General features: G+C 39.1%; 4 protein-coding genes and 1 pseudogene across 12 annotated transcripts; 2 read left to right on the top strand and 3 right to left on the bottom strand.

Annotated features, from left to right (window-relative positions):
• Nucleotides 1-9,198: 9,198 nt before the first annotated feature.
• LOC149381076 (E3 ubiquitin-protein ligase PUB23 pseudogene) lies at nucleotides 9,199-10,630 on the top strand (annotated as a pseudogene).
• A 16,810-nt stretch (nucleotides 10,631-27,440) lies between these two features.
• On the bottom strand, nucleotides 27,441-29,177 carry LOC149381075 (E3 ubiquitin-protein ligase PUB23-like). The gene is made up of 2 exons (XM_089601277.1): nucleotides 28,426-29,177; nucleotides 27,441-27,932 (listed from the first exon to the last, which is right to left on the bottom strand). The coding sequence occupies exons 1-2, from the start codon at nucleotides 29,134-29,136 to the stop codon at nucleotides 27,441-27,443; spliced, it is 1,203 nt and encodes a 400-aa protein (XP_089457403.1). The 5' UTR covers nucleotides 29,137-29,177.
• A 15,564-nt stretch (nucleotides 29,178-44,741) lies between these two features.
• On the top strand, nucleotides 44,742-48,406 carry LOC149381074 (Outer membrane OMP85 family protein). Of its 2 annotated transcripts, none has more exons than XM_089629827.1 (11): nucleotides 44,742-45,095; nucleotides 45,251-45,317; nucleotides 45,451-45,483; nucleotides 45,578-45,722; nucleotides 45,824-45,982; nucleotides 46,077-46,147; nucleotides 46,238-46,316; nucleotides 46,424-46,539; nucleotides 46,713-46,860; nucleotides 47,110-47,179; nucleotides 47,685-48,406. In XM_089629827.1, the coding sequence occupies exons 1-11, from the start codon at nucleotides 45,062-45,064 to the stop codon at nucleotides 47,840-47,842; spliced, it is 1,080 nt and encodes a 359-aa protein (XP_089485953.1). In that variant the 5' UTR covers nucleotides 44,742-45,061; the 3' UTR covers nucleotides 47,843-48,406. The 2 variants fall into 2 exon arrangements, with proteins under 2 accessions (XP_089485953.1, XP_089485952.1); XM_089629826.1 differs by having other exon boundaries at nucleotides 45,445-45,483.
• Nucleotides 48,407-54,444: 6,038 nt separating this feature from the next.
• LOC149381073 (Core-2/I-branching beta-1,6-N-acetylglucosaminyltransferase family protein) lies at nucleotides 54,445-57,044 on the bottom strand. The gene is made up of 2 exons (XM_089600715.1): nucleotides 55,545-57,044; nucleotides 54,445-54,897 (listed from the first exon to the last, which is right to left on the bottom strand). The coding sequence occupies exon 1, from the start codon at nucleotides 56,616-56,618 to the stop codon at nucleotides 55,545-55,547; it is 1,074 nt and encodes a 357-aa protein (XP_089456841.1). The 5' UTR covers nucleotides 56,619-57,044; the 3' UTR covers nucleotides 54,445-54,897.
• Nucleotides 57,045-59,238: 2,194 nt separating this feature from the next.
• IQD5 (IQ-domain 5) lies at nucleotides 59,239-64,582 on the bottom strand. 8 transcript variants are annotated; one of them, XM_089630593.1, is made up of 9 exons: nucleotides 64,337-64,582; nucleotides 64,149-64,198; nucleotides 63,712-63,831; nucleotides 62,171-62,401; nucleotides 61,387-61,614; nucleotides 60,893-61,006; nucleotides 60,066-60,537; nucleotides 59,860-59,913; nucleotides 59,239-59,715 (listed from the first exon to the last, which is right to left on the bottom strand). In XM_089630593.1, exons 3-9 carry the CDS (start codon nucleotides 63,787-63,789, stop codon nucleotides 59,663-59,665), a joined length of 1,230 nt encoding a protein of 409 aa, XP_089486719.1. In that variant the 5' UTR covers nucleotides 63,790-63,831; nucleotides 64,149-64,198; nucleotides 64,337-64,582; the 3' UTR covers nucleotides 59,239-59,662. The 8 variants fall into 8 exon arrangements, with proteins under 8 accessions (XP_089486719.1, XP_089486722.1, XP_089486723.1 ...); XM_089630596.1 differs by having other exon boundaries at nucleotides 64,149-64,179; XM_089630597.1 differs by having other exon boundaries at nucleotides 63,712-63,822; nucleotides 64,149-64,179.
• Between the last annotated feature and the right edge of the window lie 7,507 nt (nucleotides 64,583-72,089).

The raw sequence follows: 72,089 nt of genomic DNA, 5'->3' as shown, positions 1-72,089 counted from the left end.
GTTCGAGCAGTTTGCAAGGACGAGTCATGCAAGTGGGTGTGCTATGCGTCTGAAATGAAAGATACCACATCATTTCAGATCAGGACCTATGTACCAGACCATACATGTGCTCGAACAAACAAGAACAGATTTTGTACTGCTTCGTGGATGTCCAAGAAGTACCTGGAGGAGTTCAAGGACAATGAGAGCTGGTCATCTATCAAGTTCATGAATAAAATCCAGAAGGACCTGGTACTTGAATGTTCGAGGACTAAGGCTTGGAGGACTAAGAAAAAAGCTTTGGAAATCATTGAAGGCTCTTATGCTCAGCAATATGCCAGGCTGTGGGACTATGAAGCCGAGTTGAAGAAGACTAATCCAGGAACAACAATCGAGTTCTTAACAGAGGCAAATGAAGAAGGTAATCCAGTATTTAAGAGACTTTACATTTGCTATGGTGGTTGTAAGGCAGGGTTCAAAGCTGGCTGTAGGCCAGTTATTGGGTTGGATGGTTGCCACATCAAGGGACACCATAGTGGGCAACTTCTCACGGCCGTAGGAATTGATCCTAACAATGGCATGTTCCCTGTGGCCTTTGCTGTTGTGGAGTCAGAGTGTAAAGACTCTTGGGCATGGTTTCTAAATTATACAAGCACAAAATCTGTGCAATTAATCCCATGGAGCAGTGGCCCGAGACAGGAAAGACACCTATGCGAATGCCTCCCAACAGAGTAGGACCAGGAAAGCCAAAAAAACTAAGACGACTCGAGCACGATGAGGTTGTGCCACCACGTGGGAGTAGAATGACCAGGAACCATGTCACAGTCAAATGTTCAGGTTGTGGAAAGTATGGCCACAACCTCACTACATGTTTTAGAAGACAACAAGAAATTTTGGTAAGATTGTACACATGTTGGTAACTCTGTTGGCAGATTATAAATGTCTACAAATGTGGTTACATTTCTTGATATTGCAGAGACAAGCACAACGTCAAGCCAGGGATGCACACCTACGTGGCCGTGGAAGGGGAAGTGGACGTGGACGTGGATGTGGTGGTGGATCAAGCCAATCAACTCAACAGCCCACACAACAAGCAGCTAGTACGAGCCAATCAACTCAATAACCGGCACAACAAGCACCGTTAAGGGTAAACTCAACAACTACTTAACCCAATTCTGTGCTTTGAGGTCATTACTCATAACCTTTCGTATTGCAGCGGAGTCCTCGAATGAACCGTGGCCCACCCAGGCGTTTCGGCCTTCTACCAAGAACTTTATTTGGAGACTGGATGTAAAGACAATTAAATCCTTTTTTTTGGATGATGTACTGGCTTTAGGTGAAAAAACTCAAGAACTTTTTTGGGGTGACCAGTTCACAAAACCCAGTACTTATTTTGGGTGACCAGTTCACAAAACTCAGTATGAATTATGTGTATGAATTATGTGTATCAAACCTAGTTCTTTTTGTATTGACAATGTATCAAATTTATGTCTTTTTATTGGCAATGTATTAGACCGAGCTAGAAAATACCACATTCCATTACAAAATATCAATTACAAAGTTTAGACCAAACTTCAATTATCATAATCCCCAATACATTACAACATATAAAACTTACATAACCCAAAACAACAACTTACATTACATAACATATACTTATTTGAAACAGATGACATAAACAAGAGCAAGCATGACGAGAACCATATAAAACTTGATCTTTTGCGCTTCTGTAGTTATCTTCTCCCTCCGTCTATTCAGCTCGTCTTCGTCTCTTCCATAAACATCATTCTTTGACACTTCAACTTGTTTCAAAGCAGCTTCAAGATTGTTAATCCTTTTAAGTAAACCGGGAATTATTTGAACTGACCTTTTACACATCTCAGGATCAACCCAAATCAATATACCACAACCTCTATCGTCGGGACTCTGCTAACAAAATAAGGTCACGAAATCAGTAACCCAAAACAACAACGAAGACGAGAAAATATGAATTACCTTGTATCTTGAACACCCATAAAAACGCCGACCAGGATGATCACCTTTCCACGCCGTGCGCAGAACACACGCAACCTTGCATCGACACCGCGGCCTCTGCTTGTCATCAGAATGGCCACCGTCGACTACGTCAGAGAAATTACTCGTGGAAGACGACGCCATTGACGAACATCAGAGAAATAAGCTTGGGTTAGGGTTTTGTTTCGGGAAGAATGTTTTTTTTTTCGCGATCTAGGGTTCAGCTCAGAATGGGATTGAGTTTTGATTTGGGATTTTCGATTTAAGTAGCTTATTTCATTTCGATTTTAGTTTTCAACTTTCTTTCCACTTCAAATCAATTAAGTCAGGGGTAAAAACATAATTCCACCAATACAGCCTTTAAAATCATGCCACATCATCATTCCGTGACCACTTAACGTCCAAATACTGACGGAAGTGCCACTTTGTAACACGTGTCTAAGTTCTGAGATTAATTCTGCAACATTTCAGAGTTCAGGGGGTGAAATGTAATCGGGGTATGAGTCCAGGGGGTAAAAAATGAATTAATTCTAATGATAAATAAAAAGAAATATATGTATATATGTATATTTTTTATGCGGAGGATATGGGCAACATTATTTCTTTTCCGAAAACTAAAAAAATTATGATCTACCAACCACCGCTTCAAGCAAACGACGGATGTGAAAGATGACCTAATAACGCTCTTCCACATATTTTTTTTAATCACTTATAAAAGTAGCTAAAAAATATAAAAGTGGGTTGATAGAGATGCTGACAATACTCAAATGTGCATCTTATATACATAACTGTACATGATACATATATACACATAAATTTGTCAAATGAAGAACTTGCATATTACCATTTTTAAACATTAGCTCAAGTAATTGTCAAATGAAACATATTACCACTTTTAAATTAGAAAAAATGGCATGAAGTAGCCAATTCAAATTATGACTTTTGCAAAATAGCCATAGTTTCATTAGGTTAGGCAAAATAGCCAATTCAAAAATCATTCCCCAAAAATCACAAACAAAACACGGTCCTCACACAATTTCCCCAAACAGAACACGTTCGATCGTGGCTGATGAAGAGGCGGCTCCGGCGGAACCCGATGCTACAGCGGCTGCTCCGGCGGCGGCGGAAGAGGGTGCTCCGGCGGCAGCCAAACAAGGCGGCGAGGCTGCTGTGGATGAGGGGCTACCATCGAATCCACTCCTGAATCCCCGTCAATCTCCTCGCCTCCGCCGCCGTGACGGAGAGTCCGACAGGAGGTAAGATCGACGGAGCAATCGGGAACATCGCGAGCGTCGAGGACGCAAGAATCGCGTCGCCGAATAAGGAGATGTTTCGGTTCTGCTTCAGATCCTCGATTTCTAGATTGTCATTAAATTTAATCCTGCTTCGATTAATTTTAATCCAGCCGTCATAAACCTTACATTATGTCTTTATAGTTCGTTGAGATTAAATTTAATCCAACCTAGATTAATCTTACTTTGGCTAGTTTGCTTATAGTTGACAAACTATGGCTATTTTGCAAAATCTTAAGTTCTATTTGGCTACATAGCCGCTTGACCCTTTAAATTATAGCTTAAGTATCTAGTAATTAAGAAACTAATTTAAATTTAGACGAGACAAATGTTCTATATTATTTGAGGCATAGGCATGAATTCGGCTATATCTTTATTTAAAAAATGTATAAATTTGATTGAGGGTAGTGAATTAACTATTTAATATAATTCTTCCTCATCAAATATACAAATAAATAGCCGAACGAGGATCAGAGCATATGCCTTTCCTGAAATTTTGAAAGAAATTTTTTTATGAAATTTATATTAGTTTTTTTTTTAAATTTAGTCCAAATTGTCTGGCTTTTTTTTTTCTCATACCATATGAACCCCCTAATTTATTATTATTATTTTATTATTATTATTTATTTATCAAAGATGCCCCTGAGTTGAACCCTGTTCGGCCAGTGATTACAATACACACCGATCCTGGCCAATAGAATTAGTAGGTAGCTTTTATAGGTTCTTCAAGAAAACTGTTGTGCTCAATGTGAACGCAAAAACATTGCGAAAGTAGGCTTTTCCGGCTTGAAACAGTCTTCTACACCAATGAATTTCACAGCTAGAGAATTGGTAATGGTCCACGGACATTAAATTAGAAGCTACTTTTCTTTTTTTAAATGTTATATAATCAACTTGCATGTAGCGCAAGACCCTTAAATGTCAACTGTTCAACATATAATATATATATTTCAAGCCAAAAAAAATATAATTATAATTTTCCTTGTGTATACTTTTATTAGAATAATCAGACCGGAATAAAAATATTTTATAACTAATTATATTTGAGTGTGATAATTAATTTTCAAAATATTCAATTTTTAATTATTCTACAAAATTTTAAGCTATACGCTAGTTAATATACATATTTTCCATTTAATATTTAAAAGTAGTGTCTTCACCTAGTGTGGACATATTTGTGGCCAGTTACATCTGCATTTAATGGGTTAATTCAACCCCTAGTAACAAATATATACGCCTGCACAAGTAATACACTTATAAGCTGTATTTCAAAAAATAAATTGAAACATATATAAGCTGGAATTACATAAACATATGAAACAGCAACATTGATGTAATACCAATATTTTCAAAGGTAAAAATAAAACTCCCATATAAAAAATAAATAATGGCACATTAAGTCCATGCATAAGGCTCAATCCACAAACAAAGTGCTCAAGTCAAACTCCTAGAATAAGGTTCGCGAAACGACTCAAAACCATTTCAACGAGACAATATCCACGAGTTATGTCTCGAGACGACATCGGTAAGTCCATTTTCAAGTCCACGAGATAACTCGAGAGTCCACGCAACGACTCGAGATCACGTCTAAAAAAGATATCTCTCAAGACCACAAATCGAATTCTCAAGTCCTTACAAGTTACAACGACTCAAAATCAAGACTCATGCGCCAAGTTCCGAATCAACACTTATAAGATGTCTCTCAAACGAGCTCTTAAAAGAGACTCTCGAAGCATGTTTTTGAGCTAAACTCCTTGACAAATCTTCAAGACAAAGCCACAAATATGTTCACCCTGTCAGCTAAAAAAAATGACCATCCGACAGACCAAAAAAGAAAGACCACCCGACTGACCAAAGAAAATGACCTTCCGGCCAGCCAAAAAAGATGACTACCCGGTCGGTCAAAAATGAAGACCATTCGACCGGCCAAAAAAGATGAACACCCGGTCAACCAAAAATGAAGACCGTCAGGTCGGCAAAAATGAAGACCACCTGGTCGGAAAAAAAAGATGAACACCCGGCTAGCCAAAAATGAAGACCACCCGATCGGCCAAAAAAGAAGACCAATCGGCCAACCAAAAATAAAGACCATCCGGTTGACCAAAAATGAAGACCACTCGGTCGGCAAAAAAAAAAGGACCACCCAGTTGACCAAAAATGAAGACCACCCGGTCGGCAAAAAAAAAAAAGACCACCCTACTGTCTCCACCACCCGACCAAGTAGCTCTCACCAAACCCCTTGGCTCCTATAAATACCTCATCTATTCACAACACAAGGTAAGTTATCTCAACTTGTGAAAACTCTACAAAAATCAGACCATGACTCTCTCTCTCTCTCTCTCTCTCTCTCTCTCTCTCTCTCTCTCTCCCTATAGAAAACATAGAGACGAGCACAAATCGTTTACCAAGAACACAATACAACACGACTAAGGTTAAGTGTCAGAACGCGCGCCGATGGAGGTAAAGTGTCGGAAGAGCTTTCACTGGTTGAAGGCAAGGTCTCTGAAGATGTTTCACGGGTTGAAGGCAAGGCTTTGGAGAAAGGTTCAAGAGGTTGAAGACTCGAGGAGGCTAAGGCTCAAGAGCTCGACGAAGAATGCGACGAACATGAAGAACAAGAAGAACACGGAAGATCCGAAACTCAAAGACTCAAAGACCAGAAGACTCTAAGATCCGAAGACCCAAAGACTCAAAGACTCGACGATCCAAAGAACACAAAGAACATGAAGACTTGAGTACTTGAAGATCCGAAAGCTAGAAGACCCAAAGATTCAAGGACTCGGAGACACGAAGAACACGACGAGAACGACAAGCATGACGAACGCGAGAAGCACAAAGGAAATTCATTGACGAGAAGAGAAGAACTTCACCACACATAACCTAGTACATGCGGTCATAGGGTCCGACCATAGATTGAACCACATACTGTTCTGAATGTTAATCCAAAAACGCGATTAACATTTGACAAAAAAAATTAGAAGTGGCACTATTAACTAAGATTACATGATATATTAGCAGTGCAAAACGCAAGTCACATTATTGACCAAAAATACATAATTAAGGATAAATCCTAAGAAGGCATGCATTTTGCAGTGCAAGAAACTCGAACTCATAACATTTTCATCTATATATGTGTGAGATTACCACTAAATCAAATTAGTTACCACAGTATTCGACAATTTTGTAAGTGTGCCATAGTAACTTCCAGGCTGTTCTTCATAATTGATGGGGCGACATAGAAAACGGTTAATGAACTTGTTAGTCAGTATCGTTTATTTGATCTGCCATCCAGAATTATTATGAATAATAGTAGGTCAAGACTTCACATGCTGATAACCATTATTATCATTATTATATAATGCATTTCGTGGGAGAAATATAACATATATATGTTTATTTCTCTGAGAGTTAATTGGCAGATTTGGCTCGCAACTCAGAAAGGCATGTGCTTGCCGCATTGATATGAGAACGACTATGGGATTTAATTATAATAAATATAAATTACATACGTACGTACAATAATCTCATATATTAATCTAATGTATAGAGCCTTTTAATTTGTTCTGGAAAACGAGACAGAATATATGAGCTAATATGCTCCCTAAACCAGCTGACCAAAAGTTGTTGTTGTTTTGTTATATATATATATATATATAACAAAAAGATGCCCAAAACTGTTTAGATCTTCTTATTACAAGGAATTCCTCCATATGACGAAGAAATCAGAGAAACCAAACCACCAATTTTTACAATAGACAAAATGTGGAAAGGTGTATGTATGATTGTTGATTTTTTTCAATTTCTTGCGGAAACTTGTTTTTCACACAAGTTCTTAATTTATAGTTTTATTTGATAGTTTTGAAAGAAAATATATAATTATACTAAATATAGGAGCATAGTCGGAATTTATTTGTCCGTTTTTTTATAGACCGTTAATTTAAGTAAGCATAAATAGCGAATTCAAAGCTTTCGAAGATAATAGGCAAGTAGTTTAAAATAAATAAATACATAGATGCAGCAAAGAAATGCGTGACATAAAGTTATATAGCTAGCAGCAAAGTAATGGGCTACTCAGAACCTGTCGGAGCCATTTGAAAATGCATGTAATTACAAAATACGTACATATATATATATATATATATATATATATATATATATATATATACATATATATATATATATATGCATTTAATTTATAATGACATTATCTACGTTTTACAACCTCGTAAAATTGATGTTTAATTGATCTGTTTTTCCATGAATAATTATAATTATGTGAGTCGATGGCACATTGGCATTTCATGGATCATGCTTGGTTAAAATTTTAAAGAAATATAGGATGAGTGTATCAAGCATAAGCAGAAATAGTGACGCAGTTTGATTATTGATGTATGGCTTTTATTTATATAGTTATATGCTAGTGTTTGGATGCTGTTGATATAAGTTTGATTGATTTCGATTTAGATATATAGCCATATAAAAACTCAAATTTTACCACATAATCAATCTTTGGTAAATTTTAAGTAAATAGCTACGAGATTTTATTAACAAAATAAAAAATACATTAATAGTTGTAAATAATCATTAATAATTGTAAATAAACAATCAGACTCCAAGGACGTAAATAAAATGCTAAAAAGTCCAAAAAATACCACATCATAATGATTATTTACTTAAAATTTACAAAAGATTGACTATTTAGCAATTATCTAAATTTTGATGATTAATTACTTATAAATTTGATTGCTAATACATAAATTCCCTTTAGTGTAACACATGATAATTTACTTACAATTAATGAAAAGTTGGATATTCACCATAATGACTATTTGCTTAAAATTTACAAAAAAAAAAGTTGACTATTTAACAATTTTATAAATTTTGATGATTTAGTTACTTAAAAATTTGATCGCTAATACATAAATACCCTTTTGTGTAATGCATAAATTTGAGTATTTACGTAAATTTGTCCATGTTAATAAAAATGCAAGACTATTTACTTACGATTAATGAAAAGTTGGTTATATAACAATTTAATTATGTTTTTAAACTATATATCTATGAAATTTCAAATATTATATGTAATTATGTTTTGAAATAACAAAAAATATGTGAGATACAAAAATATAAGTTCAATACTGTAATAAAGAGAAAATTGTTCAAATTATTAAAATAATAAAAAAAAATGAACAAAATTTATTTTTAGTGTTAGAAATATAATTGAGTTAAAGATAAAATATGATTTAATTTAATAAAAACTATATTTAAAGTGTTAAGGATTACATTTAGGAATTTTGACTAATCCCTCTCTTGAATCTTGATGATTGATTATATATAAAAAATGGTTTTAAATGAAAAAGAAAAAGAAAAAGAGTACACACCTCTCATCCTTTGTTTATTGACAAAACCCGTTATCTAAGTTGAGTATTAGGATCCTTTATTTTATCAATACATAATATTTAAAAGTCAAATAGTGCCAATGGAAATTATAGGCACGCATCGCAACACCGACGTTGTCCCCCGCAAATCACACATCTTGATCTACCCTCTCTCTCTCTCTCTCATTAATTAATATAGGAAAAAAAAGTAAACTCTCGTATATGAGATATACATATATATACGTATGTATAGATATATATGTATGTATAGATATATATGTATGTATATTACAGAGAGAAATTTGTCAATGCTTTATTTGACGCTCATAAATTACTCCATGTTATTCCTTTAATTTATTAAAAATTTCAAACTATTATTCAATTTCGACTAAAAATTAAAAAAAAAAACAATTATTTCAGTAGGCTTGAATTATATAAATACAGCAATCGCATAATAAATAGATAAAGAAGTCCATACTTCCTCCAAAACATGGGAAGAGGTCCTTTATATTGTATTAATTTATATGTCACTCCCATCTCGCCTCTTAATTTTCCGTGTGTTTGACTTTGTGATTTTCAAACAACTTGCATGCTATTCATCAACGCTATTTAAAACCACGAACCTGACCCGAATTACAAATCTCATCTCTCCATATCCCTCGTTCCGCTCCATCAACAGTCAATCATAAAATGGATGCGCAAGAAATCGATGTTCCTTGTCACTTCGTGTGTCCGATTTCGCTCCAGCTGATGCGAGACCCCGTGACGGTCTCCACCGGCATAACCTACGACCGCCACAGCATCGAGGCCTGGCTGTTCTCCAGCCGGAAACGCTCTTGCCCCGTCACCAACCAGCCTCTCTTCTCCGCCACCGGAGATCCCACTTTCCTCCTCACTCCCAACCTCACTCTCCGCCGCCTCATCCACTCTTGGTGCTCCCTCAACAACCACGCCGTCCTCCTCGAGCCCCGCGCCCCCGCGCCCACCCCGCCCCTCGACGCCGCCGAGCTCCTCCGCCGCGCCCACAATGCCGATCCAGCCGATACCACCGATCACCTCAGCGCGATCAGATCCGCCGCGGCCGAGGGCGGCGAGCGCGGCAGGAAGCTTCTGCAGTCCGCCGGCGCGATCGAGCACCTCACGGCGGCGCTGCTGTCCGACGCCAAGGCGGTGGAGATCTCGCTGGAGGCGCTGTCCCACCTGGCGGTGGACGAGGCGGGAGCGAAGAGGCTGGTCTCGTCCGGAGCAATGGATTTGCTGGCGGCGGTGATGGGAAGGCGGGGAGCGAGCCGGCAGGCGAGGACGCAGGCGTCAACGCTGCTCCTGGCGGCGGTGGAGGCGGCGGAGCCGCAGGAGCTTTCGGCGCTGAGCTCCGAGGCGTTCTCGGGGGTGGCGGGGGCGATTTTGGACGGGGTGTCGCCGCGGGCGACGAAGGCGGCGGTGAAGGCGTTGGTGAAGGCGTGCCGGTGGGGGAGGAACCGGGCGAAGGCGGCGGAGGCGGGGGCGGCGCACGCGGCGGTGGAGGTGCTGGCGTCGGAGTGGGGGTGGGGGCGGGTGGGGGAGCTGGCCGTGGGGGCCGTGGAGGTGCTCTGCGGCTGCGCCGAAGGGAGGGCTGCCGTGGCGGGGCACGCCGCGGGGGTGGCAGTGCTCGCCAACAAGATGCTGAGGGCGTCCCCAGCGGCCACCGAGAGGGCCGTCAGGGCGCTGGCGCTGCTCTGCGAGAAGGGGCCCGCGCCCTGGGTCGCCAGGGAGATGCTGCACGTCGGCGCCGTCGCCAACCTCTGCGCCCTCGCCACTGCTCACGACGGCTGCAGCCTCAAGGCCAAGACCACGGCTCGACGCCTCCTCGCCTTGCACTCTTCCCTCTGGAGGGCCTCCCCTTGCTTACCTCCTCATATCTTGTCTTCCTATCCATCTTCATAAACTTCCATTATTCTCATTTTTGTCTGTACATATATATATATATATATATATATATATATATTTATATTTTTGTATGTGATGTGATCATATATGGCTGCGCAAGCAATTAGGTCGTACAGTTATAAAAAAAAAAAAAAATTGTGACGTTCTTCGTTAAAACAGCTGAATTTCTAGGAGAGGTTAAGTGATTGTGACTGTGAGTACAGACGGTATGTACGTAACTGTACTGGTGAATCTAAAATCTGATACGAATGAAGAATCTGTATGCTTTCTGTTTTTGGTACTGGCCTTACTACTAGTCAACAGTTGTTTCATCTTTTTGGGTATAGTTCGGACGTTTTCTTGGAACTTTATGACGAGTCCATTGGGGTTTCATTGTATTGTAATGAATTGGTTGTTCCGGTAGTAAAAAAAAAAAAAAAAGTACAAAACCAATTCTACCAAAGCTTGAGAAAGTCCTACCATGCAAGCTTTTGTAATTTATTTTTCTGGATGTCCATCCTCGCCTTGACATTCACTTTGACAATTTCCATGGCTGGCCATATCAATGCGAACAATCACCTGACAAGCATCGCTCAGTACCGCTAAAAATAGACATTTTGACGGGTTAAAATTAATTTGTATTTTGATCAATTAAAATTAATTGATCAATTAATTTTAACCGGTGTTTTTGGTTAAAATTAATCAAACGGTGACAATAATGCAACGACTCAAGAAGTTGTTGGATAATAAGTACGTACATAATTCTTATTATTTTGTGATCATTCTTCACCACGTCACTTAAAAATATCGTTTATAATAGAACATCTTACTATTTTGTCGGTAAATATATTTAGACACGGACATTTAGCAACGATAATAATCGTCGCTGAATAGATTTAGCGACGATTATGGGGTTATTACCGACGACAAAAATCGTCGGTAATGGTTCTATTTGTTGTGGTGAAAATCTTATGATTTGAATGTTTATATGTGTTTAGGTGATTTCAGGTGAGTTTCGGAGCTAAAATGTCAATTTTTTGGAAGAAAACAGATCAGTGCACTGAAGAGGAGCAAAACAGAGACAACACATTAGCTAGTACCATGGTACAGGAGTGAGAATCAATGGCTGTACCGCGGTACAACAAACATGTACCGTGGTACTGGTCTGTCAAAAGCTCATAAAGACTCAAATAAAGCCCATTAGGATTCCAGTTTAAAAGGGACTTTGGGATTTCGACTAAAAACACATAGGCTACAATCTCCAGAGCTTTAGAAGGGTAGCTAGACAATTTTGGAGAGAGAGAGAGAGAGAGAGGACTCAACTCGAAAGATTACTTTATCGAAACGAATATTCGAGCTATCAATCATCGCCGTTTTTCTATATTCTCTATCATGAATTCTATTTGTATGTGTGCGTCTTTTATCATGAGTAGCTAAATTCCCAAACGATTAAGGGGAATTTCAATCCCATAACATGAATTGTAGATTTTGGTGTAGACTTTGCTTTTATTTCTAGTATTAAAATTGTTATCTCTTTTCCAATTGTTAATTGTTCATGAATTGTTGTGTTTATGTTTGGATTGATCATCTTGATAGAAACATTATTATTTATAGCCATACTCGCGATTTTAATCCATAATTGTTAGGATTGTTAGTAACTAGTGGTGCGACTACATGTACGAGTTTCACAAGGATCTTGTGCACGTAGTGAAAAGAATAACCGGAATTAATTGAATCATGTGTGTTGAATTTACATTGTTCCGTTCGTCTCGCTTTCCGAAGTCATTGCTATTGTTAGATTAAATTTAGGCGCGTGTTCATTAGGTTGTTTAACAATTAGGGTTCTTTATCGGCGCAACTTCATGATTAGTTAATATCAAAGGATTGTGGAGATTATGGGCCGCGTGTGTCGATTTTTTGTGGATGTTGATTTCAATACAGTTGTGTGAGCATTGTCGAACCAAAATTGGATAGAATTGTTGCGGGAGCGAATGAAACGAGTTACCGGTCGTTTTCGGGACACCGGAAAAACGTTAATCGTGTCTTTTTTTCCATTTGATTTTTCTCAAGTAGTGTTATAAATCTTAAAAACCTCCGATTTTTTTTACTTTATTTGTTTCTCCTGAAATTAAGAGTCAGTTCATTAAACTAAGTCATTGTGGGTTCAACCCTTATTTATCGCTATACTTTAATATTATTTATGGTTATTTTTGGTCGCAGTACGACACGCATCATTGTTCTATTGTCATTGCCTTCAAATCCATTGTCTTTTCGACGATGGCGACAAAATGCTCAAAATTTGGATACATATATAAGAACCTCCTACGTGATATTTGGTCGCTTTGCTCCTGAAACCTTCTCAAATGTGTCTTTATCTAATCCTTTGATAGATTGGACAAAAAGTGTTTTGTCTCTCTTCCTTTTTTTTCTCAAACTATTTTTTTAGTTTGAGGTATCTACCTCCATCTTCTACAAGCTTTTATAGTACTTTGTTAGAAAACTAATTAGGTAGTGAATGAAGTATTAGAAACTTGGGGGAGAAAATGAAGATTTTAAAAAAACGAGAATGTTTCTAGTTTTTGGTTTGTTACAAACTCATAAACTACCCAGGCCCGGCCCAAGCATTAGGCCAACTAGGCAATGGCCTAAGGCCTCAGAATTTTGGGAAAAAATTAAGGCCCCGTGTTAGGCCCAAAATATTTGTTTATGATTTATAAATTCTTAATCTGGAGAGCAAAAGTCTCACATATATTCCTCATTCTTTTTACAGATTTAGTGTTCTAAATTGGGTCTTTGTTAATTTATTTCTTTTTGTATTTTGGGCCTTTTATTTGATGGCTTATTTGTAAACAGAAATGGTCTATCCCTTAGAAAAGCTTGTGAACAAAAAAATTAATTTATTCTATTCTTCTATTTATGTTTTATAGGTAAGTGAGATAAACTAACATTTATCTATTCTGTTTTTCAGAAAAGATCAAGGCGCCATCTCAGGGAGTGGAGTTCGCCGAGAAGTAGGGGTGACAATTTGGTCCGGTCACGAAACACGAAACGGTTACGACACGATTTAAAGCGGATTTGGATCTCAATAAATTGATCGGTTCTTAATTGGACCGAACACGCTAACACGATTAAATAATGGTTCAAAACGACACTATTACGGTAACACGATAAAAAGCCGATTGACACGATTATTAAATGGTCGACACGAAACACGATTACGACCCGCACGAATATGATCCAATTAACACGATTACGAGTAATAGCACGATTACGAGTAATAGCACGATTACGATCCATTTAAACACGATTAATATTATATATGTAAAATTATAAATTTATAACTATAAACATAAAATTATAATTATAAACATAAAATTGATATTAGAAAACATGATGTAATAAATAAAGTATATTCGTATAAATATCAATTCACGTATGATAATATATAGTCAATAGTATACCAATTGACTTAACGGGAGCAAAAAAAATCTCAATTCATTTCGAACAATCACAATTACTATAGTCTCATAATAACGTATCATATTCAATTTTGTTTTATTTCAATTCATATCGAACAATTTTCATTCACAATCACAATAACTATCATCTCATAATAACGTATCATATTCAATTTTATTGGATTTCAATTAAATTCATATTGAAAAATCACAATTTGAAATTGACAGTCACAATAACTGTAATACCGTATCAATTCAATTTTATTTTATTTCAATTCAATTCAATTCATATCGAACAATTATAATTTACAATCACAATAACTATCATCTCATAATAACGTATCATATTCAATTTATGTGATTTTAATTCAATTCAATTCACAATCACAATAACTATCATATCATAATAACGTATCATATTCAATTTTGTTTGATTTCAATTCAATTAAATTCATATTGAAAAATCATAATTTATAATTGACAGTCACAATAACTATAGTCTCATTATAACGTACGTATCATATTCAGTTTCTTTAAATCGTATGAGTACATTTATTAAATTGTGTTTTTAGTTATTTATTTTTGGATATTATGTTTATTAAATTTGGGAGAGAAAAAAAACTAGTACATTTATTTGGTAGACAAACAAGTTCTCTAGATTAATGGTTTCAGCTTTATTTGGAGAGTATGTTTTCTACATATTAGGTTTATTATAGATCAAAAAATAGAGTTGGAAGAAAACGACACCAATAATTGACATTTTTTTGGTTAGTGTTTTTAGTTCTGTATTATTATATTTTTTTTATTATAAAGGGAATTGTAATATTTTGATTTTTTTTAATATCAATGATGGTTGCCGGGGACTTCGGTTCTATTTTCGATTGAATTATCTAGTTTAATTTTTGAGTTTGTTTGTTATTATTGTGCTTATTGTGGGCCTCTTATGTTTTAAAGGTGCATGCGACGACGTAACCCTCCGCTCATTCCTATCAATCACGAGATCGAACGGACTTGCCGACGAAACCGAGCGGAGGCAAGGCGAGCCGCCATGGAAGGAGGCAATGAAGCACAACATCATGCTCGTCGAAACGGAGAACAAGTGGAAGAACGAAGGACCATACTCGACTATGGTCAACCCACTTTCGACGAGCACCAATCGGCAATACGAATTCCGGAGATGGAAGGAAACCCAAACTTCGAGATTAAAACCTCAATCATCCACATGGTGCAAAACAACCAATTTGCCGGTTCCTCCTCCGAAGATCCGCAAGACCACATCAACAATTTCTTGCGGATTTGCAACACGTTCAACCTCCCTCATTTGTCCAAAGAAGCCGTGTGCCTCCGACTTTTCCCGTTCTCCATCCGAGACCGTGCACATGGGTGGTTATCCTCGCTTGCGCCGGGTTCCATCACCACATGGGATGACTTATGCTCGAAGTTCATCTCACGATTCTTCACTTTTGAGAAGATGACCCGGAGGAGAAACGAAATCCATAACTTTGGACAATACGACGGAGAGTCCCTTTACGAAGCGTGGGCTCGCTTCAAGGACATGATTCGGAAGTGTCCGGGCCACGGTATTGCGGAGTGGGTGCAACTCCAAATCTTCTATAGCGGGCTTATGGCCTCGACGCAAGACCGAGTCAACACCGCATCGGGAGGCTCACTTCTCGACAACACCACCACCGATGCATTTGCACTACTCGAGAAGATGGCCCAAGTGAACGATCAATGCCCGGTCGAGAGGAGAATTGCCACGAGAGAGCCGATAACTCTGGAGATGGAGCTCCTCAAATCGTTGACAATTGAGGTAGCCAAACTCGCGAAGACCGTCCACGGAAAAGAAGCGGTGAAGGCGGTGGGGACATCTCACCACAAGTGTGGTTTGTGTGCGGGTCCTCACCCGACGGACGAATGTGGCGAGATAGAGGAGTCTAAGTTTGTGGGAAACCACAACAATCGTCCCACTTACCAAAACTCGGGGAATTATTACACGGGAGCGAGGAACAATCATCCAAACTTCTCATGGAGAAATCCTCAAGACCAAGTGGCAATGCAACCGGCTCCACCTCAACCCCAACAACCATACCTTCCACCACATCATCAACAACATCAACACCCACCGCCTCAACAACAACATCAACAACACCATGGGAGCTCACAATACCGGAATGATCCTCCTCCTCAAGACAAGAGACCGAATCTTGAAGATTTAATTGCCCAAATGGCAATTGAAAACACCAAGTTCATGACGAACACCACGGCCGCACTCGAACGCCAAGAAGCGGTCATCAAAAGCAACTCGGCCCAAATAAGAACTCTTGAAGTTCAAATGGGTCACTTCGCTAAAGCCATGAGCGAGAGACCGCAAGGGTCCCTTCCAAGCAATACCGATGTCAACCCCCGATCACAATGTAACGCCATCACTTTGAGAAGTGGTAATGTGGTTGACAACTCGACCGAGAGCCAAGAGAAAAAGAAAGGAAAGGGGCATGTAGACGAGTCTTCACCGACGGATCAAGCTTCACCGACGCGACTTCCGATTGCTCCACCAACCACCAAGGTTCCCGTTCAAGTCCCGTTCCCTCAACGCCTCAAGAAAAACAACATCGACAAGCAATTTGGTAAGTTTCTTGACATCTTCAAGAAACTAGAGATCAATATACCATTTGCCGATGCGATAGAGCAAATGCCGAAATACGCGAAATTCCTAAAGGAGATCATTTCCCACAAGAGACGGATAAGCGAAGAGTGCGATACTATCGCTCTCACCGAGGAGTGTAGTGCGATTATCCAACGGAGGCTACCCACGAAGTTGAAAGATCCGGGGAGCTTCACCGTTCCTTGTGATATTGGAGGCTCGAATCTTGGGAGGGCGTTATGTGACTTGGGAGCTAGCATCAACTTGATGCCGTACTCAATCTTCCTCAAGCTTGGAATCGGAGAAATCAAACCGACTCGCATCACGCTTCAAATGGCGGACCGGTCAATCAAGTATCCTCGTGGAGTGATTGAAGATGTACTCGTCAAGGTTGATAAGTTCATCCTCCCCGCGGATTTTGTTGTGCTCGACATGGAGGAAGATCGGAACATTCCGATCATTTTGGGGAGACCTTTCTTAGCGACCGCCGGTGCGCCCATCGATGTGCAAAAAGGAGAATTGAAGTTGCGGGTCAATGGCGAAGAAGCTCATTTCAACGTCTTCGACTCGGTGAAGTATTCGAGAGCTAGCGATGACGTGTTCCGAGTCGATATGTGCAACGCCATCATCAACGATTATGCTCACCAATCCACCGACTCACTCGAGGTATGTCTTCTAAACTCAATGGATTTTGCTAATGAGTTGTTGAGATGTGAAGCTTTAGGTGAAGCAAATTACATGGATAGCTTTGAGCCAAACCGAAAGAAGTATTTTGAAAGTTTGGGAGAGAGACCACCACGAGTCCTTCCATCCATCGAGAAGCCACCCGGGCTAGAGCTCAAGGAGTTGCCATCGCACCTCCGATATTCCTACCTAGGAGACGAGTCCACACTCCCGGTGATCATTTCCGCTCACTTGAGCAAAATAGAGGAAGAGAAAATCTTGGAGGTGTTGCGGAGACACAAGACCGCTTTAGGATGGACTTTGTCCGACATCAAAGGCATTAGTTCATCCTATTGCACGCACCGAATCCTCATGGAAGACGACCACCGCCCCTCGATCGAGCATCAAAGACGACTCAACCCGGCGATGAAGGAAGTGGTGAGAAAGGAGATTTTGAAGTGGCTCGACGCCGGAGTCATTTACGCCATCTCCGATAGCCCTTGGGTGAGCCCGGTTCAATGTGTGCCGAAGAAAGGAGGTATAACGGTGGTGAAGAACGCCAACAACGAGCTCATTCCGACTCAAACGGTGACCGGTCACCGCATTTGCATGGACTACCGAAAGCTCAACAACGCAACTCGGAAAGACCATTTTCCGTTGCCATTCATTGATCAAATGCTCGACCGTCTCGCCGGCCACAACTACTATTGCTTCCTCGACGGCTATTCCGGGTATAATCAAATCGCCATCGCCCCCGAAGATCAAGAGAAGACCACCTTCACGTGTCCCTACGGCACGTTTGCTTTCCGGAGAATGCCATTTGGGCTATGCAACGCACCGGCGACTTTCCAACGGTGCATGATGGCGATCTTCTCCGACATGGTGGAGCATACCATCGAGGTATTCATGGACGATTTCTCGGTGTTTGGTTCCGACTTTGACCAATGCCTTGAACATTTGTCCATGGTGCTTTCGAGGTGTGTTGAGACCAACCTTGTGCTAAATTGGGAGAAGTGTCACTTTATGGTGAAAGAAGGCATTGTGTTGGGTCATCGAATCTCGGCGAAAGGATTGGAGGTTGACCAAGCAAAGATAGAGACGATTTCTAAGTTACCTCCTCCAATATCGGTGAAGGGAGTCCGAAGCTTTCTCGGCCATGCGGGTTTCTATAGGCGCTTCATCAAAGATTTTTCAAAGATCACTAAGCCTCTTTATGGCTTGCTCGAGAAGGACGCGAAGTTTGTTTTCACTTTGGAGTGTTTGGAAGCTTTCAACACTCTAAAAAAGATGTTAAGCACGGCCCCGATCATCACCGCCCCGAATTGGGACTTGCCTTTTGAGTTGATGTGTGACGCGAGTGACTTCGCGGTTGGAGCGGTTCTCAGTCAAAGGAAGGACAAGGTCTTCCACACCATCTACTACGCAAGCTGAACTCTCAACGAAGCTCAACTTAACTACACCACCACCGAAAAGGAGCTCTTAGCCGTGGTGTTTGCCTTCGACAAGTTCCGGCCGTACGTCATCGGAAACAAGGTGGTAGTCTACACCGATCACGCCGCGATACGATATTTAATGACGAAGAAAGATGCCAAGCCTCAGCTTATTCGGTGGGTTCTCTTGCTTCAAGAATTTGATGTGGAGATCAAGGACAAGAAAGGAACGGAGAATTTGGTAGCCGACCATCTCTCGCGTCTCGAGACCTTTGAGCACGTCCACGATCGTGCCAAGCCCATTGACGACTTATTCCCCGACGAGAAACTCATGGCGGTTCAAGGAGTCGCACTACCATGGTATGCCGATTATGTCAACTATTTAGTCGGCGAGGTAATTCCGGAAGACCTCAAGTCGTACCAAAAGAAGAAGTTTCTCTCGGATGTACGAAGATACTATTGGGAAGAGCCGATTCTCTATCGGCAATGTGCGGACCAAATCATTCGGCGGTGTGTCCCGGAAGACGAAATGGACTCGGTTATGAGGCATTGCCACAAGTTGGAGTGTGGAGGGCACTTCGGCCCGACACGTACCGCGGCTAAGATTCTCCAAAGCGGCTTTTATTGGCCGTCGATCTTCAAGGATTGCCGAGAATTCATAATGTCATGCGATCGTTGTCAACGGACGGGAAACATCTCTAACCGGAACGAGATGCCGTTGACGAATGCCCAAGAGATTGAGCCATTTGACGTGTGGGGGATCGACTTCATGGGCCCATTTCCATCGTCCTACAACAACAAGTATATCCTCCTCGCGGTGGATTATGTAACGAAGTGGGTCGAAGCTAAAGCGACACCGATGAGTGACGGGAAAGCGGTCCTAAACTTCCTCAAGAAGAACATCTTCTCTCGATTCGGTACCCCTCGAGCCATCATAAGCGACGGTGGGTCTCACTTTTGCAACCGCCAATTTGAAGCGCTTCTCACCAAGTATAGCGTTACCCATCGGAAAGCGTTGGCTTATCATCCTCAAGTCAATGGTCAAGCGGAAGTGTCGAATCGAGAAATCAAGCAAATTCTCGAAAAGAAGGTGGGTAGTTCGTTGAAAGATTGGTCTAACAAGCTCGACGACGCTCTTTGGGCTTACCGAACCGCATTCAAAACGCCCTTAGGTATGTCTCCGTATCGACTTGTTTATAGAAAAGCTTGTCATTTACCGGTTGAGCTTGAGCACAAGGCCTTGTGGGCGATGAAAAAGCTAAACTTCGACTACCAAGCGGCGGGGCAACAACGACTCCTTCACCTCAACGCCCTCGACGAGCTAAGAACCGATGCGTATGAGAACGCAAAGATCTACAAAGAAAAGATCAAGGCGTGGCATGACAAACATATCGTGCGCAAGGAGTTCGTAGTGGGGCAACGAGTTCTTCTCTTCAACTCTAGGTTGAAACTCTTTCCCGGGAAGCTGAAATCTCGATGGTCCGGACCGTTCGAAGTCACTCAAGTGTTCCCGTACGGCTCGGTGGAACTCAAGGCCGCAAATGGATCGGTATTCAAAGTGAATGGACAACGTGTGAAGCCTTACTACGGTGGAGTATTCGAGAGTGAGTGGGTAGTCACTCTCCTCGATCTCGAACAATGAACATCAAAACGGTACCCCGTCGAGCTCTAGACGTTAAATTAAGCGCTTATGGGAGGCAACCCACAAATTTCTTTCATTGAATTTTCATTTGATTTTCTTCAATTTTATTTTATTTTATTTTTCTTCTTTCTTTAAATATTCTGTAAAAAAAAAAAAAAAAAAAAAAAAAAAAGAGCTACAGGGCACGGCGCTCTTGACAAGTGGCGCGCCGCGCCTAAAGGAAAAAAAACTTACCGAGAGCAGGCGCGTTTAGGCGCGCTCGATGGCGCGGCGCGCCTTTGATTTTCTGAAGTTCCGCGTGGCGCGCCTACGCGTGTTTTAAACCCGAGATTGGCTCAAAACACTCATTTTTTTCAAAGTATCTCAAACTCTCTCCCTCTCTCCGAAACCCTAACCATTTTAGCTCGAAATTTCTCATTCCAAACACAAAATTTCTTCAAATTCTCGCATCCAACATCATCATTTGTGCATTTTCTTTGGATTTCATCGTTGATTTCGACTCTTTTTGGCATTTCTCACCCGAATTTCAACTTTTGAGGTTAGTGTGATTTCGAATTTTCATGAGTTTAATGCACGTTTTGATCTTGGATATTGGTATACTAATGTGTTTAGGTTGTTTGTAGATGTGTTTGGGTGATCAAAAGTCTAGTTTAGTGTGGTGTTCTTAGGAAAATCTCATGCACGCTAGGTGTTCGTAAAAATGCCCGAGAGAGAGTTTGTTGACATTTTTGTGTTTTTTAGGCCGAGTTGGAACTTGTTGTTGACTTTATATAAGGTGGTAGTGTTGTGCATAAGTGTTGATTTGACAATTTTGAACATAGGGTTGATGTTTAAATTTTTCCATATTGTGACCCGTTTTCCCGGACGCCGTGGTCCGTTGTGAAACTAATGTCGTGCCGAGTTGTATTTTCAGGAATGGCACCCAAGCGAGCGCGAGCGGCGTCGGCCCGTGGAACTCCGTTGTCGAGGCTCATCGTCGGAGCCGAAGCAAAATGGGCAAAAATCGTAGAGAAGAACTTCATCCTGGAGAGGAAATTCATACCGAGCCCCGACAACGGAAACCTAAAAGCTCAAATCGAGGAGCGCGGTTGGGAAAAATTAGCGACCATCGAGACCCGCGCTATCATGGACCTTGTTCGCGAATTCTACGCGAACCTTGGGGCCACCGAAGAAACAAGCCCTTCGGTAACGGTTCGGGGGGTTTTCGTGAGCATAACGTCGAGGGCAATCAACGAGCATCTCTGCCTCCATAGCATACCCGACGACGACTACCACAACTTAGCCCTCAACCCTCCATTCGACGATATTTTGACCACGTTGTGCGGCCCCGGAGCGTCGTGGAAGCGCAATCAAGCGGGAGAACCGCTCGAGCTCAAGACGACGCACATGAGCAAGTACGCAAAGACTTGGGCTCATTTCATAAGCTCGAACATCATGCCGAGCACGCACGCCCACGGCCTCCCGATCTCCAAAGTGGTGCTCTTGTATTGCATCATCACCGGGCGTAGTGTCAACGTCGGGAAAATAATTCGAGCAAAGATGTTCGATGCGGCAAAGTGTTCTACAACCGGCGGTCTCGGTTTTGGCGGGCTTATCACGGAGATGTGTGAGGCGGCCAATGTGAAGACGTATGACGACGAAGAGAGGGCGCCGAAAGGGAAGAAGATCGACTCCGCCTTCATCAACGGTCTTCCTCAAATGGCCGGGCTAGCGGAGGCGAATGGAAGAGGCTTCCTCAACATGGCTCCCGACCTCGAGGAACCCGCCCGCTACCGACACGCGGCTCCGGAAGCGCCTATGCCCGAGCCCGACATCAATGAGCCACAATACGCTCAAGTGCTCGCAATGATGGGGAACCTCGGTGTCGCCTCTCAAGAGCGGTACCAAGTCGAGGACCGAAGGTGGGATGACTTCATGCGTCAAGAAGCCGAGCGGCGCCAACAAGACGATCAAAGATGGGAGTACACCTCTCAATTCATGCGCGAGGAGACGGAACGACGCCGTGTAGAAGACCAAAGGTGGGAGCAATCGGAGGCTCGACTTGGGCAACTCGAGCGGAGCATCGATCAACTCGGTGCGGCGCACAACTCCCTCGCCACCTTTGTCGAGAATCAACACTCGTGGTTCTCGACCACGGCGGAGTTCGGCTACAACGTCTACAACCAATGGACTCCCGGAGGCGCCTCGGCAAGCTACCCCGACGCAAGTGGATCCGGTGCATCGTCAAGTTTCCCCGACGGTTTCTTCGACCCGTTCCCGCCATGCTACCGATACCAAAGCCACTACGGCGCACCACCACCACCGCCGGACAGTGATGGCGACACCGCCATGTGATCCCATAGCTCCGCCCCCCCTCCAATGCGCGTCATCGAGGACAATGTCGAGTTCAAGTTTGGGGGGGTGTTTCCACAAATTGCGGGGGCTTGTCGGTACTCTATTTTCTCTCTTTTCTCATTTTTCATGGATAATTTAAGTTTTATTGCTTTATTTTCGTTTTCGTAGCATATTTTATTTTGGATAATTTAAGTTTGTTTGTTGTGTTATGTGTGTCTTTGGTTTAATCTAGTTTCTTTTTATTTTTAGGTTTTCCATAATTTGTGTGACTTGATCTTAAGTAGCTTAATTTCATAATTTATTTTCTCTTTTTTTTTAGTGTTTGGATGTGTGAAATGCCTTGGTTTTGCTTGTGGAATATGAATGTTGATGACCCGTAGAGTCTTGAGACTTAGGAGTAATAGCAATGTATCTTTCTTGCGCTACAAGTCTTGTGCTTGGCCAAAACTCTATGGTGGCCTTGCTTAGCTTTTAGTGACCCGATGAATCTTCATCTCACGTTGCACGTTTCGAGTCCATAGAGAGTATTTAGGAGTTTTGAAAATCTAACCTTAGCAAGAATGCATCTCGGAACACTAGAACCGTTTGATCCTTCCTCGAGGCTCAATGGTAATAGGAGAGAAGCGTTAGGATGAAAAAGGCATAGGAATAGCCAATCGAGCCAAAAGCCAACCCGTTCTACTTCCACTTAGAACCCTATTCACAAAAAGCCGAACGTAAATCAACTCTTGATACATAGTCACAAAGAAGCCTAGCCAATGAATTGAAATTCCCACAAAGAACCCCGTGATCTAGCGACTCTTGAGTGACTCTTTGAGCATGTGTGTTATATCTTGTAGAATATGTGCTCTTCTTGCTTGTCGAAATTTGTGCCGCGCCGGCTTTTGTTAGATCCATGTAATTATTATTTTTCTTTATTTCTTCAAGTTAGCATCTAAAGTAAAAAAAAAAAAAATGAAAAAAAAATGAAAAAAAAAAATGAAAAAGAAGCACAATCTTGTCTAGTAAAGAGATGTACATATTCATATACCCTTTTGCATTTTATTTTATTTTGTTTGTATTTGGCGTGGTACAACATTTTTTTTAGACGAGCAAGCACATAATCTAGACTAGAGTTTGAAAAGTCTAAGTTTGGGGGTATTGGTGAAATCTAATGTTAACGAAGAAATGAATGTAAAAGAAAGTTGTGAATATTGCTCTTTTGGTGAGTATGAGTCGCTAGGGTAGCGTGTTTAGTCACTTAAAAACTCCATATCCTACCCTTGACCCAAGCCTAACGTTACAAGCCTTGAAAGACCTTTGGACTAGCGCTTACTCTCCTAAACCGAGTGGAGAGTGTTTGGTGAAAGCCTTATGGTGTTCCTAATTCATCATTGAGTATCCATTTTGAGTTTGCATGCTAGGAAAAGGTGGAAAGAACTCCGAAGATACTTGACTTGGACTCGATGAAAACTTTTACACGGGAAGCCTCAAGCTAGGTAAAGCCACACGAGAATTGGTTGAACACTTGTATTAATTGAGCTTTACATGTGATTGTTCTTACTCTTGAGTCGATTTTGTCTAGGAGAGATGTTCATGCGAAACCAAGGCCATAGCACTTTCAACACTCATTTTTTTTAGTTTAGCGTAGCATAACTTCTTTCATTCTTCGGTATAGCTTTGTGACTTTGTTAAGTTTTGTGTGGTTGTGTTGTATATATTTTTGTTTTGTTACTTGAGGACAAGTAACGGTTCAAGTTTGGGGGTTTGATAAGTGAGATTCATTCACACTTATCTATGACTCTTAGATAAGAATCGAAGCTTGTTCTTAATGTTTTTGATATTATTTTGTAGTTTTCATTGCATTTTCAGGTCTGAGAGAGTATGAGAAGGTGGTGGTGCGAAAACGGGCTGAATCGGAGCTAAATCAAGCAAGTTATGGTCATTTGAAGTCAAGTCAACAAAAGTCAACGGCGGTCAACAAGAAGTCAGCTTCTCAAGGCTGGCGCGCCGCGCCTATTGAATGGCGCGCCGCGCCCCTGGTGACCAAATTTTCACCCGAGAGCTCGAGCGGCCAACGCGCAAGAGAGGCGCGGCGCGCCTTCAGAAATTCAAGAGTGGCGCGGCGCGCCTGTTATGTGGCGCGCCGCGCCAGGTGCTTTTTCAGAATTCTTGGAGCTCGTCTTTTAAATCATTTTTGGCCCTTGGATCTCATCCAAGGGTCCATATTTGCTCCGAAAACCTCTCCTAAACCCTCATATACACTTATTCAAAGAAGAAAAAAAGGAGGCTTTAGCATAGAACACTTTTACTTTTGTTTTGAAACCTTGAGAGAGAAAGTGAGAGAGAGAAAGCTAGGGTTTGACACTCATTTTGTTCTTGAGCTTGGAAGTGAAGAAGAAGAGGGAGAAGTGACAACCTCCATCATCCTCATCATCTCCATTTGTTCATCATTAACTCTATCTCTTTTATTTATTGTTATTTATTGATCTACTCCACTTAATGCTTTGTTGAACATATTTTAAGCTTTCAAGTATTCTATTTGAGTTTTTTGTTGATTACTTTTATCTATTGAGCATTGAGTGTTGTGATTACTTTATTGTTTTATCTAAGTGGAATATTAAAGTAGAGCTTGAGTTTAATGAAAGTTTTGCTTGGTTGTTGAGATTAGCATTCAATGTCTTGTTTCTTTATTGTTTTGCTTCTTTTACTTATTTCAATTTTACTTTGTTTATTCTTAATTATGAGTAGCTAAATAGATTTGGGGTGCGATGTAGTTGAGTAGTTGAGTTGGTTGGTCAAACCTTTAGATTAGATTTTGTGCTTCATGGTTGGGTTGAGAGTGAAATTCTATGGGTATGGGGCGTGTGTTAGCGCTAATTAGAGTAGCTATCTAGTTAGTGAATCTTAGACGAGTTTAGACACCGAGAGGTAATAAACGAGTGAGCTCTACCCATCCCATCGTCAACCTTCCTAGAGCTATAGAAAGACTAGGGGGTAGATGTAGTTGATTGAAATCCCGGGCTAAATGCGGTTTTGTGTTTTAGTAGGACCCAAACCGAGAGGTGTAAGTTCGACACATAGCTAGATTCCTAAAGACTCGAGAGAGATTAGTGAATGTTTTAAGAGGGATTGAGACTAAGTTTTACAACTCTAAACCCGAGCTTAGAATCGTACCATGACCGACCGACTCGATGAAATAACGAAATCGCGCCCCTTCCTTTTAACTTGTGTTTAAATAGTGTTTTCACTTTTGTTTACATTTCATCTTGTTCTCAAAATAATCAAAAACCCCCCATTTTTCATTTTCCATAACTCGAAAAAGAAAGCTAGTGAGTTTGCTTCGGAAATAGTCTAGAGTCCTTGTGGGATCGATATCCGTGCTTTTGCACTCTATTACTTGACGACACGTTCGCTTGCGTCGTGTAGAATTTTTCTTTAGTTAAGAAAAATCTCCATCAGTATTTATTAATTTAAGTATTTTTTTAGATTTTATATATTTTTTATTAATAAATTTGATATTAAATGGATAAAAATAATACCCATGAGTTACTATGTACCCTTTAGAGTTTTACCCAGATTCATACCAATTAAAAATAAATAGACATGAGGATTTTAAAAAACATTCGTGATTAGGGTCTGATTTTGTAGAACCCTATCCAAACCCTACCCATTGTCATCTGTAAGGATATGCCCCGCTGGCAGTGTAGATGATAAGCGCAAAATCTCTATACTTATAATATAAAAAATTATTTTACATGTTATTATCTAATCAAGTTTTTATTTTACCCAAAACATTTCTTATTAGCCCCTTTAGATTTTTTTCTTTCTATATTATAAAATATAATACCTATTAAAAATGGATAAAAATAAATATAATATTAAAGGATATTTCTCTACTCATATAAATCTAATATTAACTTGACAAAAATAATACTCATAGATTATCATGTACCCTCTAGAGCTTTACCCAAATTTGACTTATTTAAAATTAAATAAGCATGAGTATGGTATGATTTTAAAAAAATTCCGTGAGTTTAATATGATTTTGTAAACCCTATCTATTGTCCGCCATCACCCTCATTGGCAGCCTAGATAATTAGGAGAAACTCTATTCTTATAATATAAAAAAATTATTTTACATGTTATTATCCAATCAGTTTTTTATTTTACCCAAAACATTTCATATTAGCCCCTTTAGATTTTTTTTATTTATTTTCTATATTATAGCTCTGTCCCTGTAGACGATGATGGACGAAGGCAGTTAGTATTGATAAGTGGCGGGGCACGCGCAGCGTAGGCTGCATCCTTCGTAGATGTCACAGCTTGATGATGGATTTCTAAATCTCGTCCAACCGGCGCTATTTCCACAACTAACTCGTCCAATTCCGCACCGTCAATTGACCAATGATATTGGCGCACGAAGAAAATATTGACCAATTTGATTATTACACAAGAACCTGTCTATTCCCTGGTTTCGTAATACTTTGACTATCACATGGATATCGAGATATAGTCTTTTACTCTTGACCTAAGAAACGTGATTGGTTTTAACGCAATAAACGGAAGGAAGAGAAAAACCAGACCAATATATACGATCTTTTATGTTTATATTTAATTATATCATGTAGACAAATAAAGTACAAGGTGTTCATTCAACTCAATTATATACACGCACGGGCAAGAACAAGAAAACAAAATTGGAATCCAATGTATAGCGTAGTCAAGAGTTTTTACAGCGAGAAGCGGAAGTCAAAAAGTGAGCAACGCATGGAGAGTGGGCCCAGAGCTTGGAGTGCATCTTGAGCACGGCGGTGGCCTTGTCCTTGAGTGCGGCGGGGCAGTCTGCCTGCACCACCATGCAGAGCTTGGCCACGGCCCCCACGGCCATCATCTCGGCCAGCACCTCCGGCCTGGCCGACATCCCCGCCAGCCTGGCGAGCACCCTGATGGCCCCCTCGTCGGCGGCGGCCGACACCCGGAGCACCACCCTCGCCAGCACCGCTATGCCCCCCGCGTGGCCCACCACTCCCACCCTCCCCTCCGCGCTCCCACTCAGCTCTGCCAGCACCGCCACCGCCGCCTCCACCGCTGCTCCCCCCGCCAACACTGCCTCCACCGCCTCGAACACCGCCCCTGCCTCCACCATCTTCGCCCGGTTCCGCCCCCATCGGCTTGCCCCCACCATCGCCTCCATCCCCGCCTTCGCCCCCGCCTAAAAGTGGACAAGACGGTTAACAGGTTAAACATTTAACAAATGATTAGCTAACTAAGCCATCAAAAGTAGAAAAATTATTAATTAATCAACGTTTCGTAAATTTTTGGTAAATAACCACCAACAATTATTTACACCGCTGAAAATACGTAAAATACCCACCGAAATTTTCCGCCTTTACGTATTTTCAACAGTGTAAATAATTATTCGTGGTTATTTATAAAAAATTTACAAAACGTTGGCTATACGACTGTTTCCAATGTTTCATATAACTATTTATCCACTAGATCCCGCAATTTGGTTAATGATACACCATTAACCACCGTTCAAAACGGTTAATTTTTTTTTTCTTTTCTAAAACAATTGATTCTTTTGGTTAGCTATGTGAGTTGACATGTGAAAGCATAAAAATGGTTGGTTAAGCATAAAATAACCAACTAAAATTATGTGTTTGGTTAATTTTAATCGGATAAAATGTAAATAAAATGTCCACCTTCCTCCCCGCCTTCCCCCTCAGCGCGGCCGTGAGGCTCATGAACAGTTCCAGTTTAAGCCGCTCCAACGTCTCTCCCCGAGCTGTCCCCACCGCGAGCCTCAGAGCCTTCACCGCCTCCGGCCCCTCCACCTCCCGGAGAGCCCAGGCGAGGGCGTCGAAGAACTCGCAGTCGAAGATCTCTCCGCTGTGTGGGACCCACGCGCGGTTCAAGGCCCTCAGGGCGTCCTCAACCCCGGAGGGGTCTCCTTCCCTGAACCTCCGGACGACCAGCCCCGCCAGGGCTTCGGCGGCGCCTCCCTCGGCCAGGAGCATGCGGTTGCGCTCGCTCTCCCTGGCCAGGCTCTCGATCTCCCCCATCGCCGAGCGGTCTCCCGAGGCCCGGACCTTCCTGGCGAGGGCGAGGCAGCGCCGCCGGTCGAGAGGCGGCCGAGGGGTCGGGATGCGCTCCACCCCGACGCTCACGCACCACCCTTGGATGAGGCGGCGGAGCGTGTGGTTGGGCGTGATCATCGCCAGGTTGTCGTCGTACGGGAGGGGCTGGTTCGTGACGGGACACGTGGCGCCGTGCTCGGACAGCCACTTCTCGATGCTCTCCCGGTCGTAGGTTATGCCCGTCGCCGCCGTCACCGGATCTCTCATCATCTGCAGAGATATCGGACACGTGAAGTACTTTGGAACTTCTATGTCCTCCATATTTCTATAAACCATCAAAGCTAGAAATAGAAAGAAACGGGATAAGGGTTAAGATATGTAGTGCGACGAGTTATATAGTATGGTTTATGAGTAATAAAGGGTTTATATTATTATTGTTCAAACGGCGGTTTTCCATTTTTCTACATGTTAACGAGTCCACTATCTTCATTGGTCAACATACATTTAATTGCGGAATTTATGATTGAGCGTTTTCAGATTGTCAACTCTGGACACGTGGAGCGTTATTATGTGGTTTGTGGCGGACAGCTGATTAGAAGAGCCATTTGACCGCAAATATGGAGAAGGAGACATTGCCTTGAATTTTGAAGGTCAAGTTTGAAAGAAAGGGACACTCCACTAATAGGAGTCTAGAAAATATATTAATCTTAGTACTTTAAATTTATTTTAGAGAAAATACATAAAAAGAATGTATTTTTTTTAGGAGTATCACTTCATTCACACGAGTCAAGACACTGTTTTTCATAGTTTTTTAGTTATGGTAGCAACCGATCGAGTTGCATCTTCTTAATGACAGATTACTCCCTAAAAAAAATTCCAATCGTGAAACATACTGACAAAAAAAAAGTTATCATTTCAGAAAAATAAAACAAAAAATATGATATTGCAAAATAAAAAATTGACCACTTTAGAAATAAAGAAGATAAAATAGAATCAATTACGTTTGTAAATTTTTATTAGAAATGTATATCTGAAAATTTATAATTTCGAGTGAAAATATCAAAATGTATGTCTTTTTATTTTGAAGTAATTGTTTACTACTATTCTCAAAGTATTTAAAATATATAAATATTACAAAATGTAAAACGATGATAAATCCAAAAATCCTTCATTCATGACATCTAAACTTTAGTATTTATAAGGCCAGTCCCTGCCTTAAACGACATAGGCAATTGTTTTAGACCTCACATTCAAAAAACCTTATTTGCTTTATGCTTAGGCCTTATTTTTCTAAAAAGTTCTATAATTTTTAATTTTTCCAAAGGTCACAATTCATGTTGACCCCGCATGACATTTGAATGATGGCTATAATAATATCAATACAAATAACAAGCGTTGATACCAATAATAATGTCAATACAAATTATTGAGTTTACGGTAATGTAAAATGACTTATTGTGCATAATGTAGTGTTAATTGGACAGATATTCAACATTAATACCTGCGTTTTAGTTTCGACCTTCTTTTTCAAATTTCATTTAGTTGTATTGATGGTCAAATCTTGCAAGTAGTTTATGGTTGTTAACCAATGAAGTTCGTCGGTCAGTCGTGCGACTCCAAAACGTTTTGCCATTAATTTAGTCAAACATTCCAGCTAGTCAAGAGAAAAATAAATATAGATAAGACGCAGAAAATATAATAATTACATCAATATCAATAGTAATAACATGTTGAAAAATAAACTATACCAGTTGTATCTGTTACCAAGGATTGAAAAACCGGGGGAACCGGACGGGAACCGGTCCGGTTCCCCCTTTTTGGAGCTACCCGGCACCGGAACCACCGAAACCGGAGTTTTCCGGTGGTTCCGGGGGAACCGGACCGGGATCCGGGTGGGAACCCGGTTCCCACTTCCCGGTCCGGTCCAGGTAAAAAAAAAAAAAAAACCGGGTATAAATACCTGGTAAACCTAAAAAAAAAACAAATGGGACGGTAAGCTCGAGAGGATTTCCCGGCGCGACCCAGTGCGAATTTTGCAGCTTCCCGGCCGGATCCCGCCGTCTCGCCCATTTCCCGACTCGCCGAAGGCCAAAGTTGCCCAGATCCCCCCGGTAAGGTGAGCTTCCCGGCCAATTTTTTTTTTTTTTGATGATTTTGAGTTTTTAAAACTTTAAATCTTGAAATTTCTTGATATTTTTTTAAGATTAAGTATAAATTGATAGTTGTGAGCATTGATGTAGTGTTGATTTAATTTTGTGTTGATGTTTGTAATTTTTTTGGATTTAATCCGAATTATTTAGTAAATTTGTGATTAGTTAGTGATGATTAAGTGTATGATGAACTTGTTTATTGATTTATGAAGAAATTTGGTGACTTGTTTTTAATTTTAGAGTTTTTGTGTTGATGTTTGTAATTTTTTTGGATTTAATCCGAATTATTTAGTAAATTTGTGATTAGTTAGTGATGATTAAGGTTATGATGAACTTGTTTATTGATTTATGAAGAAATTTTGTGACTTGTTTTTAATTTTAGAGTTTTTGTGTTGATGTTTGTAATTTTTTTGGATTTAATCCGAATTATTAGGTAATTTTGTGATTAGTTAGTGATGATTAAGGTTGTGATGAACTTGTTTATTGATTTATGAAGAAATTTTGTGACTTGTTTTTTATTTTAGAAATTTTGTGTTGATGTTTGTAATTTTTTTGGATTTAATCCGAATTATTTGATAATTATGTGATTAGTTAGTGATGATTAAGGTTATGAATTATGATGAACTTGTTTATTGATTTATGAAGAAATTTTGTGACTTGTTTTTAATTTTAGAAATTTTGTGTTGATGTTTGTAATGTTTTTGGATTTAATCCGAATTATTTGATAATTTTAATTTTAGAGTTTGTGTATATTACAAGTTGATAATTAGTTAGTGATATTGTGTAAATGTTATTTGTTCATTTGTAGATTACAAGTTGCAAGAATGTCGGCCCCCGACCCAGCTAGGAAGTATTGCACACCTATTCCCGAGAAAAGTAGCGGCCACAAGTGCATATTTTGCGAGCACATTATGGGAGGTGGCGGCATCACGAGAGTGAAAAACCACCTAGCCCATGTAGACCCAACGAGGAGTGTCAAATTCTGTGAGAAAGTCCCTCCTGAAGTGAGAGAAGAGATGCAAGCTTTACTTCAAGGCAATGTCGTAAAAAAGAAGAACAAAAAATCGTTGGAAGCTACGCTTCAAAAGACATTGACTAAAAATGTTGGCGGGGAAGAATCAAACGAAGAAGCATACGAAGCGCAATTACGAGCAGTTATGAAGAGGTCAAGACAAGAGGCGGCGCAGACGGAATGGGAGGCTCGGATGATGTCGGGGCCCGGCAGTGGTTCTACGGCAAAATCTCCACCAGCTGCTCCGTCATTATATAAGTCAGCGAGTGCGAAGCAAACAAAACTTGATGAGATCGTGGATCCGAAGAAGAGAACGTGGCTCGGAAGACACATAACAAAATTCTTTGTTCACCAACATGTGCCGGCGAGTAAGGCCGCCTCGCATGAGTTCAAAAACATGATAGCGTCTGCTCAAGACTTGGGTAATCCTCAATTTGTGATAAATAATTTTATTTTCATATTGTCGAATCGCATGTGTTCTTGAAACGTTAACATGATGTATATTGGCATATTGCAGGTCCAGGCGTTCCTATACCAACTCCGTATGAAATTCATAACAAATACCTCGATATGGAGGTTGCAGATGCGGAGAACTACCTTGACGAACAAAAGAAGCGGTGGGTAAAATACGGCTGCACCATACTCACTGATGGTTGGACGGGGCCGACCAGACTGAGCATCATAAACATTATGGTTTATTGTGCTGGTGCAACGGTGTTTTTAAAGTCCGTTGATGCATCAAAGCATACGAAAACATGGGAGTACATCTACGGAATACTGAGGTCAGCGCTCAAAGAAATCGGAAAAGAGAATGTCGTCCAAGTTGTGACCGACAACGGTTCGAACTACAGGAGTGCCGGGTTGAAATTACAACGCAAGTACCATGTGTACTGGACACCTTGCGCTGCACATTGTCTAGATCTGATGTTTGAAGATATTGGGAAGAGAGATAGTGTTAAGCAAACTATCAAATCTGCGAGGGATGCGACTAAGTTCATCTACAACCACGGCACTGTGTTATCCAAGTTAAGGGAGACATCCCCAGGTGAAATCATCCGTCCCGGCGCAACAATATTTGCCACAAACTACCTAGCTCTCAGAAGTCTCCGAGAGAAGAGAGCTGCGTTGAGGACGATGTTCAGTAGTCAATGGTGGGATGATTCCAAATTGAGTGCAACTCCTACATGATATGATTTATGTCACATGATTGCAGGTGAGTGGTGGGAGCTTTACGGAAATTGGACCCCGACTTTACAGACGTTGGCTATTCGAATTTTGTCACAAACTGCATCCGCCTCCGCTTGTGAGAGGAATTGGAGTACATTTGCCCTCGTCCACACAAAACAAAGGAACCGTCTAGCGTACGACAGACTCGAGAAGCTTATTTTCTGCTCATACAACATGAAGTTGCAGCTCCGAGAAGCAACTCAGATTCACGACAACAACCTCAACCCCCTGGATCCTTTGGATATCATCGAACGAGCTTTCGAACGCTCGGGGAACGACAATGAGGGAGACGACGAAATGCTCCGCTGGATTGACGAAGTTCACATGGACGACGTCAACCAGAACCCGGATCCGGCAGTAGCTGAAGCGGCTCGAGAGCATGGAGTTGATCTGGATCGAGTGGTGAACGAGGATGTCCAACCTCAACGCGGATCCGGAGACAGTTCGGATTCAGATGGCGGAGGTTCAAGCCGTAGATCAAGCGGAGCAGGTGGAGGTGCAGGTGACGGTGGATTAGGGGGAGGTGCTGGAGGTTCCTATCGGTCTGGGGGTTCCTTTACTGCTGGAGGCACCTCATTTGGTGATGTCGGCGGTTCTCAACTTGGATACGCACCATCGCAAGAAGATTTTGATCGTCTTCATCACCTTGCCTTTTTTGATTCAGGATACGGGCGCGGAGGTCAGGGCGGAGGTATGAATGATGCCATGTCATTTACGTCTAGCAATGACGTTGATGACTTGTCCTACAACTTCGGATCGGTATCAATTGGTCCTCAAGGCACAGAGTCATCTTATGATGACGGATCTTCCAGTTACAACTACCAGGACTCCTATGCATCAAGTTACGCTCCCGAAACGGTGCAACCAGTTCCAGGTTATCCCCTCCACTCCATGACTGTTGGTTCATCTCAGTATGAGTACGACTATCACTTGAACAGGTACTTTAGTGCATATGCTCATTACATGACTTGGTATGATTACTGTATGACCGCTGCATACGGTCGCTTTGAGTAGTCATTTGTATCCCTCCTATGTTGAATTTGTTGAACAATAGTATTTGGTGGATTGTGTTGAACTTTATCATTTTGGTTATTAAACTTACTTTTTGTTGTGTTTGTAATTTCGTATTGTGTTGAAAACATTCTACACTATTTTTAATTTTATGAATTTTATCCTACGTACTTTGTATGTTTTTTTGTATATTTCTTTTCTGAATTCCCCTCGGTAAACACCGGTATTTGACGGTATTCCTCTACGGTAACGGTAAGTTCAACGGTACCGGTTTCCTTTTTTTTTCTCGCTTCCCCCGGTATTCCTTTACGGTACGGGCGGTTACCAGCAAATTCGAAGGCTCGGAACGGTAACGGTAACGGTATTTCGATCCTTGTCTGTTACGCGTCAAAATTAAATTAATATTTTGAGCTCAGAGGATTTCCTATCCCACTAGTTATATTTTTTTTTAAAAGAAACTCATCCTTTATTAATAAAACGGCTCAGCCAAAAAGATTACAGCAAAACGAGCTGAAAAGAACTTAAAACCAGCTCCGAAAGAGCGAAGAAAAAACCCGTACAACAGATTACATAGCATTGACCCAATCCCTACCCAGATCTGTAAGAGAAAAAGCCTCAAAAACTTTAATATTAGAATGAAGCCACAAGGCAATACAGGTTTTAATTCTGTCGATCAACTTATCCCTGTTCCAAGCCTCATCGTTAAAAATCCGGTTGTTCCTAGCAGTCCAAATGCACCACAAAGAGGATAAAACTCCAGCCTTTGACGCTTCAATCCATTTGTCGTTACGTCCCGTCGTCTCGTGGATCCGAAGCAGCCCTTCGATAGAAACATGCAAGGTTTGGATGTTCAATTTTTGAAACAGCCATTCCCATATTAACACCACCACGGGACAATGGATGAAAAGGTGGTTGGCATCCTCGCTCGCTCTGACGCAAAGATGGCAGATGCTTGGCATCAAAGACATATGCGGATAAATCTTCTGAACCCGATCAGCCGTATTGACTCTGTTGAGCGCCAATTGCCACGCGAAGACCTGGACTTTACTCGGGACTGGAGACTTCCAGACCGTCTCGAAAAAAGGAACAGAAGCATATTCCCCTTCGTCTGAGAGATCAGCCACCATGGACCTCACCGAAAAATCTTCCTTGTCGCCTAACCATAGTCGGCGATCTCCGACACCTTCCCAAAGCCTAAAAGACTCCAAAGAATCCATCAAAACCGCAGCTTCACGAGTTTCCCTATCCGTTAGATTCCTAGGAAAACAGAAATCCCAATTGAGAAGGTCGGCTTTTTCAGGTGAAATAGACGCAAAACTTTGGACATTCACATTCTTAATCGGGCATAACCTGGCCAGCCCCGGGAAACGGTCGTTGAAACATCTGTCACCAGCCCAAACATCTTCCCAAAACCGAACCACTGACCCATCTAGAACCCTCCAAGAGACACGGTTGAAAAAAACTTCCCGCACCGCAGAGATCGACCTCCACGGACTGCGAAAAGAGCGATATACCGCAGTTCCCGGATCCCAACCGTTAGGAAGAGTTCCGTATATCGCTGAGATCACCTTATGCCATAAAGAGTTCTGTATATCGCTGAGATCACCATATGCGAAAAGAGCGATCTACCGCAGTTCCCGGATCCCAACCGTTAGGAAGAGTTCCGTATATCGCTGAGATCACCTTATGCCATAAAGCATCTTCCTCGAGGGGGAAACACCAAAGCCATTTAGCTAGGAGCGCTGAGTTCTTGTTCACGACACTTCCGAAGCCCAATCCTCCTCTTTCTTTGGATTTCGAGCAAACATCCCAGGACACAGCCGCTCGCATTCGCTTCAAATCAAAACCTTCCCAGAAAAAAAGAATTCATCAACTTCTCGATCTCGTCAGCCACACATTTCGGCATTTTGAAGATAGACATGAAGTAAGTGGGAAGGGCTGAAAGAACCGATTTAATAAGCGTCATCTTTCCTCCCTTCGAAAGATAACCCCGTTTCCATCCGGCCAATCTTTTGGACACCTTAGCCAGCACCGAGTCCCAATATTTTAGTTAATAAAAAAATAGTATTTTAATTAGTTACTCACTCTAATTATGCCAGGCCACTTATATAGAATATTAAATAAAAAAAATCATTTTATTTATTTAACGAGCTAAATACTGGGTAAGGTCCATTTATTCCGTTATTCGGACTCGCTAAAACCTTAGCGAGTCCTACAATGGCCGCATGTGGCTTGTCTATTAGGCCAGGTCACCCGTTGGCTAATCGGTCCAATCCTCTTTTTTAGAAGTTTTTGGTCGGTCAGACCCTTTTCGAAAAAAAAGTCGGGCCAAATCGGACTCGTTCAATGGTTTTGATTGGACCTAGGGTATAGACTCTCAAAAAAGCCAAACCCATGCCCGGCTGGGCCTTAATTAAGCCCGGTTCGGATCCAAATTAGCCACGATTCAGGCTCAACCATTTTTAAATAAAATTAATATTTTATTTTTATTTAAAATTTATGTTTGTATGTATAAAAGTATTTTTGACACATAAATTCAACTTTATTATTATTGATATTTTTTTTACTTATTTATATTAAAACTGTATTTTTTTGTAATGCCGGTTCGATTGCCGGACCCACGTGCTAAACAAACGAAATGGAAAAGATGGCTGCACTCGGAGAAGCTACGTAGCTTTTCCATGTCGACGAACTTAGATAGACGTATGGAGCATTATTCTCCGAACCCCGTCTCTTCATCTGCATGGAAGCGCACAATGAGGAAGGTGGATGCCCGAACACCTCCACCGTCACAATGGGGAAGATTGCTGAAGCTCTTTCGCTGGCTCCCCAGCCATCTTCCAGACCTAAGCCAAGATTTCGTGGCTGCTTACCGATTAATATTCCAGGCAACGTGGAGCCTTCTTCCGAGGAGAGAAAATACAGTCATTTCTTTTATCATCCTCGTTTTTATCTTAGTCGCTATTAAACTATCTCTAGACTTATATGTTACACGTGTTAAGGCTTTATAAAAGACAAGCACTGTACCTTCTGCAGAATATTTACCCGTCGGCGAATATAGAGTATTAAATAATAATAAAAACTTTTATTTAGTGTTAACGAGTTGGGTACCGGGTAGACGAGTATGGGTCCATTCATTCTCACAGCCCGCAACCCTGCGTTGGTTTCGGCCACGGTCCGTCGTAACAATGATATTTCGTTACGGTCGAACCGGCCTTGAGTGAGGTTAGTTCGCGAGCTCTTGTAGGCTCGACATCTGGCTGGTCAGGTCAAATTGAATTTTTTACAAAACTAGTTTGAATTTTGAAAAACCGTTTTCGCTTTCAAACTTGAAAATATTTTGTCATCCAAATCAAATAAGTTTTCAAAATGTTTTCAAAACTATATCTATATCCCATATGTTCAAAATCTACATGCTCTTGAAAATTTGAGTGGGAGGTCTCCTTGTAGACAAGCCGAAAAATAAAAAGATGTGTAATCTCAAACTTCCAAGTGTTCGAGTGAGTTGAAGTTCACACTTCCCTCATGCACTTTCCCCGAATAGAAAATAGGAAAAGATCCGAGTATGTCCCTTGTGCCTTTATGCACTAACATTGCTCTGAACATGAACTTCTAGGATTCTTTTCTAGTTGTCCGCTCTATCGCTCTATAACTAGGAAAACCGTTTCCGAACTTATAAGAGTCGATGTACCAACTCCAAAAACTAAGTGGGAGGGTTATACTTGTTGTTTGTAACCCACGATCTCCAACACAAATGAAAAGTGCAATTGTCGCCAGACTAAGAGTCACCCTTGTGACCCTCTCTTAAATGAGAGTACTCAAGGGTGCTTTGCACTAATCATTGCTCAATGAGCTACGTACGTCCGAGAGTTAGACAATGAGACAATGCCTCCTCTCGGTGGATTGTTTTTCCAAAGTCGATCTCTTGGACTAAGTGGTTGGTTACACATTTAGACTCAATCCCTAGTAATCCTCCATCGATGCCCTGCGAAAGGATGTGAGTGATCAAACCATTTTAAAAGGTGGCTAGTCAAAATTGGTGTATTGACATCTTGGCTAAGCATTAATGATGTGTCATTTACTTATAAATGGAGATTTTTTGCGGCTTTCTCTTGAGGGAGTAAATTATCGTTTGGTTTATAACACCTTTGGATTTTATCAAGTCTTAAAGAAACTTAAATCCAAACCAAAGACTAATCATAAACTTGTTTCAACTTTTATAAGCAAAATGTCTCCCAACTCTCTCTTTTTCATCCTTTCCTCGAACAAACTCGAAAACGAAAACTACGTTAATTGGAAACATAACCTCGATATCATCCTTACCATTAACAAACACAAATAGGTACTCACTACCCCGTGTCCTCCTCAGATGAATGATGATTCGAATCAAGAGGACAAAGACGCCTTGGCGGCCTGGCTCTGCTCCGATGAGATTGTGAGGTGATATATCTTAGCATCAATGAACAATGTGTTGCAACAACAACATCGTGACATCGAGACTGTCGCCGACATGCTCAACAATCTCCATGAGATGTTTGGAGGGCAAAGGCGTCAAGCAAGGCAACAAGCAGTCCGACAGTTTATGAACTATCATATGAAGGCTAGGACTCCTGTTGGAGACTTTATGATACTGATCATTAGTTTTCTGAATAAAATGGAAATCCTAGGATCTGAGATTGATGGGAAGAATGTCATAGATATGATATTAGAAACTCTCCCCGCATCTCTTGATACCTCAAAGATGAACTACTCCATAAACAAGCTAGAGTACACGGTTACCAAGCTTATGAAAGAACTTCACACTACTGTAGGTCTCACTAAGAGAAAGAGGAATCAAGGAGAGGCACATGCTACTGAGCAAAACGCCTCTGCCTCTGGAACTAAGAAGAGACCTCACAAGGCCGATAAAAAGAACTGTCCTGCCTATCTCAAAGCAAAGGAACATAGTATTGTACTAATTACCGAAGCATGCTTAGTAGCTGATAATGTATCAACGTGGATTCTTGACTCCGCTGCTATTAACCATATTTTTTGTTCCTTGAATGGTTTCGAGAAAACCAAAAGCTTAGAGGAAGGCGAGTTCTGTTTCAAATGGGGTGATGGGAGCCTGGTGTCTGCGAAGGCTGTGGGATCCATGACGCTGTCTTTTGAAGACCGCACTTTAAACTTGAATAATGTTTATTTTTTTCCTACATTTGGGAAGAACTTAATATCCGTTGCTCGTCTTCTTGAGCAAGATTATTGTTTAAAGTTCATTAAGAATGGAATTCGTATTTCGTTTCCTGGTAATTCTTTTGTCACTGATGCATGTATGAAGAATGCTCTTTTTTACATTTATCATCCCACTCAACCTTCCCTTTTAGACACCGAAATAGATAATGATCTTATTAGGGAGCCAAAGAGGATCAAACTTTCTGAATCCTCCGATCTAACAAAATCAACATACCTCTGACACTTAAGACTTGGTCATATCAGTCTAGATAGGATTAAGAGACTTGTGAGGGACGGTCCACTTCAAGCCTCTGCAATAGGTTCACTACCTACTTGTGAATCATGCATAGAAGGAAAAATGACTAAGCGACCTTTCTCCGATAAAGGTCGAAGAGCCACTGAGCTGCTAGAACTAGTACATTTTGATGTATGTGGTCCGCTCAGTCAACAAGCACGTGGTGGATACGAATACTTCGTCACATTCACCGATGATTACTCAAGATACTGTTTTGTCTATTTGCTTAAACACAAATCCGAGACCTTTAACGTATTTAAGGTTTTTAGGGCTTTAGTGGAAAAGCAAACTGACAAACAGATCAAAACCCTTCGATCCGATCGAGGTGGTGAGTATATATCTGGAGAGTTCGATGACTTTCTTAAAGAAGAAGGTATCGCTTCTCAGCTTACAGCACCTGACACATCTCAACAAAACGGAGTGTCAGAGAGAAGGAACCGAACTCTAATGAAGATGGTTAGATCAATGATGAGTTACTCATCACTCCCTCTTTCCTTTTGGGGGTATGCCCTCGAAACAGCCGCTTACATTCTGAACCAAGTTCCGTCTATAACGGTTCCTGGTACTCCTTATGAAAGATGGACTGGCTGTAAAATAAATCTGGGCCACATCCGAATTTGGGGTTGCCCTGCACATGTGCTAAGGCAAAAGATTAGCAAGTTGGCTAGTAGGTCAGAATTGTGCCTGTTTGTGGGATATCCAAAGGAAACCAAAGGTTTCATTTTCTATAGTCCCGAGGACGATAAGACTTTCGTTAGCACGAACGCTCGTTTCCTTGAGGATGACTTTACGAAAGACGTGAAACCGAGAAGTAAAATTGTGCTTGAAGAACAGTTGGGTGAGGAAGCTTCTACCTCATCTATAAGAACTGTTCTTACCCCAACTGAAACACAACCTAACTCATCAGAATCTCGTCAAGTAGTACTTCGACGTAGTGGGAGGGCTACTCAAAATCCTGACAGGTACATGTCTTATGGAGACTCTCTCGTAGCCGTCTCTGACATGGATGATCCTGTTTCCTATAGTCAAGCAATGGCTTGTTCTGAATCAAACCTTTGGCTTGACGCCATGAAAGTTGAAATGCACTCGATGTATGTCAACAAAGTCTGGAAACTTGTAGACCTTCCTGAAGGGATTAAACCCGTAGGGTGTAAGTGGATATACAAGAAGAAAAGAGGTCCGGATGGGAACGTCGATACGTTCAAAGCACGACTTGTGGCTAAGGGTTATACCCAACAAGAAGGGATTGACTATGAAGAAACCTTCTTGCCAGTCGCAATGCTTAAATCCATCCGCATACTCCTATCCATAGCTGCAGCTCTTGACTATGAGATCTGGCAAATTGATGTCAAGACAGCCTTCCTGAATGGCAATCTTGACGAGCGCATTTACATGGCTCAACCAGACGGTTTAGTGGAAAAAGGTCAAGAGACCAAGGTTTGTGAGTTACTTAAGTCCATTTATGGACTCAAGCAAGCATCTAGGTCATGGAATATTAGATTCGATGAAACTGTGAAAAGATTCGGCTTTGAACAGTCAATAGATGAGCCTTGTGTTTACAAGTTAATATACGAAGGCAAGTTAATACATGAAATTGGTGCCACCATCAGGTTGACAGCATGACAGGTTGGCGACATCAGGTTGGCGGCATCATCAGGTTGGCAGCGTCATCAAGTTAGTGGCACCATCAGGTTGACGACGTCATCAGGTTGGCGCCGTCGGGATGGTTGGTGTCAGCATCAGGTTGGCGACGCTATCAGGTTGGCGTCACCTCAAGTTAGTGCCACCATCAGGTTGACGGCATGGCAGGTTGGAGACACCATCAGGTTGGCGTCACCTCAAGTTGGTGCCACCATCAGATTGACGGCATGGAAGGTTAGCGCCATCAGGTTTGTTTTGTGCCCAAAATGAGTTGGCGTCAAGAGTCAAAGTTGACTCGAGGTTTGACCAAAAGATTTCTCTTGTGAACTTAAAATTTATGTATGGGCTTGCCTTGTCATTTTTGCTTTCGGGGTGTCATTTCTAGCTTGTGAAAATCTGACCCAACAATCATTTTATAGAGTAGAATGTAAAAATTATCAGTATATCCTTCTATTTATTATCTCCTTAATTTTTTCGTTGTTTGTTGATAAGAAAAAGCATATTAAGTGAGATGTCTTTAACAAGTCACCATACCTTATTAAATGAATTTATTCGTTAAGTATCATGCACAGTTTGTTTATTCACATTTTCGAGAATTAAGAGCACGGTGCTATGTATTGCTTTTACCAATCGCTTACACATATTCAATATATGTGAATCCCATAAGTCCAACAAGACTAAATCATAAAATCAATAACTAATAGGAACTAATAGGAATGACAATAGATGCAAGTGTGAACAAAGTTCACCTATTCATGTACTCTTACCTATTACAAAAAATTCTCGTTAACTTGTTTTTAAAGGAGTATACCCGCCGAGTAGCGGGTGTGATAATCATGTAATCGCTACATGTAAAATTGGTTCAAAAATTAAAAAAAAAGAATCATCCAATACGTAAAAATATTAATGTCATTACTAGACTCAACATCAGTAGTTTGTACTAACAATAGTCATTTAAATTCAAATGTATTTTCTTCAAATTGTGGATGCGTATTTTACTAGATCAGAATGTATTTTACTATATCAGAATATGTGTTTTACAATTTTTGTACTTGTCTCTTCTTTCATGAATAGTCAATCTCAATAGAATCATACAATTTCTATTTATTAAATGGATAATTTACAAGAATCCCCCCTGAACTATTACTCGATTAACGAATTGCACCCTCAACTCGGATTTTCAACAAAAATTACTCTGAACTCTTATATGTGTTCACTTTTGCCCCTTCCGTCAAAGTTTATCAGTTACCATCTATGAGTTTGCACAAATTATTATTATTATTATTATTATTATTATTAATAATAATAATAAATTAACCATTTATTTATAAAATTGAAAAAAAAAATTATTCAACTTCCTCTTCTTCTCTTCCCGTGTTCAACACAACCAAAACGAAGCCATGGACGATCCGATAGTCTTCTTCCCATGAACTCCAACTATTGGCTTCATGAAATCCACGGACTGTGATTTCTTCTTCTTCTTCATCGTCCGAAGCCCAGCCAAACGACATCCAAACGCGCTTCCTCAGAATCGCGTCGACCAAATCTGTTCGCCGCCATTGATAAGTTCTTTCCTGGTGGGAAACGCCTCTGGCTTCTCCGTACAGCTCATGAACTCGAGAATCTCCGCCTCCAAAGAGAAATTGGACTCTTCGCTGTCCCCATCTCTGCAACGACGAGCGAATCCGGACCAAGTCTTCTTGTTTCCGTTGGTACATTAATTAATGCCGTGAAACCCTAGCCGAGAAGATCGGGTCTTGTTCTTGTCCCTCGCGCCTGCTAAACCCGGTGGCACAAACCACCGCTCATCGCGAACAGAGCCTCCTTGGGGCTTCCCATGTCCCGGGCTCTGCAGAAGCCGTGGACGAGGCCTTGCGTGTCCCTAATCATCTGCACCGCCTCTCTCGTGTGAGCCTCGCGGCAGAGCGAGTGGAGGATCGAGTTGTGGGTGCCCATATCCGGCTCGACATCGGAGCCCATTGGGACTGGAAACGTCGCCGCGGCTCAGGAAGTCGTATGGTGCGCTTTGCCCAAAAGCTTCCTGGGCAAGCCCGAAAAAGCTCGGGAATTCGGACTCGCTGGCACAGCGACGACGAGGAATGGGAAATCTGGGATTTTGAGCTTGAGGGAGATTATTCAGATCCACTTTTTTTGTTTTTTTTATTATTTCTTAAATAAAATAGAGATTTGATTTAGATTTGAATTAATAATAATAAAAATAAATTGAAATAATAGAGGGTATTTTGATAATCTATAATTTAAGTCACATATGACATCCACGTCATAAAATTGTTAACAGAGTTAGTAAAAATTTGACGGAAGGGGCAAAAGTGAACACATATAGGAGTTCAGAGTAATTTTTGTTGAAAATCCGAGTTGAGGGTGCACTTCGTTAATCGAGTAATAGTTCAGGGGGGATTCTTGTAAATTATCCTTATTAAATCGCATCACTTCTAAGTTTTTAATACCCAAAAAACAATTCAATTTATAATTCGAACTTGATAATCAAAAGGCAAAATCTCAAGAACAAACTACAATAAGTAGTACCTATACATTCTAAATAGATCATAAATGTGGTTGAAACAAATTTTAGCGGATTAAGATAAACTTTTTTTTTTACAATTCTTTAACCCTAATTCTACTCTCACACTTTCTTTCAAAAAATTGATTTTAAATTTTCGGTACAGTCACTTCCCTTGAGGTATGAGACTCATATAATCTTAATAATAGTAGAGTTCTTAACCCCGTGATGTGTTTCTCTTTTTCTTTCTCAATGTATTTATCAGATTTCGCAAACTTTATTATCATAGGGAGCTTTTTGACTTCTTCACGATCGTCATCCAAAGCTCAGAGTCGGCATTATCCCCAATCCACGAGGTCGTCTTTGTCGTGCACACAAACATCGATCGTCTTTCTCTAATTGGGGTTTTAATTTTTTTTAATATTATTCTCTTATTTTCACGTTTCAATTAATTCATACATGAATTTGGTTTTTTACCACCGAATATTGATCAATGTGATTTTTTATCCAAACTTTATATATGAGATGATTTTTGTTTTCTTGTGGGGTAGTCTCGGTTGGCAAGAGCTTTTAGTGGTACGTGCTACATGAAACATGACTAGCAATAAACTATTAACATTGTATTATTGTTATTGTACTTTCAACTTCATTTTTAAAGAATTTTAAATTTTCTGTTGAACTTAATTTTTTAATAATCTAAGTATTTCTAGCTTATATTTTCGTGAGGAGTGGTATATATTTATGTATGGATTTTTATATATTGAAAGTCAATAGATTTTTTTGTTTGTTTAAATCCGAGATATCAAAATGATCCAATTAGCATATGAAATAGATAAATTTAAGATTTACTAAAAAAAAATGAAATTTGTCTTCCCCACTAATTTTAGCGTTAGAATGAATTTGAAATAAAAACTAATGGCTCAAAACATAAATGGAAAAGAATCAGGAAAGGATAACGGGCGTCGGAAGAAAGGAATTTCATTCCTCCGATAGATTTTTTTGGGACATACGACTCTCCCACTCTCCACGCAACCTACACAAACGCCATACTCAACAATCCCTCTTTTTTTTTTCTTCCACCCTTTTCTCCGCTCATCTTCTTCAACCTCACAGTCACTCACTCTTAAGCAATTCCGTTCAGTCTTAATATTTGATGACTCGCATACACACTCGGTGGTGGTTTCTGTAACAATATGGGAGCTCAACAGAGCATCCATGCCGGTAAAGGTCAGTTATTTTTTTCTTTTGTTACAGACTTTTCATTTCGCCATTTCGTTGTTTATGATGCTCAGAGATATCGTATAATAAACTCGCTATAAAGTTTTCATTTTCTTGGTCATTATTTGTTCTTGATTATGTTCACGGTAACGTGGTTGGAACAGCCAAGATTGATGTCAATGTTGATTTAACTCACAAGCTTTGCGCTTCTTTGATGGTTCCTCATCTCAGGTTTTTTTTTTTTTTTTTTTAATTTTATTTTCCTTCAATAATTATAATAATAATACATGCTGAAGAAGTGTTTCTTAATATTTTGGTGATGAATTTCATTGAGTGGTTTTTGTATGCTTAATTGTAGGAGCAGCAATGGCAGCCCTCTGTCTCTTGTAATAGGAAGGTTAGGAACACTTCTTATTCTACGTTGTCTTGTGGAATGCGAGTTTGGTTTCTGAATTCGGTTTCCTAAATTGACTGCAATTCGGTTTTTGCAGTCTTTGCATCAAACATCCAAACTTATTCGGTGGAAGTGAGAAGCTTGACGTGTCATTGGATAAAGGGTTATACGATTCTAACGTATTAGTAGCCTACAGAAGACCAAGACCCGAATGGCTGGCTCAGCAGTCTTTTGTAGTTCAGGTACGCTTTTGCGCGTTGGAATTTATTTAAACCTGCTTCTTCGTTTTGATTTTGACCGGGAATTATTATTTTTTATTTGTTGGGAATTTCACGCTCGCCAGCACTGCATGTCACCCGAGATTGGTGTCCACGGTGTCCCTGTAGAAAACTTCTCTCGTTCGGGTAGCGGCGGTGTGAACTTGTCTAGGCTATCTGTGGGGATAGACCTGAATGAGCCTGCAAGCTCTAAATGGAGTAGTACGACCAGCATAAAGTTTGAGGTTCTGTCTATTTTTAGCTCGTCTTGTCTCTCTGTCAATTTTATTTATTTGTTTATTTTCTCGTCACACTCATCCACATTCTGTCACGGTGCAGCATGTTAGGCCATTGAACGACGATGGGCATTCCATAAGCCGAGATGTCGACGGGTTTCCCGTGACTTGCAGGTACACACTGTTCTTTATATTTGCTTTTTTTTTTTAAACAATTTTAAGATGAATTTCTTCGAGACATTTGGAACACCTGTTGTTATGCAGTGGAAGGATTGATGATAGTATGGTTGTCCTAAAGCAAGAATCTCGTTTCGCAAAGGCAAATGATTCCAGTTTCGTTCATGTAAGGCCAGTACACGAATATGTTCACTAAACATATTATTAGCCAAATTGAAAGGATTTGGGTCGTCGGATTTTAAATTAGAAGAAAACCTATTGCTGTATATGCAGTGTAGTCTGCAAATAGAGCAAGGGATACCGGTTCTTTCCAAGTGGCTTATCTTCAACCGCTTCAAGTTTGCTGCGTCAAAAGGTGTCAAAGTTGGCCCAGCTTTTCTATTGACAAAGTGAGTTGAAATTCCCTTTACGTTACTCTAAGGGAGTAGAATTTTGTTTGTGCCCATGAATCACAAAAAAATGGTAAAAGTGTCTGGCACGATGGAACCTCTCCTATGTAATCAAATTATCTTACTTTCCTTTTTCTTCTTCTTCTTCTTCTTCTTCTTCTTCTCATAAACAGAATGATGGGTGGTTCCATTGTGGGGGATATGGCACCATATCAAGCTTTTGCAATCGGAGGCGTTGGCAGCGTCAGGGGATACGGTGAGGGTGCGGTTGGATCTGGGAGATCGTGTCTCGTTGCTAATACTGAATTGACACTTCCTTTGGTACGTACACTCGTAATTTTCCTTTTTTTTTCAATGACTAAAAGTCTCAACAACTTTTGAAGTTTCCTGGACAAAAAGTCGCTCTTCTTGCTAATTGACATATGCATCTCAAGAAACATACAACCATTATATTCACTATATTTATGGACTATGTCTAACCAAGAAGACCATAGTTGATCTTTATTTTTTGTTAATAATAAAATTGGTTGTTCTTTTTCTCTTGTTGACATATGCTTGTGTAATTCTTAGAGCAAGATGTTAGAAGGAGCTGTTTTCTTGGACTGTGGAACTGATTTGGGGTCTGCTCGTCACGTGCCTGGTGAGTTTCACTCTTGGTTCATCCATAAACCCTTTTATGCATACTGTCTATCTACCTTTATTTAATTGTCTGGAAAATGGAAACCTTCAACTGCCACTATATAGTTTCCACGTGTTATTCGGTTAGTAAAAGTTGTTTGGTGAAATCATAAACAAGTTTAAAAGGGTTGGGAAACTAGATATTCTCGAGCTTCCTTTAACTGTCATTCAACTTATGTAGGGTCAACAAAACAACTTGAATGTTGATAGTTATCAGAATAAAAAATTGCTCATTTGTAATTTCTGTATAACAGAAAGTTCTAACAAGGCCAACCAGTTACTGAAGAAAATTGATCATCACGATTAGATGGCCAATATTAATGGCAGTCCTATAACCGGATACAATTATCTTCAATTTTGTTTTTGAATGTGTCTTCTTGGATAGTTTCTTATGATAACTATTTTAATCGTCCCTCCTTCGCTTTCTTGTTAGACGGTCAATTTTTGTGCATGTGTTGGATTTTCAGGGAATCCAGCGATGAGACAGGGAAAACCAGGATCGGGATTCGGGTTCGGATATGGCCTTCGTTTTAAATCGCAGTTTGGTCATTTTCAAGCTGATTATGCAGTCAACGCGTTTCAACAGAGTACTCTATACTTTGGTCTAAGCAACCTTGCATCATAACATGTATCGTTTCCGAGGTGTCTCAACAGCTTGTCTAACTTCGATCTGCATGGCTGTTCTCATTGATACATAAGTTTGCAGAGTTTTGAATACGATGATGCCGTTCAACTATTATCTTCAATGCATCTGGAACCAATGTGCATACGCAAATTTTTTTAACTCAGTAGATTTTCAGTCCTTCTGAGAGACAATTATAGCCTTACTAAATTTGTTATTTTTTTCTTCTACCCACATATTCTGATCTGATGAGGTAGGAGTACTTGATGTAGAAAACATGTTCCTTACCATGGAAGGAAATGTTTACACCTGCATTTTCGTTTTACACTGTAAACATGTAAGTAATTATTGTAACCTTGAGAATCCGAATGTAATGAACACATATCCAGATTGCCGGATATCCATTAGGAAAATAGCTAACTCAAACGTTTGATATTGTTAAATAACCAATGTTTGGTAAATCTTAAGTAAATATCCACTTTCAAATATAAATCTTAGGTAAATAGCCACTTTCATATGCCAAACATTGACTATTTACATAAGATTTACGTCTGAAGTGACTGTTTACCTAAAATTTACCAAACGTTCACTATTTAGCAATGTCAACGTCTAAATTGGTTATATTCCTAATTTTTTGTGTATCATATCGGCGAACTAGTCATATACCTATTTTAATTCACCTACGTTTAATTTTTAGTCAAACCAATTAAAACATAGCTATCTAATGCATTAGATAATTCTATATTCATGGTACACACTAGTCACCTAATACATTAGCCACATATTACACCTAATACATTAGCCACCTATTACATATCAACCTCGATCCTGTAATGATCCCATCTGAAAGTGACACAAGAGTAGAGTTTGATACTTGAACGCCCCGATAGAGAAATTAGCAAGGTTAATAAACTAACTATCTAGGGTAGTTTTCAAAGTTACAACTTCATTTAAATATTTTATAATTGCTTCTCTTATTAGTGTAATTCAGTTGTATTAGAAAGTTACCCTACAGTTGAGGTTGCTGATTAAAGGCATCGACATAAAAAACAGCTAACTAAAAAAATTATAGAGGTTAATAAAATAAACTATCCATGCTAATAAAAAGTTATTACATTTCAAAGCTTTGAAATTGCTTCTCTCAACAATTTTATGAAGTCGCATCCGAAACTGATCCAAGAATTAAGGTTATGAAAAATCGCTACATCAAATTACCAAGTAAAATTCATTACCTATAAATTAACTGCAATACCATAATAAAATAATCATCAATTCAAGATCTGACTCTGGCCCAACACCATTGATTATTGGGGAAGAATGCCTATTCAACAAGTCACGCTCGAATCTCAAGATGAAAACTGTGTTAGAGGCGTGAAGCCTAATCGGCGCCGAGGTGATTACTGAAGACCTTACGACGATGATTGACGGATCGACCTTAATAAGACCGAGGGTCGTAGGGAGCAGAGCTCATTGGCCGAAAATTATATTATGAGGGTTATTAGTTGAGGGTATTTTGAGAATTTTAGGCCTGTCTGTTAGCCATAATATATTCCGTATAAATACTCTATGCGTCGATGTTCTTTGTAGAGCGCAAGAGAGTTGTAGTCACATTTTCTCCCGATTTGGGTTTTAGTGAGAATCTGCAGCGCCAAAGTTGACGTAGTTTTCGCATTGAAAGTGAATAATTTTAAATAGGGAAATTTCATAAAGTGGACCTAAATGTGTACAAAATATCATTATTAGACCACGTTTTTTAAAAATATCTAAAACTGAACCTTTGGCTCCAAAATAGACGAGAATACCCCTCTAACCTTATAAACCCTCTTTCTCTCACATATTATCACTCAAATCATCTCTCAAGCTCTCAAATCCTCTCTATTTTGGAGTTATCATGGGTAAGTTAACTAACTTTGTCATTTTGATTATATTTTTGTCTAATAATTTAGGTGTTTAAGGTAACTTAGGGTTTAGAAAAATTTTAGATCTAGGATTTTTCGGCTAAAATCTGGAAAAATTAAGTTAATTTGCGACCATTTGCGATGAAATTCAAGTTACTTTGCGATGAAATTAAAATTCAAGATTGAGACCATTTGCGACCAGTTGCAATCAAATGCGACCTGTTGCGACCAATTGCTACCAAATGCGACGAAATCCGACTAAATGCGACCAGTTGTGACCATTTGCGACCAAATGCGATAATTTGTGCCTGTTGCAACCATTTGTGACCTGTTGCGATCATGTTGACTTTTTGTTGTATAACTGATTTTGTTGACTTTTTGATGTTGTTTTTTAGTTTTCCTCCAAATTAATGGCACTTGGGAGAGAATGCGCATTTATGGGTGTTCAAGGATGCTAGAACTAAGTCATACGATGTTTCGAAAGATCTGACGTACACGAAATTAGTGGATAACGTGTACGAGATGATCAACGTTGACAGATTCTCGTATGACCTAAAACTTGAAGTCCCATATACAATGGGTGTGCTCCCAATAGCACCGCAAGTTTTGACGAACGATGCGAATGTTTCGTAATACTTGAAGCATAAACACCGAAAGAAATTTAAACATAAACACAATGTGTTAAACATAATTAAAAAAAAACTTGTCAAAAATTTGTGAGATGTTTATTAAACTTATCATAAAAATATAAGAACCTATACCGAAGTGTATCTCTCCCCGTGCAGTGGGCTCAATCCTCTTCTGAAAAAAATTATGTATAAGCACGCCCGAGTATTGTAACTCGACTTGATCCTTCGTAAAAAATTGCTCAAACGGAGTCCCGATAACTCTATCCAAAATCTCCAACTTGAAAAATCTCTCATACACTTTCTTCAATGATGTGGACCCAAGATACGAGACCCGAGCCGGGAAATCCACTTCATAAAGGTATTTCAAATGATCCTACAAAAGACAAAAAAAAAAAAAAAAGAGTCAAAAAATCATTTTCGGTCGCAAATGGTCGCAAAGCATCGCATTTGGTCGCAAACCGTCGCAATTGGTCGCAAATCGTCACAATTGCTCGCAAAATATAATTTTTTTTAAAAAAATTAAAAATATCGCAACCGGTCGCAATTTGGTATGCATTTCATCGCAACCGGTCGCAAATGCTTGAAGTTCATCGCAAATTCCGGGAAAATGTTAAAACCCTAACTTTTCAAAATCAATCCAAATGGCCCTAAATCTTTTAACTATCCTAAACACATTTTTAACTATTAAATACTAGATTTAACAAGAGAATCAAAGAAAAAACTTACCTTTTTCTTGGATTGAGACCCGCGAGCTCTTGTACCACCACCACCGCCGGAGTTCAAGCCTTGTCCACCGGTTTCCATCGAAAGAGGTCGCAATACGTCGTACTTGGTCGCAACCGGTCGTTTGGCGTCGCAATCGGTCGGAATAGTGGATGAGGGAATATTGGGTTTGGGAGAGGGAGAGAATATGAGCGACTGTTTTTAATTTTTTTTTTTTCTGAAATTTTTGTGTTTTTATTGTTTTAAGGGTATTTTTGTCCATTTTGGGGCCAAAGGTTTAGTTTTAGATATTTTTAAAAAACGTGGTCTAATAATGATATTTTGTACACATTTAGGTCCACTTTATGAAATTTCCCTTTAAATATGTGTATGTTAATTTTGTTCTTTGCGATTTTCGTTTTTTTTATTTTAAGTCGGATTTGTGTGTCAAATTCTAACAAGCTGGTCAATCATGTCTTCAACAATCATCTCCCTCATTTTAGATCGAGGAGGTACACATGTCGCGAACATATTGGTAATGACCAATTCAACGGTGATGTGCCTTTCGCAATACATGGAGTTCCGGGGTTCAAACCAAAGCCATAAATACAAGAGGCTTGTGAAAAATTGAAAATTTCATATCCACGCAAATCCTATGAACTCGATATTTTTCTATGTATTTAACTATGAGCTTTGTGTCGTGTCTTATTTAGGATCTCAAATTAATAATAAGATAACCCCATTCTTACGTTCCAATTTTGATTATGGTCGTTGTCTATCTTTTATGTATGCGATGAGCAAATCGGACTCATAACAAAAGTTTGAGGCCTAACATCATAAACTGATATCAAATTTTCATTTATGAAATCTTGAGACTCTTTGATTTGAATTCTCACTCAACAATATGTTATGATCTTAGTTGACTCTTACATTGTCAATTATGAGATTGGCATATATGAATCCCACATCACTAAAGTATGAACTTAGTGTATGGGTTTATAACCTCTTGGGTACCCTCGCATTGATAGCTAGTTTTTGTGGATGAGTTCTACCCAAAGGGTTGTATCAATTTGGTATCAGAGCTAGCCCCATCTTGATAGATTCCAACAGTAGGAGTGATGGGCCACAGAATGGTGGCTTGGACCCAAGAAGGGGTGCCATCCATGACCAACAAGGACGTTGGTTCTTCAAGCGTGGGGTATTGTTACTATCCTAGTTGATTCTTACATTGTCAAGTATGAGATTGACATATAAGAGTCTCACATCACTAAAGTATGGGCTTAGAGTGTGGGTTTATAACCTCTTGGGCACCCTCTCCTTAATAGATTCCAAAAGAGAAAGAGAAGAGAGTAGATTGTTTGTATTGCTAAAACGGAAAATACAAGATAACTTGGCCTTTGGAGAGGACTAGTGCTCTCCAAAGAGTATCGGCTAAAATGACTGTTTCATTATATAGCCCAGCCTAAAGAAACAAACCCCCAAACTGACCTACAACACTTAAAAGGGCTAAAACAATTAATAAAAGCTAAGGATAATCAAATGGTTTATTATCTTTAACCCAAGCTCTTATCACAATAACTTAGAACTTCATTACAACTGTAACTTTGATCTGACCTCAGAAAGTATTATATGTGCTACGAGCAGGGCCGGCCCTTGCCCTTGACGAGTTAGGCCCACGCCTAAAGTCCTAAAATTTTAAAAAATAATAAAGGCTAAAAAAGTCTCAATCTCATGGTATCAAAAGCCAAAAATTTGATCGGACATGTAAATATTGGCCTATCTCTTTATAAATGCAATTTCTTTTAAGAGGTCTAATTATAAAAGTTTGACTAAGACTCTCAATTGTGTTGGGCCGGCCCTACGAGCTAAAGTTTTGAGAACTTATGGTATAAGAAGAACGATACTACACATCATCAATGACAATGAAGAGTTGGAGCTCAGTCAATTGTAGATGATAAGTTGCCTCTGCTTTGCGACAAGGCGTGTCATTGACATCGAAGAAGGCACACGACTAAAATAAGTTGAGCTTTGTATTTGAAGGCTGAATTCATCGATATAACATCCACCAACCTCAATCTGCTTCAATGGTGGTAGACCCACTAAATGTCGCCAGATTTTGTCTATATTCACCCCTAGGCTTACTCATGTTTCCCACCTCAAGTGTTTCAGTTGAGCTACATTACTGTCTATTGGCTTAAGAATGGCGACCAACGTATACTACTACTAAGGGCTCTTAGGATCCTCAAATGCCTTCCGAGCTTCTCTAAGAGCACAACTATGTCAAAGCGTTCAACAAATGAACCAATTGTATTTTGTCTTAAATTAATAATAATAAAAAAAAAATTATATTCTAACATTTATAGTCATATCAATGCAATTTCAACAGTTGTGAGTGCACCTTTCAAAAAAAAAAAAAAAAACCGATGTGAGCGACAAAAGACAATTTTATTCAGATCCGAGTCGATTCAAAAGCATTTCAAGCAAGATTTGAAGCTTCGACACGCCATTGTGCACCGTGGTAATCAAATGAGCGTGTCACGCCGTTGCCCAAAAAATGGGACAGAAGCACAGTGCGCTCATAGCACACTGCCTTTAAAAAACTGCAAATAGTTCGACCAACGGTGCGCTCTGATATATCCGATAACACGTCTAACCACCGTCTGATAATTCAGCCACAAGCATCTCGCTCATAGTTTACCCGTTAAACCACAAGTAGCATCTTCAACTCGAGGGTATTCAATAGCAATATCTTTGCACTATATCTAGCCAAATTTTATGTAACGTTACAAAATAATAATAACTTCTAACAATATAAATGTTCATTGAGCTAAAACCTGGAGCATATCCTTATTATCGAGGCGACAGGGAATAAACACTATTAGTGAATTTCATCGCAGTACTTAGAGCTGTCATATTGAACATTATACCAAAACAGTGCATGTATATTATGCCACACTCAGCTCCCATGATTGTGTGTGGCCTATCTAAATGTGACATCGGAAGGCTCAATAAATCATTACAAGTACTCGCAGTAATCAATAATGCACAAATAAACAAAAACAACATACTGAAAAGAAAAAAAAAAAAGAAAAGAAAAGTCTAGAACAACTCAATCGCACAGGTATCGACAATGCTTTTTCTTTTTTCTATCTAATTTTCTGTTGTTCTTTTTCTAGGAGAAACGTGACATGCAAACTTACAAAAGTGGGGCCCAGAGAGAGACATCGGTAGTTAGCCCACTGCCGCTGATTCACCCAATACATTGTCGGTCACCAGCTCATACACAAACACCTCACTTGTTTGTATTATTATCTTACTCTCACCTCTCTCTCAGTCAAAATAAAATATAAAAAAATCATAATAAAGTAACGAGGAATTTTCCAACTTGAAGGACATGTGTAACCATTCATATGACGTGATATTTGATCTGTATGTACAAAAACACCCTTCAAAAGAAAAAGAAAAAAAAGAAGAAAAAAATTCCTAATCGTGCAAATGTTCTTTGCACCATTTGGATGTCTACTCTAAGGACAAAAAAAAAACTTGAACAAAAAAAAAAAATTAAAAAATACCTTGCTTGCTCTCTTCTTCTGGCTTGTGTTTTTTTCTTCTCTCTCTTAGCTGTGTTCTCTCTCTCGTTCTTGGATTCTAGACATCATCTTTTGTTTGTCCAAAAGCCTAACTTGGGAGTGTCTTTATTCGTTTCTGGATTTTGCTGGTTGTTGTGGGCAAATCTTATACGCCTCTTCAAAACCATAAATCACCACCGAGCATGGAAATGCTGTTCCAGCTCTAACACAAATATCTACACTGGACTATCTTTTATCACCTGAATGGTCCAGTAAAATCAATATCACTTCTCTGTGGAGGTTATAGAATGTAAAACAAACAAAAAAATACACACACACGAATATACATTGCTATAACAGCAGACAGAACTTAAAGATCAGGAATGCAGATCCAACAACATGAAACCGAATTACTGAAGTATCAAGTAACAATGACAATCCGGTAGTCACTTTTGGTCACAATTCAGTAATCTACATAGTGCTACCAATATCAGTGAAACAACGTGCTACGACTCCAAATGGAAGAAGAAAAATAACCAGATTCACATTTTTTGCCTGCTTAATCTATAACTAAAAGAGCACTCATCAACTGTCTTGTTTGAAATGGAGAAGAATCAAACTACTTAAATCCCTTTCCCAAATTCCAAAAACCAAACCAGACAACCCAGTTAATGAGAAAAGAACTGGGGGGTTCTTCTCACTCGATCTCAAACTCAGTTCATTTAAAGATGCAGGCTTTTGCAAACTCTCACTCAACCCCAAGCGGTAGGGCTTTGCGATTCAGCAGCGGACTCTCTCTCCCAACAAACTCTATACACAAAACTCAATAGTCTTTGTGATACTACCCCACCCAACCCGTTGGGGCTAACTATTAAGAATGTGAAAAGAAGGGGGAAAGGCGGCGTACCTAGCGGAGAATGAGGGAGTCGGCGATGCCCATGAGGGGCTGGAGGCAGTCGGGGGAGAACTTCCTGGCGAAGAGGTAGGAATCGGAGTGGTTGGAGAGGCGGAGGCGGCGAATGAGGTCGGCGGAGACCTCGGCGGGGCCGTAAGTGTAAGGGTGGCCCTTGGTGGTGCCGGTCCAGTTGACCCTGGTCAGAGAGTAGTGGGTGCAGCCCTCGGGGTCGGACATGGAGAGCAAGGTGGGAAAGTAATGCTCTTCGGGGTAGCACTCGTCCTCGCGGAAGCACGGCGGCCGGAACTTCCTCCAGATGGTCCGGTCCCGCACGACGACGAGGGCGTGGGCGCGCCCCAGCACGAAGAACTGGGAGCCCACGCGGAAGCGGTCGAAGGGCACCTCGGGGAGCATGGCGAGGCGGCCGCGGGCGGCGTAGCGCTTGCGGAGGCTCTTGGACTTGGAGAGGATCTCGATGAAGCTGCGGCGGCGGCGGGGGAGGAGGGGATCGCGGCTGGGGGGGCGGTGGTCGAAGGAGGGGGAGAGGAGGAGGGAGCGGTAGACGTAGGGGAAGGGGCGGAGAGGGACGCAGTGCTGGGAGAGGAGGGCGAAGAAGGCGTTGGCCGGGTCGTCGATCAGAGCCGACGCTAGGAGGCGGCGCGTGGCGGAGATCAGGGTGGCGGAGGCGCGGAAGGTGCGGCGGGCGGGGATGAAGCGGGAGGGGTCGAAGAAGGGGGAGCCGGCGGGGGAGGAGACGTTGGAGGCGGGGTCGGCGTGGACGTACACGTTGAAGAGGCTTTGGTCCGGCGCGGCGGAGAAGAACCGGTCCCACAGGGGGGAGAAGTGGAGGTCGGAGTTGGTGAGGAAGAGGAAGGCGATCTTGGGCTTGGGGTTGGGGGAGGTGGAGAGGCGGGACACGGCGGAGGAGGAGGCTCGCTCGAAGAGGGCGAGGTCGGCGAGGTCGTCGGCGGCGGAGACCACGGCGGCGGCGGGGGGGAGGGGGGGCTGGCGGGGGAGGAGGAGGAGGACGACGGGGAGGGTGAGGAGGAGGGAGAACGAGAGCACGAACGCCGGGCTGGAGAACATCTCCCTCCGCCACCACCAGCTCGCGGAGGCGGAGACGCCGGAGGACGACGACGAGAGCCGCGGGTGTCGGGGCGAGGGCTCTGGAATGGTGCCGATTTGGGGGTGGAGATCCGAATCGGATCAGAAAGAGGGTTTCTTCAGATTTGATTTCTTTGGGTTTGGAGGTGAAATGTGAAAATGGATTCCTATTGAAGACGAGAGAGAGGTGATTGATTGATCACGACGTCTCTCTCTCTATTTGCCGTTAAATAATAAACGTCACGCCGTAATGTCTTTCTGGTTTTCCTTCTATTTATTTACATCCTCCGTGTGTGTGTGTGCTTTTAGACTGCATTTTCCATTTTATCAACTGCAGTGAAAAATTTTCAGTATTTTGTCGCCTACAACTACAAGGGTAGCGATGTATTTTTCATTTCCTCTACATTTTTCGAATTTTATTGGAAAACAGAAAAGAAAAAAATAACTTGCTAAAGTTACGGAGTTTAAAATTCAAATACGCGTTTGATTATAGTTACAACAATCCTTGATGTATAAACAATTAAAAATAATTTGTCTCCTAAATATTTTCTAGAGATAATATGATAACTACTTTAATTTTTTTTATTAGCTATATATATATAATTCAATTGTGTTTCGTAGACCTTTTCAATTATTATTATTATGCTATTATTATCATCGTTCATCATTATCATCTTCTTTGCTTTGACGTATAACTTTATATATATATATATATTAACTAAGTAAAATGATTATGATATGTAAAACTGGGTTTATGATACGGAAGAGGGATGGAAATCCCTTTCTTCCGGCTTTGAAATTCGAGCGGAAAGATTCCTTTCATAGGAAAGCGTGAGTGAAAGGATTTCTTTCTGCTCGATGAGTGGATATTGACGGAAACCAGCGGAAATAAATTTTTTTTTTTTTTCTGCATGTACAATTAAGTTTTTTTTATTATTTAAAAATTAGGAGCCATTGGATTTGTAGCATTGCAAATCCAACGGCTCTAAATTGTGCCAAAAATAAATGTTTTATGATCGGAAGGAAATTTATTTTCATATACCTGGAATGGAAATTCCATTTCCAAATTCAGTGGAATTTCGGTCTAACACTAGAAAAAATAATTATTTTTAGTCAACCCCAGAATTCCGTACCTCATAAAAATAGAAATGCACTTCCTTCACAAACCCATGTTTTAATGATATGCTATAACTATTTAGTCATTGGAATTTTACAAATAATTAAAATGATTTTGTATTTTTCAGGTGATTAAATAAATTAGCAGTTCAATTTTTAACTATATATTATGATCTGCAATGGACTTCAAATTAGCGATCACCCAAAATCTCTATAGGAGTATTGGCTTGAAGAGGTCTTTGGGCCTTACCGATTTATTAGTGTAGTCATTCGGTAGCTTCTTGTTCGAGTTTTGAAGAAAGCAAAAAACGTGAATAGTTTGCAGATTATGAGTACAAATTTGATCGAAACACTAAGAGCGCGTCGATGCCATGAAAGTAGGAATGTAAGACATAGAGACTCTGAGAGCCGGTCTAAATCGTGACAGTGTGCTTGTCAAATCGAGACCCAATAAATGGGTCGAGACCGTGAAAGTGGGCGTGTAAGATTGATATGGTTCAACATGTCAACAAGGTTTTAAAGGAAAATTGATTGAAACTAAGCTTCTTTTAGGTGGTTATTTTTGGATTTTTGTATTGTGTATATTATAAAATATTTCATACGAATCTGGTTCATCATTGGAGAGAGGGAGAGGGCCGCGAAGATTGCAAGCGGCTCGACGTCGAAAAAATAAAGGTTAAATTATTCCAACTTTAATGAAGTCGGTGTCTTCCTCCCACCGATCCTCGGAAAAACACAACAAGATGGTAATCGTTTCTTCGATGACGTCGTCTAAGTCAAAGGAAGCTCCAGTTAATTATCCGACTGCGGAGGTTGAAGCTTAATCCTCAAGAGTCATGTGAAGAGACTTAATGTTGTTCTAATGAGGGTCAAGAAGGTTGGTTCCCATGAAGGGATTGTGGATGATGTTTCCTATGTTGATCCTTGATATTGATACCCCAAGGATCAAAGTGGTTATAGCTAGTGGTTTTCGATATCCGAAGCAACGAGACTTGATGACCAAGCTTGCTACATGTACCTCTCTCGACCTTTTAATAGCCAAATGTGTTGTTATTAAAGAGGGACTCACATTTGGAAAGGAAAGTGCATGGCTTTTAATTGGATTCAGATTCAGAAAAGTGCAAAGCTTTCATTTCACTTGAATTCGATCTCATCTTCTCGCAGAGAATGATACCAAGCTCCCGGCCTCGGTTGAATTGGTGATCTCCGGTATCCAAAAGCTATTGTTCAAACTTGGCAATGATTCGTGCTATCATATTTCTGAGGTATATTATTGTAGATAAATAAATAAAATTTGTACCTCGCTAATATTCTTTTTTGTTTTTTTGTTTTTTTTCGTTTATCTAGCTTTCTATTGAATGAACCGTAAAAATAAATAAAGCTGACAAATTACTCGTAATGAACTGAGGTCAATATACATAATAAGATATCCAACTAAAATGATGGCAAGCTATTTGTAGTACATCCAACTAGTACATAAATGTAGAGAAGTAAAAAAAAAAACTTGCTCATAAATTCTTCTCATTTACTTATTTATAACAGGCGTTTTCACAACCACAGATCTCACTCATGTCCTGGTTTTGGACAGCCGTCACCGTGAAACATATACGCTTGGAAAAAAGAAAAATTACAAGGAAGAGAAACAGTAACAATAATACAGACACCAAACTGCTCTCCAATTTGTACATCTTTCAACGAGAAGTAATATATAAAATAAAAAAAATAAAAATAAAAAATAAAAAAATAAAAACTGCATGATCTCATCCGACACACTAAGTAACTTCAAATAAATACACACTAAGATCTGGCTATTCTTATTCCCACAGACAAGCCTAATTTTCTGACCACAGCAGAAGCTCAACCAGCTCGTCGATTTGTACAGAAACAAAAGCAATTCGGTCGATTCCATCCTAACAGATTTCCCCAGAAGGTACAATCTCCTCTAGACAAGAAAGCACCACGGCTAAGAATATCGCACGGTGATCATATATCAGTTCACCATTTTAATTCGAATCCTCCATTGCTCGACCGCTACGGCCGGGACAGATATAGTGTGATTCGATACCTCTCTACAATTCTGCTTAGATCTTCTGAGAAGTGGGCATACCTTTAATGGCAGTTCTACCGAGTTGTCTGGCTGCTTGACCGCCAGAGCCTCCTCCTGATTGAACCAAAACAAAATCCATAGGAAAAAAAAAATTCAGTGCATACTTTCGATGGAAAACTGTCGGAGATTTAACATTGTATTCATGGAAACTTGGCTTTGGACAGCCAGTTCAGTACGAGAGAAAGAGATGAGAGACACGAACTCACCGCTATTAGGCAGAGACATGCGTTTCTTCATCTGCTTACCACTCTGACCGGCTCTCTCTTTCGGATTGCTTTGAGATCGCAAATTACCAGTGGGTTTTGTGCTTCCCTCCTCCACGCGCGGTTTCGACTTTGACTTGGACAGCTGTGGGTTAGATGATGGTTGAGCCACGGAAGCTGACTTCCCGGGGGAAGCACTGCTTCCATCGGAATTGGACGGGCCGGTCTTATGACTCGAAAGGCTCGAGTGAATGTTGGATGTGATTGGTTTCTTGGCGACGGGCTTGGTCGACCCGTTTTTACCCTCGGTTGACCCGTTATCGCGTACCATAACTCCATCCTTGAGATTGATGTCTAAGAAGCGATTCTCCCACGGTCTCACGGCCATCCATCTTTCCAACCAGTTCCATCCCCAGCTGCTTTTGTCTGGCTCGAATCCTGAAGGAGCCACCTGTTGCCTCGACCCTGCTTGCCACTGAGCAACGATCTCGTTAGAAATCAACTGTGGTATGAACATCTAACCACTATCCAATTGCACGGGTCACAAAATGTTCTTTTTATTTAATATTGAAAGTGTTGTGGATTATTACTGGTATCAGAATCGAGTAATCATTTCAGTTTGTGTTACCCAGGCGGGTTTTCAGGAATCATATGACCACCACTGGCACAACAATGATGAATCTATTACGACATTGTCGATTTATTTTTCTTTTTCCAATTTTTCAACCCTGAATTTTTTTTAATCTATAAAATATTTTCAACAAGAATATTGAGCAGCGAGATAAGACCCTCTGTTTATAAATCAGTAACTGCAGATATTAATTGCTCACCTGATGCGCCAAAGCATAAGCCATGGCTCTCTCACGCTTAGCCGCGGCCTCTTGTCGCTTTAACAGCTTTGTTTGAATTTGTTCAACCGATCCTACACTGTCACACCAACCTTCCTGCGACATAGCCAGAAATGTCATTGCACTATCAACATATTCCTTATAGATTTTTACTACAGGTTTCGCTTCTTTGTAATGAATGTCTAATAATGTTAAAATCACAAATTTTAAAATTGTTAGAGACTCCTCGGAAACTAACCATTCAATTTATATAGTCTCAAGGATTCATATGACCCTAACCACAATCAAATATATGCTGAGAGGGCTTGGAACCTCTATCGAACATGTCCTTCCTTTGATACATTTCATTTAACTTTACATTAACACAGTCATATTTCCCCGAATAACTACCAAGCAATTTTCTTTTCTAAGTATGCAACAATAGCATGATTTTTCTTATTTCCTTTCCAGTCAAATATCAAGAGCAGTTGACTTACTTCTATCTCTCGTACATGTGCCTCATTTACGAGCTGCTGCTGAATTTTATGCTGTTCGGTTTGACTTTCAAGTGCTATGCGAACACGCCTTGCTCGCACTCGAGCCTGAACTCTCACTAATGCTTGCATACATCGAAGAGTAATTGCAGCTTGTTTTCGCACTGCATGACCTCTAACAAGGGCCTGAAGTCTGACCAGCCCTTTCAAAGCTCTCAGAGCTCTTCTAGCCTTGATAAGTTTCAATAAATGACAATATTTTGATCAGAACCAATTGAAAAGATGCTTCTAAAAATTCCAATGGGTAACAGCATGTTAGAAATTCAATAACACACAAAAGAACAATGCAACTTTTTTCCTATAAATATTTGCTTCATTTAGCTATTTAGTTTGTTTTATTCTTTAATCGGTTGTAAACATGCATTGTCATTTCATGTGTACAAATCGTGTGAAAAAACATTTACAAGAAACTTGTGATTAAAGGATTTCTACCTCTCAAAACCTATTTTCATTCAAAGCCTTCTGGTGTGTGGTACTTTACATGGCTGCTCAACAAGTCAACTTACAGATATCCTTAACAAAATCACTAGAATATCTAAAATAGGGACTTGGCATCTGACTCTTTATGGTTTTTTCTTTCATTTCATCCATAATTGTTGGTGGTTTCGGCTGAAAGATATAGAATATAGAGTTTCTGAAGGGGCACCGGGAAGACCAAAAGGATAACGAAAAGAAATCTGAAAGAGTCATGAACTGAATAAAGAAATCACACGGAAGAAGACTATACCAGAAAACCACGGAAGGCTGTCTGAATGCATATTGCCGCCAATTCTTCTTGGGAATTTTGGCGACTCGGTGCCTGAAGCGAAGTCGAAGGCGAATCAGCTGAACATGGTTTTATTACGGGGCTGCTTTCTTTAGCTGTTGTAGCGTCATTGGTGTCAAAATCATATTGAAGCTTGTTATAATCGAACTCCACAGAGTTCTTTCTCCGGTGTCGAGACTTGCTTGAAGCCCTCTAGCATGACATGAAACAGGAACTTAAATGAGAAGAATCACATGGTAAGTGTTGTATGCAATAGCATTTATGCGCCAAATGTAGAAAGGCTAGATATCTAATAGCACCAAAAATTAAAGCTTTTATTTGGATTGATTGCACCAAATCGATCTACAATTTGAGGGGATGGTTAATCTCTCTTGCCAAAATACTCTGCTACTCAATAACTAATTAACTTCGACAGCTCTCTCATAAATTATGACTTATTTATAGTTACATATAGTAAAGATGTTCAATTGCACATTAAATAATATATCAAACTACTTTTCCTTATTTATGAGAAGCTATTATCTCGTGACGCCTTATTGCCTTTGCAGAAGCCTCATCAAATCTCTTGAAAAATTGCCATTTGAATTAAAAATTAAACACTTACTTTCTTTATTATTGGTAAGAAATCACTTATAAGATCTCAGCTGAAAATATATAGAAATAATTAGCCGAAAAGAATATCTATGAAACTGCTAACAAGAAAATCATGGAATGAATGCTACCAAAAAAAAAAAACACCACTCAAGCGGTATGTTATCCCCAACTTCCTGAGATATCTTATTTTAATCACAATCACTTCTCAAAGAAGATTCCCTCCGCACCCATTTCACCCATTTACCAACACGAAAAATATACAAAGATGTAGGGATTCTTGGTATAAATTACTAGTTTACAATCACCATGTGTATTAAAAAAAAAAGCTAAATTACGGATGCAGATTAAACTCTATGTTCATATAATTTGGAAGGAAACACTTACATCAGCTTATGGAAAACACGTCTCTAAACCATGAGAGTAATTAAGTGCAATTTTCAGATGAAATAACAGTTATGTAGTAAATACTGACAGCATAGGCGCATAACCAAATGAAGACATGAAACAGAAATCGGGTAAAATTCATATATTACTAAATAACTATGAGAAAATGAAACATATGAAAGCAATGTCAATGAACAGAAAGCAAAAGACAATTAGAACTAGAAAATAAAACTCTATGTTCATATAATTTGGAAGGAAACACTTACATCAGCTTATGGAAAACACGTCTCTAAACCATGAGAGTAATTAAGTGCAATTTTCAGATGAAATAACAGTTATGTAGTAAATACTGACAGCATAGGCGCATAACCAAATGAAGACATGAAACAGAAATCGGGTAAAATTCATATATTACTAAATAACTATGAGAAAATGAAACATATGAAAGCAATGTCAATGAACAGAAAGCAAAAGACAATTAGAACTAGAAAATAAAAAACTGGAATTCATAATTAGTTTCACACATTTTCATTTTTCTCAGCGGACTTTTCTGATTTCTTCAAACCAACCAAAGCCTTAATCCATTTCCCTGAAACACCCATACTGGCAAGCAGTTACTTTAATCCAATTCCGACCTGCCAAAGCTAGAAATTTCAGGGGTTAGATAACAATATTGTTAACATAATCTCATAGAACAAAATTTCCATACAGAGAGCACACACAATTTATATTAAATTCACTCCAGCGAAGTGCATGAAAAATTGAAGTTTTGTACAACAAATTCTCCATCCAGTCAATGTCTAACCAAAAAAGAAAATCCATCTCAAATCCATATCTTGAAAGAAGCCCAGAGTGCATTAAACCAAAACCGATAAATTAAAATCTGTTCATTCATCAAGTTGAACAAACGAAATGCTGTATTCAAATTAGGAAGTTCAATAAATAAATAAATAAATAAAACCTTAAAGCTAGTCCAAGTATCGCCGACTCAGCTGCCACACCTCGAGCAGACTAAGACGATTAGTTGAAGAAATGCAAATGAGCACAAAAAAAGAATGGAAAATCCAGGGATAATATTCGCGCAGATCCAACGATCAGCGAAACTTCAGAATGAGCTCAGTTGAAGAGGTGATTCAGTGAAGTTTGTACCGTTTGTTTGGGGTCGCTGATCGATCTACCAGTCGGTCAAGCCAGAAGTCAACCTCTCACGAGTTGGAACTTGGAAGTATTAAAGGATCGGAATTGGATTCCGTTCGATTCAACAGTGTGGGAATGCATTATCTGTGTGTGTCTGTGTATAAGCGACTGTGTGATTGCGCATATTTATGAGCTCAGATAATTTTAGACCATAAGACAGAGAGAGAGACTGGACCGGTGTCGGCTAACGTGCGCCTAGAGTGGGGTAGCACCAGTTGGAGAATTTTTTCAACCACCCTAAAAATACAAAATTAAATTAATACTTTAGATTTTTTTTTGTATTCTTGTTTGAATAAACTTTCAAAAATAAAATCACATCTTTGTGTGTACTGTGTACTGGCTGTGTGTAACAACTAACAACAATCTTCGTACGCAATTTTATATTTCTATATAATATATATATATATATATATATATATATATATATATTTCAGCTGTAGCACTGGCTGTAGAATTCTTACAACCACTCTTAAAAACAAATTTAAGTATTCTTTTGGACTTTTAAAATCATATACCACATCTCTGTGTTTGACTACAATCTTTGTATATGTTATAAGTTATAACCAATAATGTTCTCTTTTCGGCGAGTAAAAACAAAGATAACACGATTATCAAAGTAAAACAATACTAATAATCTTTTTCTAATTATTGTGTAAGATTCTATAATTAACAATTATGGTTTATATGTTTTAAAAAAAAGTTTATACTTTCCTTATAAAAAAATAGCACTTTGCAGTTTGCACACCTACGCTAATGTGTCAATTTTGTAACTTTCTCTTCATGTTAATTTTGCAAAATAGGTTTATTATTTAGTTGCAAAAAGCGTTTTGAATGAGATAACAAAGGATACAACCAAGTGTTGAATTCTAGAGTTTTCGCTTTTTTGTTTTTGTTTTGGGGAGATTACGCCTCTTATGTAGAACGCGTGTGATCTTCGGATTTAGTAATAATTAGGGGGTATTGTTTTCTCTTGGTCATACCCAATGTTCAAAATATCGGGATATATCGGTGATATATCACCGATATATCGTTTTTTGAAGAGTCTCGGTAAAATATCCGTTGTAATCGTTATCGTTTTATAAATATCGTTAAAATATTGATGATATATCGACAAAATATCGTTTTCTTTTTTGTAGTTAACAAATACAAAATATCGTCCAAATTTAAAAATATCGTTTTATTTGTTTGTTTTTTATTTTTATTTTTTTCTTTATTTTTTATTTATTATTTCTTATTATTTATATATTTTACTTATTAATTTTACTTAGTATAATGATATTATCAATATTTCTTTATTTATATTTTATAATACATATAAATATATGTATGACAAATAATGTATTATATATATAATATCAATACTAAATTACCGATAGACTAAATAATTAAATATATAATACTATTCTTTTTTATTATTTAAAGAATATTTGTAATGTGGTAGAAAAAATATTACAATTTCTTTGAAAAAAAATTATTTTATTATATTTTTTAATATTGAGAAAGTCATGTAAATATTAATAATGTATATCTATAAGAAAAAGGTTATAGGTATATTTTAAATTTGATTGTTTTATTAGAAACTTAAAAATATAAATAGTGGTACATATTTTATTATATTTTGTTATAAGATTTTTGTCGATATATCCGTCGATAATTGATATATCAACGATATAATCAGTAGTCGGTATTAAAATTGTTATAGAATATTCGTCGATATATCCGTCGATACTCGATATATCCGTAAAATCAGAACCTCGGTATGGGTATCGGTATCGATATTTTGAACATTGATCATACCTATTTGGGGCGGAGAGATTTTAACAATGAAAAAAGATTCAAATGCCAATAAAAAAAATTAAAAAAAAATTATTAATCTTTTCAGTTTAGGTGGTTACCGGAACTTTTGTTTCGCTGTAGATTTTTCGTTGAATTTTAAAATTTGATGTTATTTTCTATAGAAAATTGGCAGTACTGGCACATGTTTTTCATTAGTTGTATCAAATTTAAATAAGAAAAAGAGACTTTTCAAATACAAACACATGTCTCTCAAAAAAAAAAAAAAATACAAACACATGTGGGTTTCTATAATTTATAAAAAAAAAAAAAAAAAAAAATCTAATTATGGATTGTGGAGACCCATTATTTATACATTCTAGATTTTCATCCACTTTAGATGTGCGAAAGAAAGCAGTTTTGCTTGTAAATACCCTCACATTGACCACCTTTATTGTTTGGGACTTTGTTTCACAATTTCGCATTTCATGAAATAATCTTGGAACCTCAATTTCCCAATTATTACCTATGCTTTGAAAATTTATAGAAGATTTTATGTCCAGGCAACTAATAAGAATTCAAATTTACCAATGTGTTTTAATAAGTTGTTCTTACTCAATTTATGCCACATAATAAATCATTTTGTCACTTGAACGAGATGTAGACAGTGGAATCATAGATAGATTGCAAGACTGAAATATATATAATCTTAGAGAATTTTCATGGATCTTTTGTTAGATATATATATATATATATATATATATATATATATATATATTTCAGTCTAAGATTCATGAAAATTCTATAAGATTATATATATTTCAGTCTAAGATTCATGAAAATTCTCTAAGATCTTAGACTGAAATATATATAAACCCTAAACAAACCCACCGTCCCTCTCTCTCACTCCAGTTCATCTTCTACATTTCTTCGGCCGAAACCCACTGCGCCTCTCTCTCTCTCTCTCTCTCTCTCTCTCTAGTTCTTCTCCATTTCTTCGACAAAAACCACCCAAAATGACAAAACCCCGACCACTATCGATGAACACCCCTTTCTCTTCTTCTTCTTTCCTTCACCTTCGCGCGCCATCTTCACCAGCCGAGCTCCTCCATTCACGCGCGCTCCAAGCTGAGGAAAACGAGTCTCGCCGCGAGCCACGGCAGCGCCGGAGCGAGGGAAAACGTCGGGGAAGAAGTGAGAACTCACCAAGGAAGGTTAATTTCGTGGATTGAGGTAATAATTCCTCTTTCTCGGATTGAATTCCAAATTTAGGGTTTATGCTCAAATTTGGGTATTTTTCAATTCCGTGAGGATTCTGTGAAATTGGCTGGTGATATTTGGTCTTTGGACTCCATTAGTGAGGATTATGTTTAGAATTTGAGGATTGCTTTCGGATTTCTTGTTTTGGATTCAATTTGGCCGAAAATCATGATGAACTAGGTTTGGAATTTGGGGATTTTGATTTCTGTGTGTAGTTTTTTATTTTTATTTTCTAGCTTATTTGGCCACCCTGCTGTTTTATAGCTTGTCTCTTTCTTTTCAATTTGCATGTTCTTAAAAGCTAGAGATTTTAACACTGAATAGACGACCCAAATGTGGGATGAAATGCTTGACTGGAGAAAGGAGTATGGAATGGATACGATTCTGGAGGTAAAGAGGCCAACTTTTACTGAACTATTGTTAAAGAAACTCTGAGGATTCGGTTATCGTGGGGCTTCGTATCTGCTGACTGACAACTCTCTTGGATATGACATTATCGATAGGATTTCGAGTTTGAAGAGCTTGAAGAGGTCCTTCTATACTACCCACAAGGGTATCACGGGTCGATAAAGAAGGCAGGCCTGTTTACATTGAGAGGATGGGAAAGGCTGTCCTTCTGTACTACCCTTCGTATCTGCTGTCATTTGAATGATTATAGTTTTATTTTGTTGAAGAAAAACCATGATTATGTTGTTGCGATGTTAATTATGTTACTAAAAATGCATCTCTAACTCTTGGCGCCCAAATGTTTTTTTTATACAAAGCTGTTGTTTCCCAATTTTGATAACATGTGTTTGGTATTGACAGTAGCTAGTTTATTGACAGTAGCTAGTTTATTGATATCAATGTCAATAAACTATCTGGTTTATTTACATTGATGTCAATAAACCAGACATTTTATTGACATCAATGTCAATAAACCTGATAGTTTATTGACATCAATGTCAATAAACCGATAGGTTTGACATTGTTACTTCAACTTTATCATGTTTTCAGTTATTTTTTGTCATTTAGGGTTGACATGTTTTCAATGAGGTCATCAAGAAATCAATGTTCGAGGAAGAGGACCATATATTTTATTGACATCATTGTCAATAAGACTGAGGTTTTATTGACATCGTTACTGTGGTTTTATTGAGATCGTTGTCAATAAAATTGAGGTTTTATTGACATCATTGTCAATAAAACTGATATTTTTATTGACATCATTGTCAATAAAACCATCATTGTCAAGAAAACTTAGAGAAGTACAAGAATTTCATATTCACAAAAGTCAACATCCATAATTATAAAATATTACATCATATTCAGAATTACAAAATAGTTACAAAATTAAAACTTATTCAACGACTGCTTCTCTGAGACAAAGGAACAGGATCGTCACATGTCTTTCTATTGTGTCCTTCTTTGCTTAACTTCAACAGGAATGTCCCATGCTTTAGCACTGCCATGGGGTGAATGACACCTAAATAATAACTTCAACAGAAAAAGGTCTCACCTACAATGAACAAGTATTTATAGTTAGTTCTGGAACAATAAGTAATTTTTGTTCTTTTTTTATTTATAATAATGTCAATAAACATTGAAACTTATTGGTATTAATGTCATTAAAAAGTCACTGAGTTATAGAAAAATAATTAGTTCATGTTTTTTTTTATTCATATTAATGTCAATAAACATTGGAACTTATTGATATTAATGTCAATCAAAAGGCACAGTGAGTTATTGAAAAATAATTAATTCCTGTTATTTTTTTATTCATATTAATGTCAATAAACATTGGAACTTATTGGTATTAATGTCAATAAAAAGTCACTGTGAGTTATAGAAAAATAATTCATTCATGTTCTTTTTTTATTCATATTAATGTCAATAACATTGGAACTTATTGGTATTAATGTCAATAAAAAGTCACTGTGAGTTATTGAAAAATAATTGTGAGAAAGAACATATCACATTAGTATAGATCTTACCAACATTAAAGTAGAAAGAGCATGAAGGTTTAACCCATGTACCACTATGCTTGACATACACTAAAATATCACCCATTACTGCATAAAAGAGTAAAATCGGGATGTTAATTTCATATTTTAAACGTTTAAATTCATTTATAAATATTTAAAATCATAACAAAAAAATTAAAAAAACTGTGAAGATTTATTGACATTGTTGTCAATAAAATTGCATTTTTATTGACATTGATGTCAATAAATCTTCAAAGGATTTTCCCAGAACCGTTGAAGATTTATTGACATTAATGTCAATAAAAATGCAACAATGTCAATAAATCTTCAACGATTCCCAGAAATTTTCAGAATTTTTTTCAGATTTTCCATGCTTCCAAGAATCGTTATTTTATTATTTTTTTTAACTTCAAAGACCACAGGAATTCAACGAGAAACTTTTTTCATGAAAATCTCTAAACCCTAAAGTGAAAATGACAAACTATAACATAGTAAAAGTGAACGAAAATGAAGAAAAAAAAGAGCAAAACTTCTTTCCTTGAGTTAAAACCACTGAAAAACAAGTTGAAGACTAGAGAGAGAGAGAGAGAGAGACGAGTTGAAGCTTGAAGACGAGATAGAGAGAGAGACGAATTGAAGCTTGAAGACGAGATAGAGAGAGAGACGAGTTGAAGCTTGAAGACGAGAGAGGGAGAGAGAGACATAGTAGAAGAGAGAGAGACTGTGAAGATTAAAAGACTGTGAAGATTTATTGACATTGATGTCAATAAATATGCATTTTTATTGACATTGATGTCAATAAATCTTCAAAGGATTTTCCCAGAACCGTTGAAGATTTATTGACATTGATGTCAATAAAAATGCAACAATGTCAATAAATCTTCAACGAATTCCCAGAAATTTTCAGAAATTTTTACAGATTTTTCATGCTTCAAATAATCGTTATTTCGTTGTTTTTTCAACTTCAAAGACCAATAAAAAGAGAGCGAACCTTCTTCCCTTGAGTTGAAGCCACTGAAAAACGAGTTGAAGACGAGAGAGAGAGAGAGAGAGAGAGAGAGAGATGAGTTGAACAGAAAAAAAAAAATCGGGTCTAACCCGAGAGAGAGAGAGAGAGAGAGAGAGAGAGAGAGAGAGAGAGAGAGAAGAAGAGAGAGACTAGGAAATTAAAATACTAAAATAAAATAAAAAAACGAAATGTTAATAAAATTGAGGGTATTTTTGTACTTAAAGAAAATAGGTAGTCATAGAATATGATTAAATTAGACTTATTTGATTTTGGTCCAAAATCATTGTGGGGGTCATAGAATATGAATAATCCCTATATAATATTTATCTAAAATTTTGGGACCCAATAAAACATGAAGCCGTAGGCCCGAGCCTTATTTCCCTATACTATAGGCCGGCATTATCTAGAGGGCTTATTTCCCTATATTATTAACAGACATATTGTTCGTGATCACCTAAAACAGATGTACCAAATATCAACACAATTATAACTTATATTCTCATATTAAAGAAATAAAAATAAGTATGCCGCAACAAAGCGCAAACACTAAGCTTGTTAGTAAACTAGTTATAAACATTATAAACATTATCTTCTTCTTTGAGTTTACTTAATTATTTAGGGTACTTTATTAAAAAAAAATTACTACTATATAATAATTTTTAAAAATGCTAACGGGAATCAAGATTGTAGATGAGCATAACAAGTCCGCAGACATTATGTTACGTCAAACTGGCGTTGAGATTTCTCATTGCAGGTAAATGACATCAATGAATGACTATGTCGAATCAGAAGAGGGTGGTGGACAAATTTATCTCGTGTTTTTTTTTCATGTCTAATTTTATTAATCATTGCTCAAACTTTTTTTTTTTTTATATATAAAAGGGAAATATGAAAAAAATAATAATAATCTTAAGCTACAAGAAATTAAGCTCAACGAAAAATAAGATGAAAAATTAATCACAAACACAATCACAATCACATTACAACAAACAAAAAAAAAAGTGAGTTACTTTCAAGTAACACTTGCCACTACATGTTGAAGATTGCGATTTAGGAGGTATTGCACTCGAAGCACAGAGAAAATAAGCATATTGTACATCTAAGTTTCATATCTACATTATGGAATTAAAAACCACACTGATCAAATATATGGTGGTATAAAAATCAGATCGATGTCTACATTATTAAAACATAAAAAAGAGAAGAAAAAAAAATAATACAATAAAATAAAACCTTTATTAGACGCAACCAATCAACATTGGTGTGCCCAATAGAGACGGACTTGCAGTGGTGAGGATGGCGACTCTTAAATTTGGACAACATCATAGAGTCAAGAAGTGACGAAGAACTTGACAAAAATCGGTGAGAAGACATGGAGAATAAAAAGAAACACCTACCTTGAGATTGAGTCATCCGCTAGTTAAGATCACAAGAGTCTCATGTCCCAAGAAAAGCATCAACACCAAATATTATTACAAAAAATCAGGTAACTAGCAATTTAAATGTTTGAGATTGCTATATAATTACAATTTCGTAAATACTAGGTAAATGACTACAAACATAACGTGACAGTCTTGGTTTACCCTTTTACTGAAATAAAAAGGTGGGTTATTGACGTCAATTTAAATGTGTGAACACGTGACATGGCCATTTACTTATTATTTACGGAATATTGGCTATATAACAAAGTGAAAGTGTA

This window comes from Urtica dioica, chromosome 11, assembly GCF_054948205.1.
Source record: "Urtica dioica subsp. dioica isolate 48M chromosome 11, U.dioica_male_clone48M_v1_H2, whole genome shotgun sequence".
NCBI classification, from domain to species: Eukaryota; Viridiplantae; Streptophyta; class Magnoliopsida; order Rosales; family Urticaceae; genus Urtica; species Urtica dioica.
Note: the sequence above shows the minus strand (reverse complement) of the source record. Positions and strands in the feature narration are given on the sequence as shown.

Coding starts and splice junctions, on each gene's coding strand:
- LOC149381075 (XM_089601277.1), bottom strand. CDS start 29,136: ATGGTTTATAGAAATATGGAGGACATAGAAGTTCCAAAGTACTTCACG. Junction 27,933..28,425: donor GGGGGAAGGCGGGGAGGAAG/GTGGACATTTTA, acceptor GTCCACTTTTAG/GCGGGGGCGAAGGCGGGGAT.
- LOC149381074 (XM_089629826.1), top strand. CDS start 45,062: ATGGGAGCTCAACAGAGCATCCATGCCGGTAAAG. Junction 45,318..45,444: donor TTGATGGTTCCTCATCTCAG/GTTTTTTTTTTT, acceptor GCTTAATTGTAG/GAGCAGCAATGGCAGCCCTC. Junction 46,861..47,109: donor CTGAATTGACACTTCCTTTG/GTACGTACACTC, acceptor TGTAATTCTTAG/AGCAAGATGTTAGAAGGAGC.
- LOC149381073 (XM_089600715.1), bottom strand. CDS start 56,618: ATGTTCTCCAGCCCGGCGTTCGTGCTCTCGTTCTCCCTCCTCCTCACC.
- IQD5 (XM_089630590.1), bottom strand. CDS start 63,789: ATGGGTGTTTCAGGGAAATGGATTAAGGCTTTGGTTGGTTTGAAGAAA. Junction 61,615..62,170: donor CAGCCTTCCGTGGTTTTCTG/GTATAGTCTTCT, acceptor AAACTTATCAAG/GCTAGAAGAGCTCTGAGAGC. Junction 59,716..59,859: donor CGGTAGAACTGCCATTAAAG/GTATGCCCACTT, acceptor CGATATTCTTAG/CCGTGGTGCTTTCTTGTCTA.